Here is a 66,894-nt window from a genome sequence, read left to right as displayed (position 1 = left end):
TCCCAGAAGGTGGGGTTGCATCTCCTTTAAAACAAGAGAAAGGGGCGAACCTATTTTGCTGGGATAAAGAGATTTGGGAGATGAAGGAATGGGGATTCTTTACCTCTTTCAAGCCTTGGTCAAGCAGCGAAACTTGGAATTAATTTTCAGTCCCCTTGCAGGTGGCTGATGGCCTGGTCAAGGTACAAGTGGCTTTGGGGAACATTGCCAGCAAGAGGGAGAGGGTGAAGATTCTGTACAAAAAGAGTAAGTGATTCCATAGGGTGCCTGCCTTCCCTCCTTCCCATGCCTATGCTTCCTGGGACCTGGCCCTTGCCTTCCAGCCCAGTAGGTCATTGGAGTCACTCTATAGGGACAGAATGTGAAGATATTTCCCTGCTGAAGTGGTGTCATGGGGTGTGATTTCTACTTTGTGGTTAAACTCTAAGCCCATGACAGTGTCATAAGTTATGGGATAAGGGCTCTGCCTCAAAAGTCCTCTGGTGAAGGAGGGAGGAGAGGTATAGTATTTTGCACAGGCAAGGTTCAGAGGCAGGAGGGAAATTAGGCACTGAGAGCCCAGGCTTGGCTCAGCCATGCCTTTTTGATTATGTCAGAGCCAGCAACCTAGAAATCAGAAAAGGCTCTCACTTGTCTTGGTGGCACTGAGGAGCAAGTGGCCTTCCACCTTTGGTGAAGATAGGTCAGTGGGAATGCTGAGGGTTCCAGGATAGTGGAGGCAATTGTGTTCCCAGCTGTAAAGGCTGAGTTTGGCCAGGAGGTATTCACAGGGGAGAGACAGGGAGGTGGGGCCCAGTGGAGGCCTGCTGATAGATATTGTGGGTGTCATCTCCTCACTCAAGGCTCTCCCCAAAGTTGATCACTAATATCCTTCTAATATCCTTCATAAGACAGATTTCCCACACCCCACCTCTATGCCATTTTCTGTCTTGCTTCTTTTCTAGTTGAAGACTTGATCAAATATCTGGATCCTGAGTACATTGACCGCATTGCCATACCTGATGCCTCTAAGCTGCAGTTTATTTTAGCAGGTAGTGCTGGCCAATCTGTGCACATGCATCTGGGGATTATGGATTATGGGGGAAGTTGGGCATGGAGATGGCTTCCCTGCCAGTCCTCTCATGGATACAGCACTGGAAGCTGCAGTCTGAAATTCTGGCCTGGCTCTTGGCTGAGGCCTGAGGTCATCCTGTGGTCTTCTAGTGAGCATTGGGTATGGTATACTTCTGAGCCAGCTGAGGCCATGGTGCCAGCAACAGTGGGAACTACTTCAGTTTTCTAACAGTGGTCTGCCTCTAGGATCTTCCTTCAGAACCTTCCTCACTTCTGCTCACTACATAAAGGAGCTTCTAGGAAAGGGTGGGAGCAGAGAACATTGCATTTGGGAGAGGTGAGAATATTGGCACGGGTTCCAGCATTTTCCTTTCATGTGAGAAGGCACAGGTGTTTCAGAGTTCTAGGCAGGAACTATTCACCTGGCAATGTTTGCTGCTCAATTTAGTCAGTCACTCCATGAGGTAGGGTTTGCCAAGTACCTGTGTTTGTTAATTCATTCAGAAGATGTTTAATGATCATTTTCTGTGATCCAGACCATCCTCAGTGTGAGGCATACAGTGGTGAACCAGAATGCCCCTGAACCATTGCCGCGGCTCAGGTGCCAAGTTCAGGAGATCTTTTCCTATACTAACTCTGGAGTCCAGCCTTTCCTTCCCTCCCTGGCCACTGTCTGCCTGGATTCACTGAGTTTGTTATAGCAGGCTAGAGGAAGAGGCCTTAGAGTTAAAACTTCAAGAAAGGTGGTATTTGGAGAAACCTAGAGGCTCCTTGGGTTCAAGACGGGTCATACCAGAGGCATCTAGGAGAGGTGGGAGCAGAATGGGGGACTGTGCACCTAGAGAAGGGGGCAGTGAGCAGAGTAACTGCCCCATGCTGCAGGACTCAGCCATCTACCCTGTCAGGTCCTCAGTCCCTTGCATGGAAGTAGCAGTGCCCAGGTTTGCCTCACTGCCACTATCTTGTCTGTTTATGTCTCAGAGGAGCAGTTTATCTTATCCCAGATTGCACTCCTGGAACAGGTGGAGGCTTTGGTGCCTATTCTGGACAGCGCTCACATCAAAGGTACCTCTTTAGGTCTGCAGCTCTACCACTCTGCTTGGGGAGGTGGGTGGATGGACAGGACTTCCTTGTGCTTCAGGTTCCCTGGGTTCAAGCTAAGTCTGCTCCTTGTCTTTACCTCAACCCTGGGGATACCTGTCATCTGCATTGGGATGAAAATCGCCAGAGCAGAGAATTCATTTTCAGAACCTCAGGCAGTTTGGACCTAAGGACACTAGTGTAAGTCCAGCAGCTCCCAACTCTGAGTATTCCTTTTACCTTCTACCTCACCCCTCAGCATCTGTCCTTTAGGCTGCTATATAGCCCAGATTATACTATAAGAGTTCCTGCCAGGTGTGTGAATGTGTATAAATTCTTCCTGCCGCACTGTTGAGAACAGTCCCTGGGCCTGAGTTTTGACAAACAGACAGTGACTTTAATTGAATCCAGATATCCATCTTGTCTGTCTCTGGAGGTATTTTTTCCTGTTCCCCCTCCCTACCCCTGATCAGCTATCTGCTGAGCATTTGACAACCTTAAGCTATAGGCTCAGCATGGTGGCCAGGGCTCTGGGTGTTGGATTCTAGGTGTCCAGCTTAGGAACCTTGCATTCATCCTCAGCCCACCTTCAGGCTCCCTCTTCTAGGCAGACCTGGACCCACTGGACTGAGAGCAAAGGAACAGATCCCATAACAGGCAAAGCTTTCTTTACCTCACCCTGCTTACAGCATTGGGGTGGGGGTATGGGGCAACTCTGGGGACCCCAAGGTTTATTTTCTAGGGCCCTGTATCCCCACCCAAGCCCCCACCCCCGCCTTGGGTCCAAGAGTAAAACTGGGATGGGCAGGGAGCCACACCACCACCTTTAGCTGCAGTGGTCGATGAAGCCTGGCGTTTGCTTAGCTTCTCCACTCAATACTCTAATCCTGCTGAAGACCTAATAGACTATTGAACAGTCCCGGGGGAAGGCACAAGCATCATCGGGCAGTGTGTGTTGTGTTTTACAGCCGTTCCTGAGCATGCCACCCGCCTGCAGCGCTTGGCCCAGATCCACATCCAGCAGCAGGTATGGGAGGGGAGAGGACTGGAAGAGAAAGTAGATGTGGTGAGGCTCCTAGTCCCCACCGCTGCCGCCTGGGCAAGCAGCCTCAGGCTACCCTGATGTCAGCTCCAGGGGAAACCTGAGGGTTTATCCTTTTATCTTCCTCGGCTTTAGAGAGGGAAAGGGACTTGCTTGGCCACATCAGGATCTCTTGACTCTCTGAGTAGGACTATTCTGAGATACCAGAAGATTGATGATGGGAAGTACCCAAGAATTTCTGGGGATGGTGTGTCCTTGACTATGGGTGGAGGAGCTGTTTTTTGGTTTTTTGTTTTGTTTTGTTTTATTTTGTTTTGCCATTCCCAGGCCCCAAAGTTTAAAGAGGGTTCAAATATAGGGGGCAGGGGAGGAGGACACATATACTAGCAGGAGTGTTTCCTTAAATGTGTGGTTCACTCCCCCTTAGGACTGCTGTTAGGGTACCTATCCCGGAGCCCCATTAGAAATTTCCTCCTTTTGACTCTGGGGTGAAACACTACTTTTTCTAGGCTTTATGGGCTGTGGAGGTCCCTGACGAGGCAGGAAAGTTAATGGGAAGTGGGGGCTTTATCCAACCCCTTTCTCTGCCATACATTGTCCCCGTAGGACCAGTGTGTGGAGATCACTGAGGAGTCCAAGGCTCTCCTGGAGGAATACAACAAAACTGTATCCTTTCTGCTCAACCAGGCCCCTGAGGAATGTTGTCCAAAGCCCTGTCCTTTTGTTCCATCTCCATCTCTGTCTCTTATCCCATCCCAATCAACCTGTTTCCCTCCTCCCCTACCCTTTGGCAAATGCAAAATCTCTCCAGTCCCTCACTCAGGCTCCTGTTCTCACCTTGACCTGCCACCAGACAATTCTTCTCTCCAAACAATTTGTGCAGTGGGATGAGCTACTTTGCCAGCTAGAGGCCGCCAAGCAAGTGAAGCCAGCAGAGGAGTGATGGTTGCTCCCCATCCCAGGGTGGGCCAGGACAGCCAGGTTCCAGGGCCCTGTGTTAACCTGCCTTTGTAATAGGGCAGAGGCAGGTCTGTATTTATTGGATTCACAGCCTACTTGTCTGTATTCAGGGGCTCTGAGATCAGAGGTCTGGCTACTTGAGATTTGCTATTTGCACCCACTCCCCACATCAGTGTCCTATTCCAGTGACAATAAACTATAGAAATCACTGGAGCAGTGTGCCAACTTCCTGGTCTAGGATGGGAGTGGTGGTGAGGATGGGGGTGGTAGAAGGCAGAATTGTCAACCTTCCTAGTGGTTGGACCAGGAGGTATTCTCATCCTGATCTGGCTTTCTGGGAGATGTAGAGTTCTCAGGACAAATGCTCTCATTTGATTGATATGAGTGGAATATTTGTTTGTGTGTCCATTTATCCCACATTTACCAAGTATCCTCTAAATGTCACGTGCCATGGTAGGTGAGGAGGACACAGGTAGGGTCCACTTGATCCCTGCTCTGCACAGACTTGCTGGGGAGACAGTCAAAGAAAAGAGCAGTCCTACCAAGTGGGCACAAAACAAAAAGGAATGGGGGAGGCAGTCCTGGAGGGTGATACGCAGGATGTTTGAGAGCAAGGGAGTAGCATGTGCAAAGCAGAGAGGAACCTTGAGGTTTCTCTCATGGGAGTTTACTTGGTGCTATTAAGCGGGAAGAGGAGCCCAGAAGAGGTTTGGTTGCAGGGCTTTGGGCTCTGGGGTGGGGTTGGGGGCGGGGGGGGCAGGGGGGGGGGTTGTTGCCGGGTGGAGAGGGAGGGAACCTGAGGATAAAGAGTGGAGAAGAGTGGTGCTTCACTCCAAGTGTTTGCTGCCCCCTTGTGGTCTCAGGGAGTGCTGTGGTCCCAGATCCCTTTTTAACAGTCCGCTGGCCACCCAACGGTTTCACTAGCGTCTCAAATTCAGCATGTCGAAAAGAAGTCTGAAACTGGGAGTCATCCTAGACTCTTTCCTTCTCAGTTCAGTCACCAACTCTTCACCAAACCTACGTCTCCCAGCTTAATCTACTTTTCTGTATTCCCACTGCCATTTCTCTTAATTCTCACAAATCATTTAACAACTATTTGAGCGCCTATTATACACTAGGCAACATACGAGTCTCAGTGGACACGCCCCCGGGACCCCGCGGCCGTTGGTCGAGGCCCAGTTCCCCCACCCCCACCCCCTCTGGCGGCAGCACAAATTGGTTTGCTCACAAATTGGTTTGCCCCCTGATGAAAACCCTCCGTGGCTTGCCATGCCCACAGAATGAAGTCCAATGTCAGAACTCGGTGACCAAGGGACTCCCCCGCGCAGCAGCAGTCACTTCGAACGGAACCCCTTGCCTCTGTCCAAAGTAAAACCCAATGCTTCGCCTTTGTTCTTGCTGTGCGCCCAGCTGGTGACGCCAGCGGAACCATCTTCTCAGGGCCAGATCCTTCCCAACTTTGGGACACGAGTCTCTGATGGTGGCTCCTCTCCGCAGGGCTCTCTCTCCACCCCAGTAGGGATGCCCTTGCTCCAGGATGTAACATCGGAGACTGTCTACATGTTCATGGTCTCGGGATGTTCTGGCTCAGCCGACTCCTAGAAGTCCCCGCGAAACTCAGCTTTCCAGCTGAGGCACCGCTAGGCACGGCCCCTTAGGTCCCGCCCCTACACGGCGTGCGCGGCCCCGCGGCTTCGGCGCGCTCCCGGCTTGGGCGCCATCTTGGCTCCTGATCGAATTTGAGGCGTGCGCGGCCAGGGCGGTGAGAGCGAGAACGCAGTGGGGTGGGGGGACCCTGGAGGTAGAGGGAAGAGAGGGGAGGCTGGTCCTTGGTCTCTGCGGCTTGCTGAGCTCTGGAGTCCGCCCGTGGCGGTGGAGACGGCCAGGTTGTGGACTCCACTCTATGAGTAGCCCAGGCAGCCCTCCGCGTCAAGCCTCTGCTGCCGTTTCTGAGGGATCTGGGCTGAGGGCATTGACCCTGGGAATCTCAAGGTGAGGGGTGCATGGCCCTATCCTAAGGATCCCGGAGTGGGAGAGGAGTTCAGTTCTGTTTGAGGAGCATCTGGACGAGTTCTTGGCTCTTTCCAGGGAGCTTGGAGTATAGGAGCCTCTGCGAGCGGAGTGAGGGGGCCTTGTCCCGGTCTTGGAGAGCTGTAGGTGAGGAGCGCTTAGTCTGGTTTTCGAAAGTCTAGGGCAAGGGTGTAACCGGGGCCCAGGAGTGCAAGAGCACCTGGCTTTGGGATCCCAAACAGACCAGGTTCTGCCACTCCTGGCTGACAAAATCCGAAGGCAGAGAGCCAAGTGGTGGTGAAACAATAAAGTAATTTATTTCAGTGAGGCCAACACCGGAAGACAGCGGACTAGGCTCAAAGACGGTCTTCAAAGTGCTGAAAATACTTCTAGGTTTATATAAGGAGAATGTGAGACAAAGGTCGGTCCGTAGGTGCAAGACGCAGTAATGGGCAGATTGATCATTGTCTTGGGGCCAGTCAAGGGGGTCTTGCTGGCATTAGGGCAGCCGTTATTGCTTGAGGGGTTATTTTTGGTTCCCATCAAGGGATGCTTTGCCTGCAGGATGTTTTCCCTGAGTTAAAAGATAAGCTGGAGGGGCACCTGGATGGTCTGTAGAACATGCAATTCTTGATCTTTGGGGTTGTGAGTTTGAGCCCCACATTGGGTGTAGAGCTTACTTAAAAATAAAAAAATGTGGGGAGGAAAATATAAACTGGAAAGAACTTTTTTTTAAAAAATTTTTTAATGTTTATTTACTTTTGAGAGAGGCGGAGACAGTGCAAGCGGGGGAGGGGCAGAGAGAGAGAGAGACACACACACACACACACACACACACACACACAGAATCCGAAACAGGCTCCAGGCTCTGAGCTGTCAGCACAGAGCCCAATGTGCGGCTCGAACCCACGAACCATGAGATCATGACCTGAGCTGAAGTCAGTGCTTAACCAACTGAGCCACCCAGGTGCCCCTGGAAAGAACTTTATTAATTAGAAAGTATAGATTGAGGTAAAAATGGAGGTTCTTGAAGTCCTTGTTTAAGGCTCATGCCCTGTCCCAAGGAGCTCAAGATGAGAGAGGCTCATTCCCAGTCCTATGGCTCTTGGGATGAGGGGGCTTGGCCCTATCCTAAAGACCCCAGTGTTTGATGAATTTGGTCCTGTCTCAGGGACTCCAGGGTGGAGGCAGGGTTATGGCCCTGTCCAGAGGAATGGGGTATGTGGGATACAGCCCCTTCCCAGGGTAAAGTAGGCATGGCACCTTTTCTTAGAAGCCGGGGGTGAGGGGATATGGTCCTATTCCTGGGAAGTCTGGGATGAATAGGACCATATCCTGGAGAGCTGGGGTTGTGGGGTGTCCTGGGGCACATTGCCCAGCATTCATCTGACACTTCCCTGCAGTGGGCCGTGAAATTCAGACACAACAGCAAGTGGGATGGAGCACTACCGGAAAGCTGGCTCTGTGGAACTCCCAGCACCTTCTCCGATGCCCCAGCTACCTCCTGATACCCTGGAGATGCGGGTCCGAGATGGCAGCAAAATCCGCAACCTGCTGGGGCTGGCACTGGGTCGATTGGAGGGTGGTAGTGCACGGCATGTGGTGTTCTCAGGTTCTGGCAGGGCTGCAGGAAAGGCGGTCAGCTGTGCTGAGATTGTCAAGCGGCGGGTACCAGGCCTCCATCAGCTTACCAAATTGCGCTTCCTGCAGACCGAGGACAGCTGGGTGCCAGTCTCACCTGACACAGGCCTAGATCCCCTCACGGTGCGCCGCCATGTACCTGCAGTGTGGGTACTGCTCAGCCGGGACCCCCTGGACCCTAATGAATGTGGCTACCAGCCTCCAGGAGCACCCCCTGGCTTGGGCCCCACATCAAGCTCCAGCTGTGGCCCACGACCCCGAAGAAGGGTTCGAGACACTTGGTCCTGAAGATCTGCTGAGCAAGCTGTTCCCCAGGCATGAATGTCTATGATGGCTTTGCCTTCTCTGAGAAGTCTCTGTAACTGTTCAACATCCCCAACAAGACTTGAATCTACAGAAAGGAGCCTCCCTGTCCTGCTTCCCCTTCTCTCTGGTGTGTGAAAAGGGACTGCTACAGTGACAGGTGTGCAGTCTTAGGTGGCTTCTGGATTGCTTAAGAAGGGCTTACTCAGCCTTCTCCCTATTGTGCTTCTGTCCTTCTGACAGAAATCCAGGGAGTGGTTAGGAAATAAAGGTTCTGCCTAATTGTCTGATGAGCCTCTGCTTGACCTGTGTAGAAGTGGGATTAAGGGAGGGGGAGTCCCTGCACCCCCCTGCCCCTGGTTTAGGGACATTTTTCTTTCTCTGCAGCATTTATTATAGTATAGTGGTTAAGGTCATGGTCTCAGGTAACAGACTGCCTGAATTTGAATCTGGCTCTGCCATTTGCTAGTAAGTTACTGCTTTGTGACCTTGGGCAAGTTACTGCTCTGAGCCTTAGTATTCCCATCCATAAAACAGGATATATATAGTGCTTACCTCATAGGGTTGTTAATGAGGATTTTTTTTTAATGTTTATTTATTTTGAGAGAGCAAGTGGGGAAGGGGCAGAGAGGGGGAGAAAGAATCCCAAGCAGGCTCCATGCAGTCAGCTCAGAGCCCATTGCAGGTCTGAACCCCATGACCCTGGGATCATGACCTGAGCTGAAATCAAGAGTCATGCTCAACTGACTTAGCCACCCAGGCGTCCCAACGATTTTTAAAAATTTATTTATTTATTTAGAGAGAGAGAGAGAGAGAGAGCACACGAGCAGGGGAGGGGCAGGGAGAGAGAATCCCAAGCAGGCTCCATACTGTCATTGCAGACCCTGATGCAGGGCTCGATCTCACATACTGTGAGATCATGACCTGAACCAAAACCAAGAGTCAGACACTTAACTAACAGACCCACCCAGAGGATTGAGCTCCCTCAATCAGGACAGAGGGCCCCTATGAGGGTTAGATGTAGAAATATGCACATATGACTCTTAGATACCACCTGGGCATATAGTACTATATAAATGTTAATTGCTATCATTATTAATGACTCCATTTACAAACATGTATTTTCCTATCTTAAAAACATAGCTCATGGGGCATCTGGCTGGTGCAGCTGGAAGAGCATATGGCTCTTGATCTCAGGGTTGTGAGTTTGAGCCCCATGTGTGTAGAGATTACTTAAATAAATAAACTAAAAACAAACAAACAAACAAAAAAACCCCAGCTCAGTCTCATATCTCCCTTCCAGGCCTCATCCTTTCTTTTTTACCCCTAGCTACTCCTTTTCTGTCTCAACTTGGCCTTAGACTCTCAGACTTACATTGGTAAGGTCAGGGGCATGAGAAGAGAGGTAAAGATTGCAATGGTAGCCAGGGGTCTGCAGGGATCAGAGCAGGATTGTGGGCAGTGGTAGACTCAGTGAAGAGTTGAATCAGTTGGGTCTCCCACTGGATTTTGATGTCTTCCCCAATATTTCCAGTGACTGAGTGTCCAGTCACTAGGAAAGCATAAACTTGGGGCTGTTCTGGGTTCACACTGTGGCAGGATGAGCCCGTCAATTTGAGAGTGTTGAACTGATGTTTGGCTGAGTCTAGGCAGGAGGGGATGGATTGTTGGGAGAAATCCAACAATTGGAGGCCTCAATAAGGGCTTAGGGCAGGGATGAGGGGACCAGAAGGCCAGAAGGCTATGGTCAAAACTTGAACACTATGTTCTGTGCTTTTCAAGATAGGTTGACCAGAGTGATGTGAAAGACCTTGAGGGAAGGGCAGGTGATGCAGATTCAGGGGATATTAGAGACAGGAACCCTCTGAACTGTTGCCCAGTCAGGCCTCTCAAATACAGAGGGTCAAGGAGCATCAAATACACCCCTAGAGGCTGTGGCAGGGATTCTGGTGTCTTGCTACCAGCAACTCCTGACTTCTCCCCATTCTCTTTGTGGCTAACTCAGGTTTTTGCTCCCTCCCAGCTTCTATGTATTGCTTTTTCTCTAAGTATCTCCACTTGTGTGTTTTCTACCATAAAGAGCTGTCTGAGCGTCATTGTTCCCCAGAGCTTTGGGGCTAGGCCACTTGCAGACTGTTGATGTGTGGCTCAGCATCCCATCCTGATCCACCCTGCTGTGGCCAGGGTGGAATAATCACATGGAATAAGCATGCTGACCTGTGCTCAGGGGATGATTCAGTAAGGTGGTATTACAAGCTCTGGGGGTCCTAGGAAGGGTTCCCATTTGGGCAGTTCATTAAGGCACCACCTAGTAACTCCAGGATGATGGCAGGGCTTGTGTGAAAGAAACTGAGGAGGGGGTCAAAATCTCTTGATAGCTCAGAGAATCAGGAAATAGGCCACAGGAAGAATTTTAGGAAGGGAACCCGAGAGAAGATAGTCCTTTAGAGTCAGAAAGCTTGACCCAATTTAGGAGGGAGCATAAGAGTTGTATATAATTGCTGATTCAGTGTCTTCCCATTCAATATCTCCTCCTTAATTCACTCCAGTATGGCTTCTACCTCCATAATTTGTTGGAAAAGGTTATGCCTTGGCATGAAAGGTAAGGAAGTGGAGACAGCTCTTTCAAGAAGTGGCATTGTGAATGGGAGGAGAGAGGTAATAAATAGTTGTAGAGGAATGTGGATGCAGAGTTTTCTATTTTAATGAGTTAGAGATTTGAACATATTTGTAGGTTAATGGAAGAAGCTAATAGTAAAAGAGATTGAAGAGGCAAGAGACTCTGGATAACTCATAGAATGAGACTCTGCAAGGGGTAAAAGGGAATGGGATCCAGAAGCATGGAGGTATGGGCCTTCCAAAGGGAAGAGGAGAGATGATTCCCTGTAAATTCCCAGGGAAGAAGTTGAAGATGGGTGTGCATACGAGTGGGTGTGGAGGCAAAGGTGGGACATGAGGAAGTTCAGAAGGTTCCTAGTGATGTGGGAATCCAGCTCTGCTGCTGAGAGTGGAATGAGGAGGCTGGTGGGAAGGAAGTATGGGATCGTTGTTGCAGGAGAGATAACCAGGGGGTCACAGGAGGATGACCAGGCAGGGCTAAAAGCCCAGGTAAGGCTGGTGACCATGAACTTGTAGTGTTATCAGTCAGGGTGTTTGAGCTTCAGAAGCATCCATAGGACAGGTGAGGACTCAGGAATCACTGTTGCATCCTTCCAGACTAAGGTTAAGACAGGCAGAAACGATAGAAGAATAGTGAGGAGACTAGCAAGATGTAGTGAAGAATCAAGGAATCCAAAGTGGGTCAGGAGAGAAGTAAAGATAGGGGTAGGGGTCACTGTCCTGGACATCCCCATGAAAATGTCTGGGGTGGGATGGGATGAAATGGAGTAGTTGAGTGAACTAGGACAGGGCATTGTCACTACGCATTTCTAGGGCTGTTGTACCAAAGTATCACAGATTGAGTGGCTCAGAACAACAGAAATTTACTGTCTCACGGTGTTGGGAGACTAGAAGTCTGAAGTCAAGGTGTCAGCAGGGCCATTTCCCTTTCTGAAACTTGTAGGAGAATCCTTCCTTGACTTGTCCTAATTTCTAGTTTGCTGTCAGTCTTTGGCTTTCTTGGCTTTTAGATGTATCACTCCCGTCATTCATCTTCACATTTCCTTCCCTTATGTCTGTTTCTATGTCCAATTTTCTTTTTATAAGGACACCAGTCAGGGCACCTGGGTGGCTCAGTCAGTTAAGTGACTCTTGGTTTTGGCTCAGGTCATGATCTCACACCCCACATCAGGCCCTGGGCTAACTGAGCCTGCCTGGGATTCTCTTCCTCTCTCTGCTTCCCCCTCCGCACGTGTGCACAAGTGCTCTCTCTCAAAATAAAACTCAAATAAATAAATAAGGACACCAGTCATATTGGATTAGGGCCCACCCTAATAACCTCATTTTAACTTGATTACATCTGTAAAGATCTCATTTACAAACAAAGTCACCTTTTGGGGTACTAGGGGTTAGAACTTAAACATATCTTTTATGGAAAGAGATAATTCAATAGTAGTTAAAGGATGAGATGGAGGAGTTGTGGATTTGAGAGTTTTGGTTATGGGCCTGGGAGTGGATAGCTGAGTGGCCTGGAGAGAGAGTCACTGAAGACAAGGTTGAGGAATTAAGAGGCTAGGGAGGGTGGTGATGTGTGTGTTGGGGGCAGGAGGGGGGCTTCAAGGTGGGCAATGGGGTCCTCCAGGATGGAATGTGCTGAGCATTCTCACTGCTTGCCTTAGAGGTGGTGTGTATAGTGAGTTTGTTCCCCTTGAAATGGGGACTTAAGACCACAGTATGACTGGAGGGGTTATATACCTGCCACATGCAAGCAGGCACCAAATCCTGCCAATTTTACTTCCTAGGTGTCTCCATTCCCACAGCTTCTGTTGTTTTGTGCCTCTCAGCATCTTGTAACATTCTCCTTACTGGTTTCCCTGCTTCACTCCCTTCTGAGCTCTCCTCCAAACCAAGCCACTAACTTTTTCCTTTGTTTAGAATGCTCTTCTGACAGATACCTGCATGGCCATCTCCCTTCCTCCTTTAAGCCATCACTCAAATGTCACCTCAGCAAAGGCCTATTCTGACCCAATCCATTTAAGACTGCAGTCAAGCACTTTTTTTCCCCTTCTAAATATAATTTACTTTTTTAAAATAGTGTTTTGTTTATTGTCTGTCTCCTCCTGATGAGAATGTAAGCTTGGAAAGGGTAGGAATCTTTTTTTTTTTTTTTTTTTTTTTGGTGCAAAAAAAAAGTGATTTTATTAAAGCATGGGGACAGAACCCATAGGCAGAAAGAACTGTGAGGAATCTTTGTTTTGTTGACTAATGTAACCTAAGGATCTTGAACACTTATTGGCATATAGTAGGTGTTTGATGAATTGATGACTGGTTAATATAAGAACGAATGGCTATTGAGCCTCCAAGTGTGTGGCCATACCCAGATCCTGTCATTCTCCCTCAGCCTTCCCATGTCCAGATTAGAGGACAAAATCCAAATTAATTCGTTGGATGGTCTTAAAGGACCTCCTTGCTTGGTCACTGCCATGGCTTAGTCTATCTTTGGCCTAATCCCTTTGGACCTGGGCTCTGGGCATACTAACATCTTACTCTTCTGACATGCATGAGATTTCTGCCTCTGAACCTTTGCTCTTGCCATTTGTCTGCTTGCCACCCATCAAGAGTGTTCAAAGGACACTAGTAATAAGCTCTGAGCGCTTGCTCCTGAGGACCTATCTCTCCACTCCCAAACCCCTCTCAATTTGGGATAAGGCCTGAGTCTGTAAGGTACCTCCAGCTACCACTTTGGTCCTTGCACTAGGAAGGTGGTGTATGGTTGCACTTCTGAATATGGGCACAAGGTGGCAGCATTTACAAAGGGCTAGCCCATCCTCTTGCAGGGTTTGTACAGAGGTTGCCAGGAGATTCAAGACCAAGGTACTAGTCTAGGCTTGAAATTTGGCCTCACTGGGCTCAGAGATCTCTCATTTGTTCCACAAACAGCTAGTGATCACCCATAATGTGACAAATATAGTCACTGGCTTCAGAACCTCTAGCCCCAGCTATAGCCACGTATATAGGGATTTTCACTATTGGTATAAGTACAGAGATTAGGGAAGTTCATTAGACTTCAGGAGTTCAGAGCCCTCCGTCCAGTCTTTAGGAAGAGTCAAAGCTTCAAAGAAGAAGACATTATGCTTGTGTAGAATCTTGAAGAAGCACAAGAAGTGAAAAGGATATTCTTGGTAAAGGGCAGGCATGAACTAAGGTATAGAGGTGAGAAAAGCACAGAGATCATCACTGGAGCATGAAGTTCAAGGTGGGGAGTGTGAGGAATCAAGCTCCAAGGTGGGTGGGAGCCAGACTGGAAGGGCCTGAGTGGCCAAGGAGCTTGGGCTTTTTCTTGAGGGTAATGGAGAGTCACTGAAACCTTTAAGGAGGAAATGATGTGGCATTATCAGATTGGTATTTTAGGGAGAGCTCTGGCTGCTACAGTGTAGAAAATGGGTTGGGGGCACAGGCAGAAAAGTCAGTGAGGAGGTTGCTGTAGGGATCCAGGGGGAGATGGTGAAGCCAAAATTATGGCTGGAGCAGGCCTTAGAGAAGCTCTCCTAGCTCACAGGAGCTTTCATGGCCTGGCACTTTGAAAGAGTTCTTGGCCCTTGGCACCCACTTCCCTGCCATTTAAGCCACCTCAGCCCTTCTGTTTCTGAGGTTTCTTTTGGCTCTACCTTAGTTCCCCTGGTTATCCTGGTTGGAACCAGTGTTTCTGTCAGTTTCCATGTGGGGCCCTCAACTTCCTTAGGTCCCACTCTCTTGGGAGATCTGTCAACCTTCAGCACACCTACATCCCAGCCTCCCTCAGTGTGATCCTTTCATGCACATCCTTCTTTGACAGAAACACCAGATAGATATGTGACTGAGGGGCCACCTCCACTAGGGCTGTCACTCTCTGCCATTGCCGCCCCTGCCGCCCCCAGACAGCATTCATACAAACATATGTGTGTGCATACACATATGCGTGTATCATTGACAGGACTGATGCTGAAGGAAGGGCATGCCTGGCAGGCAGAGGAGCGTCACCTGAGGAAATGTCTGGAGGTAGGAAAGTACAAGGGAGTGTTTGGGGAGCAGAGGGGAATGTTGTTAGTAGGGTCTGGAAGGGACTGGTCAGGGCCTTCAAGGTTGGGCCCTGAGCCATGACCAAGTACTGCAAGCAAGGGGCACCACAGCCAGGTTTTGAGCAGAGATTGGGAGAGTCACCTTCCTTCAGTCTCATGAATATGCACAGAACCTGTTGAATTATGCAGACCGAAAGGATGTAAATGTATATGCAAATTTTCTGCTGCCCTTCTTGTTGCTATGGAAACCAAAGAATAGCAAAAGGGGGCCCAAACCCTGGGGAGACCAGACTGGAGAGACTGGAGACCAGGAGGATCTCCTCTGTTGCCTGCTTTTCCCTTTCCTTCTGTTTTAATCTTTTTCTTTGCCTCACTCTTTGTCTCCGGACTCTCTCTTTCCATCTCTTTGCCCCTCTTGATCTTTCTGTCTCTATCTCTATTTATCCCTCCTGTTTTTTTTGTTTCTGTCTGTCAGTCTCTGAGCTTCTGTCTGTCCATGTGTATATATCTTTGACTGCGTGTCACTGTTGCTCTATGACTCTGAGACAATGTTTCTCTGTGACTTCATGTCTCCCCCTATCTTTGTGTCTTAAATTCCATGGCTCTCCCTCCTGCATTTCCCTGTCTCCATGTCTCTGACTCACATCTTTTTTTCTCTGCATCTCTATTTTTGTGTCTGACTCTAATTGTGTCTATTTCTTGGTCTTTCTTCCAAGTTCTTTCCCTTCTCTTTTCACTCTGATTCTGTCTCTCTGAACTTCTTATTCCAATGCTTGTCTCTGATGGGAAGGACAGGAAGCTGCACATCTGTTCTTGACTGATGGCCCAGCCACCCACATGTTCAAAGATTCCTAGGTGCTCTCCCCACATAAAATCCTGTTGCAGGTCTGGCCCCTATCAGTGTTGCCATTGGACCCCTGTGACAGGCCTATGCTGGCTGCCAGTACACCAGGGCTCCTGTTCTAGCCTTTGCCTACTGTGTGACCCTGCCTAGTGTTTCTCTCTCTGGATCTGTAGTCCCATCCCTCTCGAAGCTGGTGGGCATCTTGAGGCAATGAGGTATAGAGAATAGAGAAGTGAGAGGTGAGTCTTAGTGGTTCACCCATCTGGCCCTCTGCCCAAGGGCTGACGTGAAGGGTCTGGCTGGGGCCCAGGTATGAGGGTGTCTAGGGCTAGTTGAGACCAATCCTGGCCCCCAGAGAAGACTTCTTGCTGATCCACAAAATCAAGCAGCAGCCTATCCACAGTCTATCCATGCTTCTGCCTGTTGCAGACTTACATCCAATTACCTGTTCAGGGTCCTTTGTTTGCCCCTCTGCCATTGATTGGGCTTACATTTATAGAACACCTATTCTACGCCATGCTTCTGCCTTCACAGGTCCACAGTGATAGAGAAATGTCATCTGGGCTTTTTGCATCTTCCCCCTCCCCCCCAAGAAGGGTCTCTTTGGTCCAGGTGGAAGGAAGAACACAGACCCTTCAACTCCCATAGCTTCCTATCCCTGGTGGGCTCATTTGTGGGTATAAAGCATATGCAGCTGCAAAAGTCATGGATCAAGGTTAGGAGAAACAGAGACACAGAGATAGAGACAAGAGTAACTGGATCTATGGAGGCAATATGTCTCCATACAGGGTTTGGGATGGGGTATAGGAAATTTAGGGCAGGACTGAGGGTGAGGGTGGGCCAGAGTATTTTGAGGGCAGGTAAGCCACCCTATGTAGAGGTGGAAGCTTCCCCTTTCAGCCCTGGGCAGGATGCCTCAACCTCTAGGGAAGCACTAGACATGGGGGATCTGGCTGGGGCCCAGGTGTGGGGGCAGTCAGAGCAGTCAGGGCAAGCCCCCCTCCTCCAAGAGACTGCCAAGCTAAGCCCCCAGCTCTCCTGTCTCGCCAGAAAGGACACAGACATAATCACTCTTCCCATTGACTGTGATTCACCCATGTTCAGGCCCAGGCGTGATTATGCTGTCAGGAATTCCATGTTTGAATTAAAAACCTCCCTGGACACCCTACCCCACCCCACCTGGGCCAGTTGTGCCAATGGGTGTTGGAGCAGGGTCAAACAAGGCTGTCTGGAGGGCTTTAGGCAAAGCCACACATGGAGAGAAAAAAAGGGATTAGGGGAAAGATGGAGAGTGAGAAAGACTGAAAGATACAGGAGACATAAACATTGATGGGCAGAAAACCAAAGCCAGCAGATGAAGGGGGCTCTGGTATCCACCAGGCTGGCACTGAACACTTGACTGGATTATCTCATTTAATTGAATCCTCACAACAGTCATAGGCAATAGGCACTATTATGATCCCATTTTATTCCTGAGTTAATTGAGGCATAGAGACATTCAGTCATTTCCCTGAGGTCACAAAGCCATTAAATGGTGAGTAGGTATTTGAATGTTTCAGTCTCACTGAAGAACCAAGAAGACAGACAGACATAGAGACAGAGGTTGGGACAAATTCTCACACCACCACTCATGGCAAATCTGGGACTCCTGGAATCATCAGGCAGCTGTTCAGGGGAAAGCCTTCCCACAGGTCGAAGAACATGCAGCTTCCTATCCTTTCTATCAGAGTCCAGGACTGTGACAGAGAGAGACATAGAGAGAGAGAGAGACAAAGACATCAAAGCAGGGAGAGAGATGGAAGGGGAACTCTGTGCCACAGAATTCCTTATCTGACTTTCCTCCTTCCTGCCAGGTGTGCAGCCTGTCCTGCCCCTGAGTCAGATCTAGCCCAGCAGACACCTTGCTTTGGTGGGGCCTAGGCTTTGAGATCCACTTTTTCTTCCCTACAAATTTATTTATTTATTTTAAATTTAATGTATTTATTTTGAGAGAGAGCACATGGGAGGGGGTGGAGAGAGAAAGAGAGATTGAATCCCTAGCAGGTTCTACGCTGTCAGCACAAAGCCCAACTCAGGGCTTGAACTCATGAACCATGAGATCATGATCTGAGCCAAGATCAAGAGTCAGATGCTTAACCAACTGAGCCACCCAGGCACCTCCCCACACACAAATTTATTGAGCACCTACTAGTAGAGAGGCACTCCTGCTCCACATCTCCTACCTCTTTCTCTTTCACTATTGAGAAATCTTTCCCATTGTCTAACTTCAATCCCCTAGGATAGGTTCTGCAATAAGGGATCAAGATTAGAATTTGGGGACACTTTGATATGGAGGCTTATTCTAGCCAAGTACAGAGAAGAGGCCCCTGAGGGCTGGCTTTGGGTGCCTTCTGGTTGGAGGTCCCTTCTAGTTGGTTTGGAGAAGAGGCTCATGGCCCAGCTGGTGGGGCCTAGAGAGCTGAGCTGTCAGCAGTAGGGAGGATAGGGTTGAGAAAAAAAACCAGAAACTATCCTGAGGGAGCCAGGGAGTTGGCTTTATGGTTTCTAATGTTTTAACCCTGGTTTCAATTACCCCCGGGGTCCCCAGGCTTCCCTGATGGTTGTGGGCTCCCAAGCTTGAGGGAGGCTCAGGACTCTCCTGGGAATGCCAGAAACTAGAGGCTCAGGGATAGGAGTCTGGGGGCAGAGGAGAATTTCCATCCTCTTCTTCCATGTGTCTGGCTGAGAGAGGCTGCCAGACCAAGCAGGACTCTGGGGACAGCAGGGAGGCTGGGGAAGGAGGGGCCTACACTCTGCTCACAGGCTTCTATGGAGGGTCTACATCAGCCAGCTCCTTAGCACCAGTTTGGTCCCATTGGCCTCAGCCCAATCCTGGCTGCTAACGCCCAGAGCTCTTTCTTGGCCTCATCAGGCTCCTTTTTGGTCTTGTGACAACCCTGACTCCTGGCTTTCCTTCTGCCTCTGGGGCAACCACACCTTCCCTGCTCACTCTGTTTTTTAAAATTATTTTTTTTATTTTTATTTTTTTATTTTTTGAGAGACAGAGTGCAAGCAGGGGAGGGGCAGAGAGACAGAGAGAGACACACACACACATACACACACACAGAGTCGGAAGCAGGCTCCAGGCTCTGAGCTGTCAGCAAAGAGCCTGACGAGGGGCCCGAACTCACAAACCAGGAGATCATGACCTGAACTGAAGTCAGATGCTTACCCAACTGAGCCACCCAGGTACCCCTCTGCCCACTCTGTTTATTAATCATGGTTCCTAGGGCTTCAGCTTCAATCCTCTCCTCCCCTCCTCCTGCCTCTCATCATTTTTTCTCCCTGCTCCTGTGATCTATCTTGTTATCTTCTAGCACGTTCAGAGTGCCCAGATCAGTCCAAGACTTTGATGGATGCCCGTACAACCAGCAAGAGCCAGTTACAGGGGGCATTAGAAGCCAAACAGGGACTGCACACTTCCAACCAAGTGGCTCTTTCTCACCTTCTGTGTTCTTCCCATCCTTGTCGCTGCTGGTCACCATCCCACAGACCTTCAACTCCATGGATATGTCAAGCCCCAACTCTCTCCAGCTCAGTGAATGGCACCATCATCTCCCAGTTACTCATGCCAAAAACCTGGGAGTCATCTATGCTTTTATACACAATGTTCCCTCTGGGCCTGGCACACAGTAGGTGCTAATAAATGTCTCTTGAACTGAGCTTAATTCAGTTTTCTCTCTTGGACTCCCATCTGCCTCTGTCTGTTTCCCTGGGACTTGGTGTCTCTGGCATTCAATCTTTAAATCTCTAATTTTTCTCTGTCTTCTCAATCACTACAATTGAGTTTCTGAGGGAGAAGCTGGGGCTTCTTTTTTTCCCTCTGTCCCTGCCCCAGGGAATCACAGGCTCGCTGGAAATGGAGCTGTGGGAGATGAAGGGAGGAAACCAATCTTGGGGCCATGTGGCCCTCAGTTCTATTTGGAAATAGGGAAGCAGCTCTACAGCAGCAAGGATCAAGGTCAGACTCTGGGCTGGCACTGGAAGGAGACAATCCTTTGAAGACATATGCCTTCTATGAAGAATTGGGGAGAAAAGGATCAAGACCCACTGGAGTGGGAGGAAGGGTAAGTTCTTTGTGTTTTTGAGCAGGGAATTAGTTTCATGCAAAATTTTGCAACACAACATGAAGAAAAACGGCATCTGTGATTTTGCAAGTCTGTGTCCTTGCTCCAGCCTTCAAACACACTTGGTGTCCTAATCCTGACTTCTCTGTCCTCTTTTGTCTCTCTCCCCACCATCCACTCTGATTCCCCTATTCCTTCCCTGACCACCTACTACTCTTTCCAAACGTATCCCAGACCTTGGGATCACTGGGGGAGGGTCCTTGGAAGAGCAGACTCTAGACTAAGTGTCCAGGGGTCTGTTCTCTGTGTATAGGGCAACACAGGGGTTCCTCTGTCAAGGGAGCAGATGGAGATGAATCTGAGCCCTCCCCTCCCCCACCTCCCCTGACAAAGCCCTGTTCTCTCTTCAGCCCCAGGGCCCTGCCCCGGGTTAGATTGGAGGTCTCCCTCCCATGGGTAACTGCAGACACCTCTTCCCTGGCTGCCCCACCTTCAGCCTTAGCCTTTCTCACTACTCTGTACAGCAGCCTCAGTGATCTCACTAAAATGTAGATCTGGTTATGTTCCTCACCTACTTTATGCCTTTCCAGACTTGCATGGCCTTGGCACTAAAAGCACTTCAGGATGTGGTCTCTGAGCCAGTCTATCTCAGTCTGCCTTTTGCCTTCTGGGTCACTGCTTAATCCCTTACTGGACACCAAGTCCTCTTTGCCATCCCTTGAGGATGTAACCCATTCAGATAGCCTCCCTCTCCTGTGCCCTGGGACTTTTCTTCTCTGGGCCAATGTTGTCCTGCTTGCTTACCACATTCATTCATTCATTCAACATTTATTTAAATCTAGTTCAAATGTTAGGAGTACCTGTTCTATGCCAGACCCAGCTCTAGTTGTCACAGGCACCACACAAGTAACTAGGTAGTTTAACGTCACACAAATTACTATAAGGAAAAACACTATGGCACTATGGGAGAAGAAAAAGGGGCTTAGTCTAGGCTTCTTTTAGGTGATATTTAGGCTGTCACCTCTCGCCTAAGAGGACCACGGATTCAGACACAGCACTCTCACATGGACAAATTGTATACTTGCCTATTTTGCTTAGTATCCATCTTCCTTAACTAGAATGGGAATCCCATGAGGACAAGGGATTTTTAAACTTTTTTAGACAAAAAGTAAACAGTAAAGTACACAAACCTTAAGGGTACGGATCAGATTTTGACATATGTGTTTACACTTTTTGAACCCAACATCCCCCCCCCCAACAAAGGTAAGTACAATTCCGACTTCTATCACCATAAATGAGTTTTGCCTGTTCTTGAGCTTTGCATAAATGAAATCATTCAATATGCTGTACTCTTTTCTGTTTCTTTTTTTTTTCGATTGACATTTTGTCTGTGAGCTTTATCCATTTTTGTTGTGTGTAGCTATAGCTGTTGTTTTGTTTTTGTTTTTTTTTTCTGTAACTGTATCATAATCTATTCATTTATTTGGGTTGTTTCCAGCTTGAGACTATTATGAATAAAACTGCTATGAACATTCTTTGTGAGGTAATAAGGTACATAGATGTTCAACTTAGTAGATCCTGCCAAACAACGTTCCAAAGTGGCTGTACTAACTTATACACGTACCAGTAGTGTGTGGAGTTCTAATTGCTCCACATCCTTGAGAGGGCAGAGCTTTTTGTCTGTTTGCTTCATTGCTATATTCTATCACTTACATCAATGTCTGGTACATAGTAGATGCTCAATATATACTTATTGATTGCCTTATGAATGGGGGAGCTATCTGCATTCCTGGGGTCCTGCTCTGGCCCAGGCACTAACTTGCTGTGTGACTCTGGGCAGGTGACTCCCCCTCTCTGAGTTGTTTCCTTGTCTGTAGCATAAGGGGAGTGACAGTAGAGGCTTTACCTTCCAGTGCCAGCTAGATGCTCTGAGAGCTGGACACCTGTTCATTCATTCAGTCCACTTGGGTCTATAAGGTCCTACTATGTACCAGGATGGTGAGGGTGTGATCCGTGACATACCACTGACAGCCTCTTTCAGGTCAGCCAAGACCAGGGGTCATTGCCCATCTTGTCCCCAACTCATCCTTCTGGAGTCTGTTCTTCCTTCCTCTGTCCAGCCCTGACCCCAGGGGGAGGGGGTCTGGACTGAGCCTGTGGATGGAAAATGTGATTAATGATCAAAAAAACATCCAAAAGGAAGAGACCAGGAAAACAACTTGGGGAAAGCTCCTCGCCCAGGGGAGGGGGGCCATGTCCTGGGCCTTGGGACAGCTCCGGCTGCCCTCCCGCCGCCCTTTCTGGGAAGCTGCCACAGAGTGGGTAATTTTAGCCAAAAGTGAAAAAAAAAAGCCACTCTAATTATTTATGAAAAAAGTTCCCCCCACCCAATGTAAATTATGCTTCCCCTGGAGGCTTCCCCCTACTGTTACTCCATTCCTAGTGGTCCCTCTGCTTGGTCAGGCTGGGGGGCCCTAGAGACACTGGGCTGGGGGCAGAGGAGGAATTTCAGCATGAAATGTTTTGTTCATTAGCAGAAAACATAGGGGGAAATTCCCTTTTTGCCTGGGCCTGGGCAGCCCAGGCGAATACCCAAAACCTATTGTCAAAAATAGAGTCTGGGCTGCAAAGCAGGGTGGGGGTTTTACTGGGGTGGCGGGGGCGGGGGGGGGACACAGACGTTTATTCCCCTTCTCTTAGACTCCGGGCTTTCAGGGGTTTCCTGAGCCTTAATCCTTCCTTCTTTCGGGGATTTCATTCCCAATGTCTCAGGTTGCCCACAAAACTTCTTCATAGCAAAACGGGAGGAACTGGGGTTAGACTGGCCTTAGAACTTCCAACTAAGGAGGAAGGGAGGATATCAAAGAGAGGGAGGGGAGGCCTTGGACCTATCCAAATAATTCAGAATTCTGGTAGAATATGTTGGGATCAGTAGGTAGCAAATCTGAGGGGGGCCAGGAGCAGGAATGAAACCACCTCTTTCTATCTGAGTGGATTTAGAGGGCCCCAGTGAGGAGGGAAGTACATAGATAGCTCCAGAGAGCTGAGGACAATTCCAGGCTGAATATTTAGGTTTCCCTATTATAGTTTCAGCTCTTTCCTGTTCTTTACCTTTAGGGAATCTTTGCCCTTTCCTGGTGCCAAGGTTAGAAGGGTCAGGGCACTCTTAGGCAGTGGTCCAAATGACAAGATTCCAGAAGGGGCTCTGCAGCATAGGGGTGTTGTAAGTGGGTCCTAGGTGCTGTCCCAGGATAGAAGTGAGTCCTCCCTGGGGTGCTAGGCTGGACCCTGAGTGTGTGTGTGGGTGCTGAAGGGGCCCCCCTGCCTGGCTCGTCCTGGGGCTGTGTGGGGATCGGGTTTCTCGGCGCCTGGAGCCTCCGCGAGGCCGAGCTGTTCCCGGTCCCCGGCCAAGCCGCCCCGGGCGCTGGCACTGGGAGAGGAAGCAGGGGGGGGGGGCGCGGTGAGGGGGAGCAAAAGGGGGGGGAGTGGGGGGAGCTATGAGGGCTTTTACGTAACTGCCTCCCAGAGCCCGCCCCTACTGCCAAACCCCAGTGTGGGACTTTGTGTGATTGAGTGTGTGTGCCTATGTGACATGCGGTGTGACTGAGTACATGGCTGTGTGTGACCGTGTCTGTGTGTGGAGATGGTGTATAAGTGTGCGATTCGGGGGGGTCCTGCCCTTCTGGGACCTCTAGCTGCCAGTCCTAAGCAGAGGACCCTGACTCCCAGTGTGCCATGGGGAGGTTGAATATAAACTTTTGACTCTTTGAAACTATGTTACTTTACATGACTGTGTGTTTGGCATTTGTAGGCAAGACAGAGAGCCTATGTGTGTTTGTAACTTCGGATAGCCAAGTGTGTGACCCTAGTGGAACTTTCTGATGGACCAGCACGTTAGAAGAGCATCATTTCCCAAAGGAGCACTAGAAAAGGTAGACCATAGGAGGTGGGATAGAAGCCTCCTTCCCTGAGGGCACATCAGTAGGAATGGAGAAGGGTCCTTGCTATCCATGATGGAGGAGGGTTGAGCCAAAAGTCCTGCCACAGAGCCCTCTTTCATGGCAAGTGTAAAACTCCAAGGACTCAAGAGTCAAGAAGAATTTCCCTCAATTTCCCAAGTCTTTCTGGGGTTATCAAATCTGAAATCTACATCACTTGCAGGGCAAGAGGGCTCTGAACTAAGGGCATTATTTCCTGCTGCCCCTCACTGGAGAAGCAGATGTTGGAGATCGGTGAAGATAGGGTGGGACTGGGAGGAGAGTGTCCATGAAGTTGGTTTAGCTTAAGAGTAAGTGCATGACAGAGAAGGGAGCTGGCGCGGAGCTGGGGCCATGGGAGATAGGGGTGCCTAGCTGGCTCAGTCCCTAGAGCATGTGACTCTTGATCTCAGGGTTGGGAGTTCCAGTCCCACGTTGGGAGTAGAGATTTCTTTAAAAAAATAATAAAATTAAATTTTAAAAGCTTGAGAGGACACAGGGCCAGATCCTGCAAAGGCTTTGAAACCCCACCTAAGAAGCCTGGCTTTGCCCCCACGCCGGGGTATGGGAGGGTTCAACACGAAGATTTAGGAAGCCCAGAAGCTCGTGGCAGATAGGGCATTGAAAGCTGTGGGAGCGGAAACCCACGAGTAATCTGTTGCCCCAATCCAGATGGGAGCAGAATCAGTTCTTACGGCGGCCAAAGGGAAGGCGCCCCACCCAGTCTGTTCCATAGGTGGGCGCCGCCTCTGAGCTGGAGCCGCAGCCTTAGCGGGGTACGCGCGTCCCTCATCGCCCGCCAGGTGTCGCTGCGACACCGGAGAAGAGGGCGCGGCCAGGGTGTTGCGCCTGGAAGTTGCTGAGGATCTACCGACGCCGGGATCCAGTCCGACGTGCGCCTCTTGTCCTTGCTAAGCCTCGGACGCACCGACATGTCCGGCTCCCGGCTCCTGATTGCCTGGCGCAGACCCTGCCCCGGCACCCGCGGACTTCGGTACTGCTGACTACAGCCCCCGAGTCCCCAGGTGGAAAGGGGACGTTGTTCGGGGAGGAACCCCCCACTGCCCTCAACCTGGCAGGAGGCAGTAGCTAAGACACTGAAGGATCTGGAAGTCAAGTCAATCCAGCAATGACCTGCCGATCTCGGCGCCAGTCGGCCCCTCGAGGGGTATGGGGCCCCCTGAGCACCCAACCTCATCCAGGCCTAGTTGCTGCGCAGGGTGAGGGGCAATTCCTGACTCCCTCACCCCCCATTTCGTCCCGCCGGCCCCGCTCTTTCCCAGGGTCCACCATTCCGTCCCCGTCCGTGGCCTGGGAATCTGGAGGCTGCGGGCCCGAGAGGCTGGATAAGGGACCCTTACTGTGGGTAGGGATGGGCGGGATCTCAGCTGAGTGCCACTATTTCGCTGTGTATCTTTAAGCCCCAGCTGGCCCTCTCTGAGCCTCAGCCCCGGCTGACCCCTGCCGGTTGCTCTGAGGGGATTCCGAAGCCACGGAAGTGAAAGTGAAAAGCCCAGGCAATGGCGGGAACAAGGGAGTCCCTGAAGCACTTCTTGGGAAAGGGCCCGGCGCTTGGGCAGCCTACTGGGAAAGGGTGTGAGGAAACTGCGAGATAGTTCCTTCCCCTCTCCCCGCCCCCAGCCCTGGAGCAGCTCCCGGGAGGGGCCAGGCGCAGGGATTAATGGTCAAAGGTCGGGTGAAAAATCCATGGGGTGGAGATGGGGTGGGCCACTCGTTCTCCGCCTCTGGCATTCAACCTTTCTTTTGCGCTCTCGCGTGGCCTCAGAAGTTGGTTGGGTTGTCTAGCCTTAATCCCCCTTGTTGTAGCCAGACCAGAGGCCCGAGGGCAAGTGAAGTGAGCACACAGGCCCCTCAGGGGCCGAGGCTGCGAAAGGAAAACTCGAAGGGTGAACCTCCAGCGCCAAACTCATGCGTGCCCCGCATTCTGGAACTGCCCGTCCAGGCATAGAGGGTGTAACCTCCCTACCCTGTTCATCCCAGCGGAGGTTTCCCCCCAGACCATGTGTCCCGCGGGGCGAGGAAAGAGGGGATAGTTATAGTGTCACCGGAGACTTGATGGGAGAGAAGGCCTGGACTCCCAGCCTGGTCCATCCTGGTCAGGGTAGCGAAAAGCCCCCTTCCCTACGCGTGAGAGGTGTATGTGTATATGACTGTGAGAGTGGTCATTGCTGGGAGCAGAATAGGGGAGGGGCAGAGACGGCTGGTCTCCTGTACCCAAAATGGGTCCTGGGGGCTCTGGCTCGTGCTTCTGTCATAGAGATGCCTGCGGGAGGACCCTGAGAATTGGCCCAGGGTGTGCCAGGGTGTCGGTACGAGGTAGTCAAGGCCTGAACAAGCGGGAGCACTGAGCAGCAGAGACCTGGCCAAGGCTGAGTGAGAGAGGGAGTGTGAATGAGCGACCTGGGAGGGGGAGAAGGGGGCGCGCCCAGCGTCCCTAGGGAGTCCGGCGGAGTGGGTGCGGGTACGTGTGCACGCGTGTTTTTGAGACCAGCGGCCGGGCCTGCGCGTGAAGCACAGGGGCCACAGCCGTCTGGAGGGCGGGCGTTCCCAAGGAAGGGCGAATGTGAGGGGGCCACGCGTGCCAGTGCGGGCGAGTGTGCCAGCGGGGGGAGGGTTCGTGCGAGCGCGAGTCTAGTGGGAGTGGGGGCTCCCAGGCCTGCGCAGAGTGAGTGTGCCCGCGCGTGCCAGGCGCGGGAGCGTGCCAGGGCGGGGGCGCGCGGGGGCAGTGGCCGGGAGGGGGTCGTGGCGCGCGGCCGCGGAGGCGCGGGGAGACAAGGCGGGAGGGGGAGGGGAGCGAGGGCGCGCGCGGCCGAGCGGGCGCCCGCGGTCACATGGGCGAGGGAAGGAGGGAGGGAGCGCGCGAGGGAGGGAGGAGGATGGGGGGGTTAAAGCCGCCGAGCGCCGAGGAGCCGGTGCAGAGCGGGCGGCGGCGGCGGCAGCGGAGGCGGCGGCTCCAGCCGGCGCGGCGCGGGGCTCGGCAGCGGGATCCGGCAGCGGTGCTAGCTCCGCGCTCCGTGCCTCGCTCCCTGCCCGGGGTGGTCGAAGGGCGAGGCGCGGAGCCCCCGCGGCCCGAGGGCGCGGTGAGTACCCCGCGGCGGACAGCGCGCGGCCGGACCCTCAGACCCTCGGGCTGACCGACAGACCCGCGGCCCTCGTGCGCGCGGGAAGAGGGAGAGGACACGCGTGGGCCCGCGACCCCGGGGAAGAGAGAAACGGGAAAGTTCAAGGGAAACTTTGCCCGCAAACTCGGGGGCGGGGGCGCGTGAGAAGCGGCCCCCAGCGTCCCGGGGCGTCGGGGGTTGGGCGTGGTGATGGTGGGGGCGGACAATCGGCTGGGGGGATGTGGCCGGGGCGGATTGTCCTAGCGTCCCTATTCTCTCTCACCCCTCAGCAGCGCACGCGGGGTCTGGGAAAATTCCGGAACTGGGGGGTCGTAGTGACCCCCGCGCGCCCGAAGGCGGATTCCTTCTCCCGCAGAAATCTAGACTTAAAAGCGCCCAGGGGTGTGAACGGACGGTTGCGCGTTTGCCAGTGTATGTGTGTCCGTGTGAATCCGCGTGTGTGTGTCTCGGTGTGAGTCCGCCTGTATCTCCATGTAGTGGGTTTCCTTCAGTGTCTCTTTGTAAGACCCCCTCTGTTGTGTGTTTGTGAGTCCGCTTGTGGTGTATCCCCGTCTCTTTGTGAGTCAGCCCGTGTGTGTCTCCTCCAGTGCGGCTCTGTGTGAGTCGGCTTGGGTGTCCCTGTGTTGTTCCGAGTAGTGTATCTCCCCGTGCGTGGGGGCTGGGCCGCGGGGAGGTCACCAGACGGACAGCTCTCTTCCTCGGCTCCTCTCCTCTCCCGAGCCTCTTCTCCTGCGTCTAGTTCTCGCGCTCGCTCGCTCCCTTGGCCCCCTCCCCCCTTCAGTAGCTTCAGGCGGGCAGGACTATTTCACGCCTTGTTGAAAATTCAGGATTTTCTTTCTCTTTCTGTCTAGGCTCTCTCTTTGATTAGTGTCTGTGTGTGTCTGTGTGGCTGGCAGCTTGTCTGCAACACTAGGTGTGTGTCTGCATGCCACTGTGGGAATGGGTCTGTAACGCTAGTTGTTTTGCTTGTAATACTTAGTATGTTTGTGTCTGTGTCACTGGGGGTGTTCATGCGGCTGTAATCATTGAGGTGGGAATTTGAAATGCTGGGTGTGTGTTTGCATTGACAATTGCTGTATGTCCAGGGCGTCTGAAACAGTGTATTTTTGTGTTCTAACTCTGGGTGTGATGGTGTACCATTGCTTGTGTAGGAATGTGACTTGAACAATTGAATATTCCTATGGCTGCAGGGCTAGCCAGGGCTTGGGGGTGGAGGGCCTATGTGTCTCAATAAACTATGCCTCTCTCTCTACTGTCAAAACCACACAAATCCTCTGGATTGGTTCTTGGGGTTCCTGGTCAGGATTGGTGACATGGAGCTAAGGTTCACATTCCATCAGGGTTAATACTCTGAGAGACTCTGAACCTTAGACAAAAACTAGGAGTTTAAACTACACATTCAAGACTTCCTGGGGCTTCTTTAGAATTCATAGTCAGATTCACACTGGGACGCTTAAATGCATATAGGCATACACTCAGATTCACACTTAAATTCTGGGGCTCATATCCAACTGTACACTTCAATTGTAGGGTTACATCAGACTCACGTTGGGACTCATGCTGACACTTCTATTCTCATTCCTGTTCTGAGGCTCATAGACTTACACTGATACCTAGAGCCCATGCTCAGAATCTCACTGGGGTCCTAGAGTTCACATCTGGATTCACACTAAGACCCTGGACTTCCATTTTGGATTCACACTTATATTCTGGGGCTCATAGCTGGAGTCACATGAAGACTAAGGGCTCACACTCAGATTCTCATGGGGAACCTCGGGCTCATATTTGAACTCAAGATTCACACAAGACACTGAGGTTCATAGACTCATCCTTTTACCTTGGAGCTCACACTGAGATTCACACTAGCAAGATTCTCACTTCCATCCTGGGATCACTCAGGGACCCAGTGTTCAGTGTTCACACTCAAGACTAGCATCTCTGGTGATTACATTAAACTCACTTCTGTCTTGGGGCTTAGACTCACACTACACTTTTATATATTCACATGGGGGCCCTGGGATTCACACTTGGAATCACACCCAGTTATGCTTCCATCCTGGGGCTCACATTCAAACCCAAACTAGGGTTGTGGTGAACTCATAGTCAAATACACCCATGCTTTCTTTGGTTTATGGTGTAGAACAGGGCAGTTGGGTAAGGAACAGCAACTGCCACAAGACATGTCCCCTCCAAAGGTGGAAAGGAGAGAGGATACATATTTGGGAGTGTCACTCACTTGGGTTGTGGACTGATGGAGAGGGTTGTGGGAAGCACTCACCCAGTTAAACCTTTTTGCCTTTCTTTCTGCAAGGAGACTAAGGCTATTGGTAGGACGATCTGAGTGGCTTTTTGGCACAGGAGTGATTATGTGCTCTTAGAGTCCCCATGTGAAAGCATATCCCCCTTAAATAGTTTTGGGTACCCCTTCTGTGGTAAGGGAATCGGTGTGGGGAAAAAAGACTCGTGTCTTCCCAAGACATTTCTCCCATCCCAGTCATCCTTAGTATGGGAGGAGTGTCAAGATTGACTTGGTGAGACGGTAGACCTCTGGCTCCTTTGACCTTTCCAGGGTATTGAATCTCTGATTCTAAGGGAGATGGTAGCCTGGATCTGTGGTGAGAAGGTAGCCAAAGGAGGAGACTGGACTGAAATCCACCCTCGTATTTCCTCTGCCCTGGCTGGAGAAGGATAGAGGCCAAGTTATGTTATATCTCACAATGTCTCCTGGAGTGTCTATGGAGCTCTTAACCTTGTCTCTATGGTATGACCAGCGATCTCTACTGTACTCCCCAGAAAAGCAGTAACCCTGTGGGGGAGGGTTGGGTTAGGTTGTAAACTATGCTGGGACTCCACCTGCCTTGGAGACACTGCTGGGCTTACATATCTTCCTGCTGTGGAGGCCAGCAAGTTAGGGCTGCCTGAGGTGCATAATCACCCCATGGGCACCCCGACAGCAGTACAGATCTGGCCCTCAGGCTCAGATGGCTCAGCTCTATCAGCTCCCTGTCCCTGAAGGGGACACATGCTCTCCACCCCCCTCTGGGGGGGGGGGCTTGAAGGACTGGCATTCTGGTCTCTGCCCCCCCATGGTGAGTTGAAGTGTAAATGAATGGAAACATATGGAGCAGATTTTCTTTGAAATGCAGATGGGTGGTGGTGGTGGGGGGGACCATGTGTGCCTGGTTGGGGGGGGGGTCCCAGAGAGCAAGAAGGCTGAGAAGAGAGCTGACCCCTCCTCCAGTCCCACCATAGGGTGAGGAGAGTTGTGTAAACTGTGGCCCTGGGTGACCACACCCACCCAGGCTCCAGCTTCCTGTGGGGAGAGGCTGGGGAGGCCAGTGGTCCCTGTGGGCTGAAGGTGCTGAGGTCATCACTCCCCTTTACCTCTGTAGAGGGCAAAGAGAGCCTCCAAAGCACAGAGGCATGCTGGGTTGGGGGTCACCAGAGCCAGGAACTCTGGGGGCCAAGAGGTGGAAGGGGGAGCTAGGGCAGATGTGGGGAAGAGTTAGACCCTGCTTCTTGCAGAACTAGCTCTGGGAAGCTGGGGCTACAGCTACAGTGGAAGGAACTGAGGCTAGACTATAATGATGACATCTGGTCAGGGCAAGAGCTCCTGGAGTTTAGGATTGGAAGAGTCCTCAATCCTGAAGGAGTTTTTCCAGACCTGGGATGGTCAGTACGCCACACTATACACTATAATTTCCCCTCACAAAACTCAGCAAAGTTACGTAGTAATTGCCTGTGAGCTCCGTGGGACCCGGGGACTGGGTCTCTCTGCTCACTGCTGTACTCTGCCCCTGGCACAGACCTGGAACACTCCTTGGTAAGAGGGTGATGCATCTTTTTCTCTCTCATCAGACTGAGTGCTCCATGCAGGCAGGACCATATCCTCAACTGCCAGCACAGTACCTGACACGGATTAGGTGCTCAATAAATGTTGAGGAATGAATTGTTGAGTGGGAGAGGGGATTCTCTGGGGTTTGTGGCTTGAGACAGAGCAGTGTCTGTTGTATTACCCCTATTTGACTTGAAAGGCACCTGAATGATTTGTAGTCTAGACTAAAGGAAGGATCTCCTTGCACTCAGGGAAGGGGTGCAGAGGATAGGCAGCTTATTCCTTGAAAAGGGTGGGACTAAGGGCGACTGGGGTGGAGGTGGGGATGACTGATTCTGTGGCAGAGGTCAGAGGTCACTTCTGTCCTCTCAGCTTCAGGATTTTTCAGAAGGTGGGTAAGTCCTTTTCTCATGTGGTTGTGAGCGTGTCCCTTGGTCTCTCTAGGTTGGTTTCTTGGACTCTAGCTAAGGCAATAGACCCCATCTCTGAGCTGCTGAGGCTAGGCTCTGAGGTTGTTTAGCTGCTGTGGGCACCACAGACTGTCTGTATTGGTTATTAATGTCTGTCTGAGAACACGGGGTTCAGATCCTAAAAATACCCTGTCCAGCCAGAGCCTAGGAGTTGCTCGTGTGGGCTAGTGTAGCAGTGGCTGCATCTTGATAAGATGGACACAGAGCCAGAAGAGACTAGGAGAGTATAGGAAAACTGAGGCAGCATGGGCAGGAGATGCATGAGAGACAGAGCTTCTGTTGTATATGGGACAAAGATTTATAAAACTAGTGGTGCGAGTTCTTCAAATTATGGCAACATTTAGGGTAGTCTGTTATTTTACACTGTAGAGAATTTACTTCCCGGGGAGTTTGAAGATACATCTGATATCAGATGTATAAATTAAGTAGTCAGTCGTAACCATTTCAAGTCTAGCTTCAAGATATTCCAAAATAAGTATGTGGCAAAGAAAAAAAAAAAATCTTCCTTAAGTAGCCTTTTCTGAGCCACTGCCCCCACCCCTACCTCCTAGAGCCCTTCCTTGCAGCCTGAGTCCCAGTGGGGTTCTTGTACACCCCCTTTTATAGGCCCCCACCTCACTTCTGACCCCCCCAGGCATCTGTGTATCCCCTCTTCCCTGGAGATGGATGCTGCACAGTGGTTCCAAAAAGGTAAGAAAAGCCTGGCCTCTGAGGGCAGATGCCATGTGACCTTGGCCTGTAAGCTGACCTTTCTGGGCCCCTCTGTGAAATCACGGGATGGGGGGGGGGGGGGCTGGGCCCTGGCCCAGGCCCGGAGAGAAGGCGGTTTTGGCACCCATCCAGCTCCCTGACGTCAATGATTCTCCAAATAATGGAATCAATATTGGGGGGGGGGGGCAAGCGTGAACCAGGCCCCAGCGATTAGAAACAGATCAGCACAAACCCGCAGCTGATTCTGATAGAGCTGCCTTGGAGAGCTAGGGTGGGAGGCCTGGAAGGAGGTGGACCTGGGGGGGGGGGTGGTGCTCAGGAATGGAGGCGGAGCCACCCAGTGTCCAAAGCAGGAGGATACACAAGTAGGCAGAGATTCTGGGTTGGAATGATGTGGTGGGGGCCGCTGAACTAGTTCCTTCCTCCTTTGAGTCTATGGGGTTCCAAAGCTAGGGGAAGTTTGTGAATGGAGACTTCTTTCAACCAGTGAGTGATAAAGGGTGGACAAGGGGAGTTTGTAGTTTATCTCTTTGCTTCCTAGACTTGGGCGCCTAGGCCATGTTAGGAGTCACAGGTTATACCTAGGATAGGGGAGAGTACCGAGTGAGACCTAAGGAAGATGGTCTTTTACTTGGAGGTAGAGGGCATTAATCTAAGATAGATGGGTATTCCCTCCTCAGAATGGGAGTCTGGCCTCCTCCATCAGGTTGTATCCTCTCAGCCTACTAGAAGGCAGCAGGTGAGGATGGAGAGGGCCGTGGGGTCCATAAGGGGCTGGCCTGGCAGCTGACAAAAAACAGGAAAGAGGGCTGGGGGAGCAGCTGTAATTACGGGGCATTTATTATTAATCAGATGAAATTGCTGGAACAGCTGGTGTAATGTGCGTAGCGATACAGACTCTGCATGCACCCCCAACACATGTGCACGCACACATACGCACAAGCCACGCACAGCCTGAGCCTTGTTTGCTTACACAATTTTTTTCTTGTGAAGGTTGGAGCCCCCCCCCTCTTTTTTAAAGTAATCTTTACACCCAACATGGGGCTCGAACTCACAACTCCAAGATCAAGAGTCGCATGCTCTACTGACCAAGGCAGTCAGGCGCCCCTAGAGGGCTCCTTATGTGTGTCTGTGTCTTTTGATGTTGGTACTTATTTGTGTTTTTTCATGTCTGCCTGTATCTTCCTCTCCCTCTGTTGTCTCTTTTCCCAAATGTCTGTTAGTCTCTGGCCTGATGTGTGTCTCTTGTCTCTAACCTCTCTGTCTCCCTCTGTTTGCCTATCTCTTGGTATGTCTGTATCTATTATCACCAGCCACCCTGTCTCTAACACCTTATTTTAGTTTGTGGCCATCTCTGTCTGGTTGCGTCTTCGGTCAGGGTTGGATGACATGGATGACCCTTTCTCATGGGTATGTGTTTAGGCACCTGACCATGCCTTTGGCAAACACATCTGGGACCTATTTTTTAGGGGGGGAGGGGAAGTTGGATCCTGAGGATCTCTTCTGTTGAGTGACTGGAGCCCATTGAAGCAATAGTGGCTGTCAAGACAGCTCTGAATACAAAGCTGGCTTCCTTATCAGCTACCATTTGTGGGATTTTGGGCAAGGTGCTTTTGTTCTCTGAGCCTCGGTTTCCTCATCTGTAAAATGGAAACAGGGTTAACTCTAAAGTTGTTTTGATGATTCAGTACAAAATGTATGTTAAGCACTTATCATGATACCTGACTCATTAAGAACTCTGAACAAGTGTTAGCTGTTACTATTACTGGGAAAGGCATTGTGCAGGCAAGAGAGAGAACTGCAGAGGCAAACCAGTAGAGCACAAAGGCTTTGGAGCTAGACTTGGACTCAAATCTGTGCACTGGAACTGATCAGCTATATGGTCTGAGGCAAGTTACTTAACTTCCCCGAACCTTGTTTTTTCAACTGTCAAATGGGAATAATAATAGAACCTACCTCATGGAGAAGTCATGAGGATTAAATGAGATAATGCATATAAAGTGCTTGACACAGTTCCTGGCATATAACAGATTCTCAATAAATTGTAGTGGTGATGAGAAGAGGATAGTATGATGGTGGGTGTTTTTGCCCTGCTGGTTGCGTGTGAAAAAGTGTGTGATGTGGAGGTACTTGTGCCTGTGAATTGGTTGTCTGGGGACTTTGGATTGTTTGTGGATATGAGTATGTATCTGTATGTGATGTTAGGCCACTTGTGGCTTCCCTTTGTCCCTGTGGTTTAGCATCTGAAGTCAACATGGGGTGCTGGAGGGAGTCTGGACTATTCTCAACTTTCCCTTTTCTAGGGGCACCTGGGTGGCTCAGTTGGTTAAGCCTCCGATTTCAGCTCAGGCCATGATCTCTCAGTTCATGAGTTTGAGCCCTGCATCGGCCTATGTGCCGACAGCCCAGAGCCTGGAGCCGGCTTCGGATTCTGTGTCTCCTCTGTCTCTCTTGGTCCCTTCCCTGCTCACACTCTGTCTGTCTCTATCAAAAATAAATAAACATTAAAAAAAAAACTTTCCCTTTTCTAGACACTTACCTGCTGCCTGCCTCAGTCTCCCCTTCTCTGAGAGGCATTGTATGGAATGAGTTCTTAGTTGGACTAAGGCCTGTGGGTCCTCTGTGACCTCTGATTTGTGCCCTTTGCCCTTCTAGAATCCAGCCTTTTCACATCATCCCATCCCCTTGGTTTTGGAAGTCTTGGAAAGAGTTGGTCTGGAGAAGGAGGACATTGATGTGCTCAGTGTACGGCCAGTGGTGAAGAGGTATGTGCTGGGGACCCACATGAGGCAGGTCTGTCTCTGGGTATCAGGCTGGTGCAATGGGGCTATAGGTTTGGGGATGTGCGTGAAGGAGGGCCTGAGATCCCTTCCTTCTCTTCCTCTGTTCTTCCTTCTGAGGCTTTTCATGCCCCTATGATGGGCCCACGAAGGGGAAGGGACTTACCCGCAGTCACACAGGCAAGGGCGAAGCCAGGTCAGAAAACTGGGTTCTGTACTTAGAGTGCTGAATCCTGGATGTGGGAGTATATTTCTGTCTCATTGTCAGGCTCCCTCTCTGCCCCCAAAGCATCTCTCTGGCTTGATTGGGGAAGCAGCTGGGCTTGGAGTAGATGGGATGGGGGTCGGAAATTCCAAAATCTTCTGGGGCCAGCCATGGGGCTGGGCTTGACTCTCCCTGCCTTTCATTAAGGCCAGCCAAGGCCCCCGATTGGCAGCCCAGGGTGGGGGCGTCCAAGGAATCGAGGCGCTGGAGCGGAACGGAAGGGCCTATTGTCCAAAACCCGCCAGAGGCCCACAAAGGCCAGCCGGCTTTTCATCTCAGCTCCCAAACAGACTGGCCATTTTCCCGGCCCAGGAGTAGGGGACTGATTGACCCTTCAGAACTAGGACTGGGATGTTTTTGAGGGTGGGGTGGGATATCCCATGCTGACACATGGCCATAAAAGGGACTTAAAATGGAGGTGGGGTTCTGAAGAGGAGGGAGGCTCCAGAAAGCTGTAGAGAGTTAAGCTTCCAATCCACTGTTCCCAAAGGACCTAAGGATACAGAGTAGGGTATCTGATAGAAATTCGGATTTACACAACAATAGATAATAAATATTTATAGGGGGCACACCTGGGAGGAGTCTCATGATTTGATGGTAAAGTGAGCTACTTCTATAAGCATATAATCCCACCCCCCCCCCCCACAATTGGGATCACCGTATTGAGTTGGAACAGGGGCTGGAGAAGAGAAGGCTAGTGGTTGGGCAAGAGACTGGGCTCCTGCAGCAGGAGGAACTGAGGCCAGACAGCAGGAAGGACTTCCTGCCAATGAACAGTAGCTCTGATGCCCTGACTGTGTCTCTAGAGATCCCAGAGGATCACAGAGAGCAGGGGAGCTAGAGAACACCCCTGGGGTTAGTTAAGGGTTAGGCAGCTTCTGTGGGGGCCCAAAGAGGAGGCTGGGAGGGAAGACTTGGCAGTTCTGTCCACCCTCCCTCCACAGCACCTCCAGCATCACTTTAAAAACAGCTTTTTAATTTAACAAAGTGGATGAAAAACTGTTTTTGGAAATAAAGATATCTGCTGTCTCCCAGGCTAGCACTCAGCCCTTGCAAAGAGCCTCTCTCCGGGTTTCTCTCCGCTGCTGGTGGTTCCTTTCCTCTCTCTCTCTCTCTCTCTCTCTCTCTGTCTCTTTTTTTGTTTGTTTCTGCTCTGCAACCCCCCAGCTTCCCCTTGGCCTCCCATTACCCCCTCCCGTATCAGCCTCCCTGGGAATCTCATCCTCAGTCTCTTATCTCCATGTCTCTGCATCTCCTTTTGTCTCTCCTCTCCCAGTTTCTCTTCCAGGGCTTGTCTCTCTCCTGAATCATCTCTGTCTCCCAGCCTGTCTCAATCTCTGTCTCCCTTCCCCCCTTCTCCCCCAACCCCTGCTCTAAATGGGTCTATTTAAAACACCCGACGCTGCCAAGTCAGAAAAGCGTCTCCTGATAAAGCGCATTAGGCTGAGGGAGGGAGGAGGAGGGGGGAGGGAGCAGGGAGCAGCGGGCGGATGGATTGATCCAAGCCCGTAACCCCATTAATCAGGCATCGTGGATCCCCCTCCCTCCCCCAGCTTCAGCCCCTTCTGAGCTAAAAGCCCCTTAAATATTTATCACCCCTCCCCCCAGGGGGTGAGGGGAGGGGTGTGTGGCCCTTGGTGTGAGCATCCCCAGCTGCCTGGTGCGCACCCCCTGTGTGTTTACACATGTGCACATGTGGTCATATGTGCATGCATGGGTGTGCATACCTAACAGACCCAGGGCCCATCTTGTCCCCCTTCACCCCCCCACCACGGAGTAGCCTGGTTCCTTGGGCAGCCCAGCCCCTAGGGGACCCTGGGAATCTAGCCTGGGTCTTTGCCTCTCTTAAAAAGTTGGGCATGTAGAATAGGGAGACCTTTGGGGTCAATTGGAGGTCCTTATGCCCCCAAAGTGCAGTAACTGGAAGATTGGGTGGCATTGCACTATTATTCTCAGAGGGTCGGAAGGTGAGCTGGGGTTCAATGTCCAGATTCCCTAATATTCCCAGAGCAAGAAGTAACTTAGGGAATAGAATTGGGGGCTCCACGCTCCTAAAGTGCAGGAAGGTAACTTGGAAGGCTGGCTGAAGTTTCCCCTTTATCCTCAAAGGGCAGGAATGTGACCTGGAGGTGGGTTGGGCACCTACCATTACCCTTAGAAATTTAGGAACCTTGACCTGGGCCTGGGTGGGGGTCGCCATCACCCCCAGAGAGTAGGAAGGTGGCCACTCTCTGAGGGGTGATGTGGGACTGGGTCCCACATCTCACGGCTTATTGATTTCCCCTGGCTACAGAGGTCAGTCAACCCTGAGACAGGCTAGGGTCCGCCGGAGTTGGCCTGAGGCAACTTCGCCCTGGGCGGGGGAAGGGAGGCCCGGGCGGCCCTGGGTGTGAGGAGGGGCCGCTGCTTGGAGCAGAGGGTCCCTTCCCCCTCCCTCCCCCAGCATCAAGTGCCACATCTCCTCCTGACTCAGACAATTAGATTCAAAGGATGACCTCACTGCCTGCCGTCCCTCACTCGCTCCCTCTGCTAGCTCGCCTCGCTCGTGGCGCGCTCCTTCCTCCCCTCCTCCCGGCCCGCTCGCCGCCTCGCTCGCTCGCTCACTCACAGCTCGGGCCGGCCCCTAGCCCGCCCGCCCGTCCGGAGTCGCGGTGTTGCGGGGGGCTCCTGTCCCCCGGGCCGGCCCGGGCCTCCTGGGCCCCAGCCCCGGGCGCCCGATGCCCGCGGGCTGCGGGGCGGACCCAAGGAGCGCCGGAGGCACCGACGGGGCGCCTGCGCGGGGACCCAGGTCAGTGGCCGCGCGGCCGCAGGGCCGGAGAACTTGTCACCCCCACTGCCGCCGCTGAGACACCCCCGCCGGCGCCGCCCGCCAACCCGCCTCGGAGCTTCCCGCTCCTTTCTCGGCCCCCGCCCCCCGCGGCTGCTCGGCGCGCTCCCCCTGCCAAGCTGTCTCTCTTCTCTTTCTCCCCCCCCCCCCTTCCCCAACAGCCCCTCTGCTTCTACAGCCGGTGGGAGGGACTGGGACTTCCTGAGGTCCCAGGGATGGGGCTGGGGCCCATTGGCTGAAACCGGCCCAGGCTTCTGAGAGAGGAGGGGGCTCTAGCTGTTTCCACTGGCCTGGGGGAGGGGACCACAACCTGGGTGGGAAGGGGGCTACAGAGAAAGAGGTCCAGGCAGGGTGTGGGGGTGACATCTACAGAGGGGATGAGCTCTTGATATCGTTCTTTTCTCACATCCTGTGGGCCTCTTGCCTGGCTTCATTTGTTCCCACCTCCTAGCAAACTATAGTCCCTACTGCCTAGTTTCATTTGGTCCCCACAGCCTATGGTCTTTTGGGCTCTGTCACCTGGTTTTCCTAGACCCTTCTGCCTGATTTCTTTTGTTCCCACTGTCTACTTTTCTATTTTCCTTAAGTCCCTATCACCTGGGCTTTATGGGATTGCCCTACCTGGTTTCCTTACATCCTCCTGTCTGATGTTTGCTTCCCTACCTGGCTTCCATGGAGCCCTACCATGCTCCCTTTATGATAGGGTGTTAGGGCCCAAGCTACACCTGGAGTGGCAAGTGGTAAGGATGTCAACAGCAATGCCAGTTGTTCCCAGGTTGGGGCCTGGCCAGCACAGCTTGGATTCCATTCTGCCTGGACAGCGACACAGCGTCCTCTCTTGTGATGGGGGGCAGGGCTGCAGGGTCCAAGGACACTTTACAATTCTTGTCCTCAATGGTTAGTTAGAAGAGCACTTGCTTGGCCAGTGCTGTCCCCATCTCTCTTTGGGCCTAACAGTGATGACAGGGCTTTGGCAGGGGCTGGGGGTTGAGGTCTGAGCCGTATCTCCTTCTCCTTACCTTGCCTCTTGCAGCCAGGCCTGACACTCAGGTGCACTATAAATAGTTATGGGCACAGAGAGGTTTTGAAGAGGACTGGGATCATACAGCAGGTGGCTAGGTTGAGAACTGTTGCTGATCCTCATCCTGGAGAAGAGGGGGTGCTAAGGGGAGGCAGGAGGGGTCTGGGGAGTGAGCTTGTTTCTGGGGTTTTCTGGCTCTTGCTACCAGTGCCACCATCTCTTCACCCAGGGGTGTCTGGCCTGGATCCTTACCTTACCCTGTCTGTCTGGCCTGGATCTCCTTTTATTCCGGGATGCTGGGAAAGCAGGGTCAGGGGAGGAAGGAGCCACCTAGGAAGTTATCAGATATTTATTTGCTTTTGGGGGATGAACAAAGTTCCTCCTCCCTTTTCCTTCTTCCTTAGGCTACCCTGAGCTTTAGCACCCTACCCCCAAGTGCAGCCCGGGCAATCCAAGGACCCAGCATGGAGTAGCTATTCTGTGTGTATCTTTGTATTTCTCACTGCTGGATGTGGGAGCATGAGAGGCTGAAGGTGACTGGGGGACTCTGAGTTTCTGGAGGTGCGATGATATCTGTGTGGAAGATAGACTGTTCTGAATGTGTGATGGCATCCATATGTGAGACTGTGCCTGTTTTGAGTGAGCGTGTGTGAGTCTGTGTGTATGACTGTGACTGTAATACGTGTGTGCATGCACAGCGTGTGTGAAGCTGTGGCAGTGGGCATCCACGTGGGAGGGCCAAGATGTGTAGTCACGATGGTGAACTATGGGTGCCAGTGTCTGTGAGAGGCTGCCTGCGTGTGTCTGTGAAGCTCTGGCTGTGTGTATGTAAAGGTAGGGAGGGCTTCAGGGAGCTCTGCCAGGTGGTAGTGAGAGTCCCCAGTGTGTGCTACATCTTGGGGAGAAGTGAGCACTGGGTGCCATGTGACCCTGAATTGCTGGTGTGTTTGTGAGCATGTGTGCGCACGTACTCATGCCTGTGTTTACCCATCAGGAACAGATTGCTCTGGCTTCCCCACTGTGAGGAGGGAGTAAGGGGGAGGAAGGATGGCTTGCTTTTGCCCAGCAGACCAGAAGCTTCCTCAGAAGTAGTGTGTGCAGTGTGTGTGTGTGTTAGGGGGGCAGGGAGAACAGGACATTGTTATATGAAGACAGGCGAAGTTTCTGTTCCCCCTACTCCATTCTAGCTCTGTCAGAAAGACCATTTTCAGTTCTTTTTGTTAGAAACCAATGCTTCACATGCAATGTCTCCCCTGCCCCCCACCCCACCCGTGTGTATGTGTGTATGTGTGTGTGTGTGTGTGTGTGTGTGTGTGCGCACAAGCTTGCAAGCATAGGCCTCTGTGTATATATTAGAGGGTGTGCCTGCACCATAGCAGTGATGGGGCCAGGGATGGGGTGTAGTGAGAGATGCTAAGGCAGATAGGTCTTTGTCCCAGCTCCCAAGTCTGGAAAACTATTCTGTCTGTCCTTCTGTTTCCATGGAAGGCCTTGCAGCCTCTTTCCTGCCCTGCCTCATCAGCTGGGATGCTCCCCTCCACTGTCATTGCTCTGCCCATCCCCCACCAATGAATGGGAGTTCTTCCAGCTATCTAACCTCCTGCTGCAGCTGTCTGTCTCATCAAGAAGAGCAACCCCCCACTCCCTGCAGACTTAACCTGACTGGTGCATGGCCCTTTTCTAGGTAGCAGGGTCCTCCTGATTCTCCTAGAAGCCAGAAGAGATTCTGGACTAAGGCTAGGAGGATGGGGAATTTGGTGCTTGTGCCCCAGGTTCTTTGAAGTTGTCCAGAGACCATGTGCCCAAAGGGAAGATACACACTTACTTGCCCCTTCCTGTTCTCCATTTGATGGGAAGGGGATTGGACCAGATGACCTTTGAGGGAGAAAGCCAAGACCTTTTGCACATAGAGGGCTGCTTAAGCCCAAGCCTGCGTATATGTGCATATACAAGCCCATGCCAGGTCACCAGGCAGCATGCAGGGCCCTGAGTAGGGCTCTACATGTGGGCATGGGCTGGTGGGATTCAGATTCCCACCTCTCCAGGATACCTCCCTGCTGCCCAGCCAGGCCCATCATGGGAAGGCCCCAGGTTCCCCCCACAACATGCCTGTACACACGTGCAGCAGGGCACGCACATGCTGATCTCAGGGTCCCCATGGTGCAAGAGGCTGGAGGTGGGGGGTTTGAACACTCAGAGTCCTGGCTGCTGCCAAAATCCATTGGAATCTTGTCCCCCCCCCCCACCCAGGCCCCCATCTCTGGCTGTGGAGGTCACAACAGCAGGTGCGGATACCCCCCCCCCCCAACTCACTCACATTGGGCCGCTCCTTTTCCACAACCTCAGCCAGAGGCTGGAGCTAAGGGACTGCTCCCTCTGCCTCCCTCCTGGCCCCCCTCCCACTGGTGTTCAGCTTCTGCCCCCTTCTGCGGAGGGAGATGGGAGCCTATGTTTAGGCGGGGTCCTTTCCCCTGAGCACTGGGGCTTGACCCTAGAGTGAGTGGGGATGTGATAGCCCAGGAGGAGATAAGGCTTGAATCCTGAACCCAGGCATGGCTCCTATGCCCCTCGGGATGGGGGCACTAGTAGCTGAGAGGAGGACCAAGTCTGGATTCAGAGAGAAAGCCAGAGACAAGAGACTCAGAGATAGAAGGTAGAGACGCCACAGAGAGTGGGAGCCTGCCCAGTGGCCAGCCAGCCCCAGTCCCAGAAGCTGGCCCCTGACCCAGGCCCGCCCCTTCCCCGGTAGGGGGTTTGCCGGGCCAGCTGCCAGGGGCCAGGCCTCCCTCCTCGGCCTTTAACCCCCCCCACACACACCCTCTGGACTGCTCAGGCCTCTGCCCCCGCCCCCACCGCCCACGCTGTCCAGGCTGTCTAGGCCTGGTGGGATCTGGGGGCCTCTCGGCCTTAGCCCCTCCTCCCCTTCTTGGAGCTTCCAGCCAGCCCTGACTGTCTCTCCCAGGCTCCCCTTCGGCCAGTGCTGCTCCTCCTTGCCCACCACATCCTTGTCCCTGTTACTGCCACTGCTCTCTCATTTTCTCTCTCTACCTCCAAATGAAGGTGTCTCTTTTCCTTGCTCTACCCTAATTCTTCTGCAGGTCTGAGGCCTCTAGAGCTCTCTAAGCTTTTAAGTCAGTCCATGCTGTGTCCTGTCCTGTGTTCTTGCCTCTTCTCAGGATGGGTCCTCTACAACTGCTGTCGGGAGAGAGGAGGGGGATGAGGCCCTAGGACAAAGTGTCTTTTCCCTCACACTGAAGGATTCTGGAGTCTGGGGTTGCCTAGGGGGACTAGAAGCTGTGGAGATGTCACCTTGGCTATGCCATGGGTCAGATGCCCCCCAGCAGATATGCATGTTCCTGAACTCACCCTGCTGTAAGTCCCTGCAAGGGTAGTCCAGGCCAGTGACTTTGGTTGGATTTTAATTTTGGGGAGTACCAACCACATAGGCCCTCCCTACTCATTCATTGTTCAGACCAGATTGAGCCTACCTGACCTCAGCATACCCACACCAACTAATGCCTTGAAGCTCAGAACATATTGTTGCATGTCAACACTCACATTCAGAGCTGGGCCCCAGCCAGTGATGCTCAGAACCCCTCAGTTCAACCCTGGATGTAGCAGGGTTTCCTGAGGGTTGGGCTTGTGTAACCTTCTGCAGGGATAAATAGGAGCTCTCCAAATTCATACCTCCCCTCCCTCAGGTTCTGCCTTTAGCTGGGCAGGGGATGAGGGTGGGGGGCACGGGGCACCTGGAAGTTTGCTGGAGCTGGCAAGAGGGGTCTTGGGCCCCTCGTAAGCCTGACTCAAACTGAGAAATTGAGGTTGCTCCCTAATTGGGAGTCTGTCATTGTGTCTGTCTGTGTCACTGCTAGTGACTGTCAGCCTCCATGGTGCCAATATTACTGTGAGCTGGTGTTATCCTGTATGACTGTCCATGTTACTGAGTCTGACTGTCAACATCCTTGTGTTACTGTGGACACACCATCATTGTTACTCTATGTGACTGTCAGTCTCATTGCATCTTTGATTCTGAGATTACTGTCACTGTGATTGTGTCAGTGTCAACAGGTATCATTGCCCCATTTGTTGGTGTCATTGTACGTGACTGTCTTTCACTGCATTATTGTCACTGTAGAGACTATCAACACCCCTATATGTCATTGTCAACTATGGAAATGTGCCCTGTTCACCGGGTGTTGTTATCATTGTGTAATGGTGTCTTTGTGTCACAGTGGGACAGTGACAGTAAATTGGGGCCCAGGATTTGTCTCTTGATGTGTCACCTATGTGTGTATAACGATGACACTATGAGATTCTATGTCAGGAGAGGTTCTGGGCTCCTTGTGCTAACAGGGTTTGGGTTGCTAGGTACTGGCCTCCTTTCTTGTTAGTGGAGTGCCCTCTGTTGCCTCCTCATGGTGGGGCTGGGGCTGGCTGGAAGCCAGGCTGGCCCCCTGGAGGGGTCTACAGAGAGCCTCAGCCAGTTTGCATAGCCCTTATCTGAAGCTTTATGGGATTTATCCTCCAGATCTATCCCAAAGCCATGGGGTGTGGACTTGGAAAATTCTTGGGAAAGAGGCTCTTTGCCCTGGAATGGGTGGCCTGAGGTGAGCTAGGGCAGGGCGGAGGTTATAGTCTGGATGCCTCTGGCCTCAACTTCCCTAACTGGGAATGGACCCAGTTGGGACTTTGAGGGAAGGGGGAAATGAAATTGGTTTGGGACTTTTTGGATCTGCAGGGGCAGAGATGGGGTGGGATAGGGTGGGGTTTTGGTCTACCCTAATTCCCTGAGAGCTACACTCTTATATCTCCAGGGAGAAAGAAACCCTATAGCCCCCAGGAACGCTGCAAGGACACTATCCTCCTTTTGCACTGGGGGAGATGGATGGGCTTAGGGAGATGCTCTAGGGTAGACACAGAGACCCTTTCTGGGTCTATCCCTTCCTCTGCCCTTGAATCCCTGCCCCAACCCCTGTGGTCTCTATCTCTCTTCCCGGGTCTCTTCTTCCCTTTCTCCCTATCTTGGTATCTTCTTGTCCCCTGGGTCTTGGCTAATGGCTTTCCCTCTTTCCCTGTCTCTATGCTCCCCCCTCCCTGGGTCTTTCTCTTTTCTGGGTGCCCCCAGCCATGCAGTGTCTGTCTTGGTACCCCATCCCCCACTCTCTGCAGCACTTGCTCTCAGCAGCGCCCGTCTCCCATGGCTGCAGCCCCGTTGGCCCAGGGCCCGGCCCTTACAGTAACTCATCGGGCTGATGGAGGCGACTTTGATGAAGAAGCCACCCCTCCCCCTGAGGGGGCCTGAGTGTGTGTGTGTGTGTGTGTGTGTGTGTGTGTTTGCATGTGCATGCATACATGCATGCTTGTATACATGCACACTCATGCCAGGCTGTCTCCTTTCCCCTGCACTCCCAACTGGGACCAGGAAGGAGCTGGGAGCAGAGGGCCACCCTGTCCCTCTTCTTTCATCCTGTGATCTAACCTTGGTCCCCTCTGCCTCCACATGCCCTGATTCCTGCTCCCATGTGGTAGGCAGTGGGGCCTGGAACTAAGGTAGAGTATTTTCCTGGCTGTGTGGAGAAAGACATAGACAGATGGCAGAGGTGCTGGGGGCGACTATCTGAGGGCTACCTGCAGTGATTGAGGTGGAGAACTAGGTAGGCCTCCAACCTCTTGCCTCTCTCTCTCCCTCTCCTTTGCTCCTTAGCTCCTTCTGAATTCATACAGTTCCTGGGTTCATTTCCTGGCCCCACTGCTTGCTGACTGTGACTTTGGCCATTGTCTTAACCTTCTAGGCCTGAGGAATAGTTGAAGATAGGGGAGTGGCTGAGGATCAAGAGGAGTCAGGCCAAGTGGTAGCTAAGGCCCTGGGAGTCACTGATGTGGGAGGGGTAGCCAGAGCCACCCAGGGCCTAGAGAGACAAGCTGTGCCAGGGAGGAGCAGTCAGACAGAGCACCTGTGGCTGTGGCTGGAGGACAACCAGGTGTTAGTGTAGCAACAGGCAGGCAGGAACCCTCTCCCATAAAGGAGCCCCCGGAAGTCAGATTCTCTCCAGTTCTCCCACCCGCTGCTACAGGCTGACACTCACATTTGTCTCCTCCCTGCTGTAGCTCTGTTTGCAGTTTCTCTGGCAGTTCTCTGGCTGTATGTCTGGCTGTTTGTCTGGCAGTATTTCTGACAGTGTCTCTGGCTGTGTCTGGCAGTGTGTCTGTGTGTCTGAGTGTCCCTGGCAGTGTTTTTAGTGGTGTGGATACTTCCTGACTGAGCATCTGGCTATGTCTCTGGCTCTCTCACTAGCTGTATTTTTGGGTGTATGCCTGTTTGTGTCTATCAGTTTCTCTGGTATTTCTCTGCTTGTGTGTCAGGCAGTTTCTCTGGCATGGTTTCTGACAGTGTCTCTAGCTCTCTTGCTATGTCGCTGATGGTTTCTCTGCCTGTGTTTCTTGCTCTTTCTCTGGTGGTACATTTGCTTGCATGTGCCGAGCATTTTACAGTATTTCTGGTGGATCCTTTGGTTGTATGTCAGATAGTCTCTGACCATGTCTCTGCCTGGTTATCTGGTTATAGCTACCTGTTTCTCTGGTTTTATCTGATTGTGCCTCACACAGTGTCTTTAGTATATCTCCAACTGTGTGTGCTGTTTCTCTGGGATTCTGTCTGGTTGTTTTGGGCAGTTTCTCTGCACAGTGTCTTGGCTGTATTTCAGGCTATATTTCTGACAGTACCACTCACCCTGGTTGAGTGTCTGGCAGTATTCCTCTTCTAGATCTCTGCTTCTGTCTGGTTGACAGTCCCCCTGTCTCCTCACACTAGGGTAGAAGGGTCATATTTGAGGCTTTTTCTGTAGGGAATAGTTATTTCCCTGCCCTCAGGTATGATTATGTGCTGGGGTAGATTGGGGTGCAGTTGGATCCATCCCATGAAGCAGGATAACAGATTAGGGGGCCACTGGAACCATCCTGACTTGTGGGGACATATCCTCACCGTGCTTTGTGTACCTATGTAGGTGTGTGTAAACACTGATGCACATCTGCTGGGCTGAGGGTCTCAGGCTCCTGGGGCACATGTCTGGGGTAAAGGATGGGCTGGGTCCCCCAACAAGGACTTATATGTGAAATACCCTTTCTCTCCTGGTCACTGTACACTAAAGCAAAAGCCACATCTGACCTTGGTACCCTGGTGCCGTGAACATCACAGAGCCCAGTGGCAAGGCTCGTGGGGAAGTGGGGGGGGGTGCAGATATGAGGGGCTTCTAACCATCCAGGTTTCAGGCTTTCTCCCCAGGAGCACAGCAGGGGCCTTCCATTCAAGGCAATTTGGAGAAGTATAGACCTCGTGTTAAGTTCAAACATTACTCTTTCAGTTTGCAATGTTTATAGCTAATTAGCCAACCTCACCAGTAAAGTTATTTTTGTTTTTATAAAAATGGCCCTAGCATAACCAATGTTCCATAACTCATCCGTGGTTGACTACATCCTGCAACCAGCAGCCTTATCGAACAACAAACCACTGTAGGTTGCCTTGTACCATCTTAGCAAATGTTTGCCTACAGATGCCAATAATGTTGCTTTCTATTGCTTGGAAGAGAATCCTGAGCCCCATTAAGAAGGGCATTTGGGGTCAAGGTGTCCTAGCCCTAGGGCTGGGATTTCCCAGTCTTGCCTGAGAATAGGGAGGGGCTCCCAGGAGGTTCCTGCCTGGGCTGATGCCTCTCCTTCCCCTGCCATCCCCTATCCCCATTTCTCCCAGCAGATGGCTGCTCCTGTCCCGTGGGCCTGCTGTGCTGTGCTTGCTGCTGCCACTGCTGTTGTCTACGCCCAGAGACACAGTCCTCAGGGTGAGTGTTGGAGGAGAGGATTCTGGGGGGGTGGGATGGTGCTCCCTGATGACTCCCACCCAGAGCTGAACATGAACCCTTCTCACACAGCTGTGTGCATCCACCCAAGACCACACACTGGCACTTGCTGGCATTGCCACACATGAACACACAGAAGGACATAAGTCATATGACACTGATATGCTGGGTGACCCACTGATATCTCATGTGCACAGTCCTCCAGTCACTCCATGTGGTTCCGTGCTGATGGTATCTCTGGCTTGATAATCTCTTCCTCTTCCTACTAGAGTGGCTGTGTGGGGTAACGGGCAGGTGAGATAGGAGTTGGGGGCTGCTTTAGGTAGGGCCTGTATGTTAATCTGATGAAATGGGATCCCCTAGGGGTTTGTGGGGGGTGTAGTGGAAGGCACTGAGAGAGACAGTGGCCAAGACTGCTTTCCCCTATCCTAGAGAGAAGATGGAGACAGAGATGGTTGATAACAAGATGTGAGGATGGGCAGGGTGACAAGTGGGAGAGGGCAGGCATGCTAAGGAAGGGGACAGGTCAGTCAGCTAGAATGATTGGAGGAGGCAGGGATTGCTCAGGCTGGGCCATTGGCAGCCTCCTGCCCTTCCCCTACCATTTGTCCAGTGAAGGCTGAGTTCTTACACAGCCCACAGAGCAAGATGCTGCACCCCTTCTGGGAAACAGGTGCCCTCTTGACCACCAGCGCTCAAACTGCATTTGAGGCACACCTCACATGGCCACATCAGTATAAGGTCTGACCCTGAAACTCCTTGAGCAAGCTCTAAGTTGTCAGGAGCTTTCCCCTTGGATGGGTTCTGCTCCCACCCCAACCTTGGCTGGATTAGGTAGAGGCAGAGAAGGTGGGGGCACCTCTGGGACCCAGGCACAGAGCAGATCCTGTCACCCTCAAGGGTGTGGGTTCAAGGAGGGTGGTGGGTCAAGGCTCTGGTGGCTTCTTCCTTGTAAGACTGACACTGAGACCCAGAAAGAGCCTAGCTCACCTCAGGGCTGCTCCCCAGTGGGCAGGGACTGAAAGGACCACCAGGTCAACTCATTAACCCCCCTCCTGCAGTCAGTCCATCTTGGGCTCTTGTGCTGACCTCACCTGCTTAGACCTGCCAGTGGCCACTCCCATTGGCTTGGCTCCTGCCCTGTGTTGCATGTGAAGACAGAGCCACATGTGACCAAAGACTTGAGTGTTAAGTCTGTATCTCTGAGAATATAACTGTCTTTGTGCATTAGGGTATGCTCTTGTGTGAGTGAGACCATGTCCTTGTTTGAATACATTTCTCTGTGTGGTTGTATCCTTGGGGACTGTGCCCTGCGTGTGACGTTGTCTATGTGTGACCATGCTCTTTGTGGAGCTTTGTCCTTGCAATTGAGATTGTACCCTATGTGTGATATTATGATGGTTTCTTTGTCTCTTTGTATGTTTGTGTCCCTGTTAAATTGTCTCCCAGATGTGAGACTGTGCCCTTATGTGTAACTGTGCCTCTGGGTGACAGTGCCCTCCCTGTGCATGCATATGATCATCTTGTATCAGGTGTTAACCATCCCTGAAGTGGGATGGTGTCCCTGTGTGGCTGTGACCTTGTGGATGGTTGTTCTGTGTGTGCTTGTTCTTCTTGTGGTGACTGTCATTATCCTATGTGTGTGGCGATGTGAAGTTGCTTAGGACGCCCGGGGGGACTGTTTCCGGCATGTGGTCCCCATGTGAGCCTGTGTGCGCAGGTGTGAGGGAGCCGTCAGCTCTGTCCTTCTGTGTTCTCCATGTCCATGACCTCATCCTGTCTCTGTCTCTCATCCTGGCTTCTAACAACCTTTTCACAGCTGATTCCTTTGGAGCATTTGTCACTGCGTCAAGGCCAAGAACCCCATCCTCCCCCTGCTGCTTGATTTAATTTCTGAAATGGACAGCACATCAGTAGGGGCACCCACAGGGCGGGAGGAGAGCTATCCAGAAACAAAGGATTAAATCATTGGCATCTTTGGAGCTGTTGCATGGCTGTGTGTATTGCCATTGTTGTTATTGTAGCAATTGTGACAGTGTGTATCGTGTGTGATTGTCATGTCATATTGCCCCCTCTACCTCCATATTGTGGCCTGTAGTTGTCTTCTGTCATTGTGTTGTCATTTTTTCATTCCTGCCCTGCCCTTACATTGTTGGTTTGTCACTGTTGTCAGGTTGTGTTTCTGTTTCCTTTGTGAGGCAGACAGGGTGCTTGGGAGTGTTATCCCATTGCCATTATGTTTGTTATGCTGTTAGGTGGCTGTTTCCTCATCTTATGGCTGTACCTGCCCTGCAGTACTAAAGAACCACATTGGGTCCAAGTTAGTTCTGAGCTGCTGTTGGTCAGTGTTGACGTGTGGCCGCTGGGACCATGGTGGCCACGCCCCCTCCCCTACGGTCAGTTTTCAGCCTCCTCCTCAGGCAGCTGGATGCAGAATGTCTGTTAGTGAGGGAGGGGGCAGGGCTCAGAGAGAGAGGGGCTTGGCATGTTTCCTGGAAGCTCCAAGTTTTGAGAAGGGAGGCTGGAGGGGGGCTCAATGGCTAGGGCTGGTGGATTGGGGGGGCGCTCTATGGCTTGAGCCTCGGACACTGGGCCCCTGGTCAGGGGGAGGCCCCCATTCAGTCTCTGGTCCAGCCTCACAGCTGTGGCCTCTAAGGCCCCCAGCCACCGCCCTTCCGCCGTTCATCCTTTGTTTGGCTGGTCCCGGGCCCCCACAGATGAGTGGTCAAGGCTGGCTGGGTTTCCTACTTCCCTCTCCTCCGACAGGGGACAGGGACCGAGAGGCTCAGAGAGGGGCAAGACAGAGACAGGCAGCGGGGGAGAAACCTGAAGACACAGAGAGACCCTGGCACAGGAAGGGTGACAGAGGCAGCAAACAGGGACAAATGTTCCAGCACAGAGAAAAGCAGTACCAGGCAGGGGGCTGCAATGGGGGGGTGGTGGCTGGTGGCATAGGGGGATCCCTACCCCCTGTAGTCCTGGTGGTGTTAACAAGTCTAATTAAGAGGCCACTGGCCCAAGTTAATTGGCTCGTTAACAGGAATTGCCTCTGAAAATCCCCCAACTCAGCGGGGTGGCTCTCTGGAGGGGAGATGTAAGGGAGTGTTAACGAGGGATCCCGCAGCCCCCCCTACCGCTGCCCCCCTCTCACGTTGCTCTTCCCCTTCCACCCTTTCTCCACAGATCTGGCTGAGACCTGGGAAGCATCTGTCCTTCCAGGCTTGGGGGGCAGGATGAGGAACGAGGAGATTAGATTCACATCACCCAGCTCTACATGTTTGCTTCTCTGCTGTTGTCTGTAGATCAGTGTCCCCGATTTTCTGTGTCCTACTCACCTCCCCCACCTAGTGCTGCCTCTTGACAGGTGCTCCCTCCCACCCTTCCACTCCAGTCTCCTGGGCTCAGTCCATCACGCCTGGGTTGCCGAGGCCAGAACTGGGGTTTGCTTTTGGCTCTGACAGGCCCCTCCTGGGGGCAGGAGAGAAATGGTCAGAGAGCTTTCTTGGTCCCAGCACTCTCCCCAACCCCCACCTCAGCAGTTCCTGCCTCACAAAGTTGATAGCTGCCAGGAGTTCCCTAGGGCTTCCATCCTGGATCTCCCTTATCCTGCTGCTGCCCAAGCCCTGGATAGCTGAAGCAGGGTAGGTTAGGGGCTAGCTTGCCAGGGGGGCCAGAGTTGGGGAGAGGGAGAGTGGCAAGACCGGAGACAAAGATGGGGACAAGAAACAGAGGGAGGAGTCCAGAAGTAAGGCCCCTCAGCTCCAGCTTGCCTGGGTAGCAGATGTCAGTGATTGGGGCTGGGCCTATAGGTGGCAAGAGGTTAGGGTCACGGGGGGTCAAGAAAACTTTCTAAAGGACCTAGTGACTGAAAGTGACCTGGTTTTCAGTGAGATTTAACCCCTCCCAGGACGCTATACAAACTTTCTCTCACACATATACACGCAGAAGATCACCCATCCATGCATAAAAACACCAGACGTGCACTCACACATACAAATATGGAGACATTCACATACCTATACACTTCCACAGCCATAGAGAACATTTATGCACTCATCTCCTGATAGGCCATTAGACATAGAGCCTCTTGGTCTAGACTCCTCACAGTGTCTCATCCGCGCACATTTCATCTGGTGGTCCCGGGCAGCTCTGTGACCTGTGACTTTTGCCCTGTGCTCTCCCCACCCCCCACAGAGGCACCCCACGTGCAGTACGAGCGCCTAGGTTCAGATGTGACTCTGCCGTGTGGGACAGCAAACTGGGATGCAGCGGTGACGTGGAGGGTAAATGGGACAGACCTAGCCCCTGACCTGCTCAACGGCTCTCAGCTTGTGCTCCATGGCTTGGAACTGGGCCATAGCGGCCTCTATGCCTGCTTCCACCGTGACTCTTGGCATCTGCGCCACCAAGTCCTACTACATGTCGGCTGTAAGTGTTGCTCCCAAGCCCTCACCTGACCTACCACTCCACTCAAGAGGACTGTCCGTGAGGCCCAGACCCTTAGCTCAGATCAAGTCCTCTTCCTTTTGGGGAGGCGGGCTGCAGCACTGATCCTTGCCTTCTGATCCTATCCTAGCCTTCTCTTCTGACCTCTGAGCCCGGTGTTTCCCACTGAGTCCAGACCCCTGGGCATTTTGCCCAGGTATCTCACCCCCACCCCACCCCTGGAGGTCTTTGAGATCCGAAAATCATACTGCCTATGACAAGATGAGCAGGGGAGGGCTGGCAGGGCATGGCCTATCTGGGGCCTGGTAGGGAGGAATCTTAGGGTCACCGCTCCAAGGTGGAGTGAGCTAACTCCATGGTGTGCTCTCACAGAGGCTGGTTCTGTGGGTATAGGAATAGGCACTCTGGGAGGCTCCAAGGAAAAAAAGAAGGCTTTCTGGAGTGGAAGGCACTGGAGACTTGGGAGATTTGGAAGATACATTGAAAAAGTCACTTCTGGCAGAGAGCTAGGTATGACTATAGGACTTCAAGGCTGGTGTAAATGAGGAAAGGGAGCTAAAGGAGGGGATGGGGCAAATCATGATCCTACAAGCTAGGGAGTAACATGATCAGGGTTACCTTCTTAAAAGATCCTTCTCACTGTGGTGAAGAGAGACAGGTTGGATGGGGCAGTGCCAGGGCAGGAAGGAGGCTGTGGCTGGGTGCGGGAGAGATGATGAGGATCAGGGACTGGGGCATGGAGTTGGGGAAGTTGAGAGGGGCTGGTTGGACCTCCAGGAGTTGGTGGTAGATTGGAGGTAGAGAGGACAGGAGAATAGAGAGCAGGAGGAGTCAAGACAGTTAGTGCTATCAATCACTGTGACAGAGGCAAGGTGGAAGGGTCAGTGGAAGAAAAGATAGTGTATTCTATTTGGACAGTAGTATGCAGGTAGTCTTAGTTTGGGTTTCCTGAGAATCCGATTCCAAGACGAGAACTTGTATGCAAGCAGTTTATTTGTCAGGTGGCAGAAACACAGTGAGGAAATGAGAAAGTGATAGAAAAAGGAAGTTAAGGTGACCCATAAAGACAGTTATCCAGTCACTATTATTCACTTACCCTCTGGGCAGCTGCAGCTTAACCTTGGAGAACTCAGAGAGCCCAGGCAGACATGTACCTTGGGAGTATTCCTGCCTGGGGGGTGAGGGAGCTCAGAAGCTTATATACCAACTCCTGTCCATCCTTGGTTGAAAGAGTCTCCTGGAGGTGAGGGCAGGGATGCTTTAATTCCCCTGCACTTTGGCCTAATGCAGGCAATGCAGGCAAATTGCCTCAGCAGGCAATGCAGATTTTGGTGACCAATGAAAGCTCTTAGGCAAATAAATGCAGAAGAGGGCAGTAGGTATGGGCCAGAGATCTGTTGCAGCACCACCAACATCTGCTATAGATGTGTTGGGTTGGGGTACTCAGGGGACATCTGGGAGTTGATGGCTATAGCCAGTGGATCTGAGGGTCTAGGACTCAGAAGGGACCTGGGCTGGGGATGGGATAAGAAAGGCCTTAGATGGGGTGACATGACCAAGGGAGAGACTCTGGGATGAGGAGAGAAGAGAACCCAGAACTGGGCCCTCAAGACCATCACTTTATAAAGGGTTGATGGAGAGAGATGAGCCACAAAAAGAGATAAGGAGCCAACAGGAAGGTAGAAGGAGGAGTGAGTGAATGTGATTCAGAAGACAGGTTGGAGAAGTTGAAATGATGAACTTATCAGTGTTGCTGAGGGTCAGCTGAGTAGGCACCTGGATCTCAGCCAGAGGCACCCACCAACAGAATATTCTTTCCTCACAGGCTCACTTCTTTTCTCCTTGAGCCAAAGATTCATGTTTTGCTGGCCTCATCCAATTTTTGTGATGCACCTCACTTTCTGAGGATGGTTTCTTTATTCCCTGGGAGCTGCTGAGGGGAGGAGATGCTTGAGGGACCTGGGAGCAGGCCTTTTGCCCATTGCCAGGAGATTGGTATGGACAGCCATGGGAAATGTTAGACTGAAAGTTTCCCCATGGTTATCCACAAAACACTGACACACCAGTGGGATTAGAGGAAGGGTGAGAATATGTTTTGGTAGGGATATTCATTTTCACACAGAAAAGCCTTCTGTGTGTTTAAACTAGAGAGATGGCAATCATAACCAGCCATCTTAGTTGCAAGCCAAGGGTGGAATGACCCCTGTCGGCCAGCTTGAGAAATACAGGACCAGCCTACCTAAATTCTCTCTGGCCCACCATGAGGGAGGGCCATTGGAAGTGTAACTCTCAGCCCAGCCCCACGTCCTTACACACGGAAAAGGTCATACACTGAGTGCCACGGAAGAAGAATGAGACCAATTTGACACCCTGGTATTCTCAATTTGAGTCCCAGAAGCCCTTAGGATGGAGACAGCTGGCCATGATGGTTAGGCTTTGGTGATCATGGGCCCTCATTCCTAATGACTTGATCTTCTTTGAGAGGTCACTGGAGGGAAATAGGGTCTGGAAGTAATGTCTGTAGTCTGTACCCACAGGACATGCCCACAGCTGCCCTGTTGTCACCAGAGCCCAGACCTTTTATATGTAGTGCTGACCACTCCCCAGGCCCTGCTTGTCAGAGGAGAGCTGGTCATGAGTTGGCTATAGTAACAGGTACTTATCTCTCATTGCCTTATTTCCTTCTAAAGAGTTGGTGGTCAGAGGAACAGGGCACATTAATCATGATTGTCTCAGTCACTTTATATTAGTAACAAGAGACTGGGTTTGGCAACCCTCAACATCAAATTATTATTCTTCTTCTAGCCAGAACTCAGAGAACAGGACAAAGTTAACCCTGATTTGTAAGTCATTCAAGCCAAAAAATATTTCATATTTATCCTAAACATATATGATTTTCATGTTTCTATTTCTAAGGGAAACTGATCATAAAAATACCCTCTTGAGGGGCGCCTGGGTGGCTCAGTTGGTTAAGCATCCAACTCTTCATCTTGGCTCAGATCATGATCTCATGGTTCGTGAGCTCAAGCCCCAAATTGGGCTCTGTACCGACAGCATGGATTCTGCTTGGGATTCTCTCTCCCTCTCTCTCTCTCTTTCTCTCTCTCTGTCTCTCCCCTGCTCTCAAGTATGCATGCTTTCTCTCTCTCTCAAAATAAATAAACATTCAAAAAATATATATATACTCTTGAAAGTCCCATTAACCAGACTGATCCTTGAACTACTTTCACCTCCCTGCCTTCAGGTGGATGCTCACAAACAGCCCAAAGGAGTCTCCCACCCAGGATGATGGAAGGACCACCCACATTAGGAAATGGGATCACAGGGTTACCTTTAGTAGCATCCTTTTGTTTACTAGACAGTGCTGATTCAGTGTCTTTCTGTTTTTAAGCTAAAACAAATCAGAGTGATTTACTAATTTAAAATGGACAATTCCTTATCCAATTTTTAAATATCTATATTTGGTTGGTCAGGAAAGGAACTCCAGAACCCCTGGTTCAGCACTGCTTCCCCCTCAGCCCTGTTTGGCTGAGAAGGAAAGAGCAGCTTGTGGTTGAAGATGTCCGGGGGAAAAGGACAGGTGGGAAGGCAAGAGAGGGGTATGTGGGAGTCCAGAAGTTGGGGTGCCTTGAGAGATGTCATGAGATAAGGTTGGGGCAGGCCATGGATTTGATGCCAGACAGGAGGAGTGTGGGTGGGGCCTGGGCAGGGCTGGAGCTGGAAGGGTCACCCTGCCCCACCCAGCCTGATCTGGCCTGGCCAGGGGTGTGGGCAGCCTGTTTCTCCTCCTCTCTGGGCTGGCCGGCGGGCAGGCCTTGTGCGTGCCGGGGGCTCCAGCCCAGGCAGGCTGGCGAGATGAGAGGAAAAACATGCGGTTTGGTGGACTGGACATGGAAAAACAAGCCAATTAGGAGGAAAACAAACAAACCCTGGGCCAGCGGGGGCAATGTACACGCATACACGGCCCCGCATGGGACCCAAGGACATCCTGCCACAGGCTGATGCAGTCACTTGGGCATCTCAGGAGCCCCCACAAGGGGCAACTTGGGATGCCTGGGCATCCAGGAATATGTCTGTATGACCAGACTGTGACATGACACAATTACTTCTGAGCTTTTGCTCACACAGAGCCTCTAACATGTTTTCACATGTTGTTCAGCTCATACGTGTGAATATACTTGAACTTCTGGGCACTTTCCCACACCCACAGTTTGAAAAAATATATTCAGGCTTAAGCTCCATCTCCTATATAGTGTTCCAGGTATGTCGTCTTGCTGTCACTACATTTCAGACTCAATGGTGCACTTACACACATTCTCAGAGAGTACCTCAGCCCCTTGGCCATACACATACAGACAGTCTTAATCAAACTGCCCTGTCCGGAATCACACACAGCCAATTGCAAAGTTACGCAACTGCCCAGTCTCAGTCACACACATGAAGCCTCTCAGAGTTAATGCACAGCCTCACAATTGCAGTGTCTTAAAAACAGCTTCTTCCCCATCTTGCAGCACACTCACAACAGGCCTGATCACACACTGTCCCACAACCTCACACTTGGTCTCTCATAGCACCCCCACCTCCGCCCACCCGGCCCCTCAGCTGGGCTCCAGCTGCAGCAAGTCACTCCTTTTCTTCCTTTCTTTGTTTTTCTTTCCTCCTTTTTCCTCTGAGAAACCTGGTCCCTGTCAGGAAACCCAAGCCCTTCCCTGCTCAGGGCCCAAGGCCAGGCAGGAGTAGCCAGATGACAGACAAAGCCCTGCCTGGCCCCCCGGTCCCCCATGACCTGCCCAGTCAGAGAGAGGAACTGGTTTGAGGGGGAGGCTGGTCTCAGGGGGGAGGATGGTCAGAGGGAATGTAGGGGACTGGTCAGTGGGGAGGCTGGCTGGGGGAGGGGGCCTGTGAGTCCAGTGCCATGGCCCGCTCTGCCCTCCAAAGAGTCCCAGGCAGCAGGGAGCTGACTCTGCAGCCTTCAGTACCCACCCCACCCCCAGCACCCTTCTCCTTTGAAGCTGGGGGTAAGGAGGGGGGTGGCAGGAGGGGGGAGTGGAGGCTTCTCAGCCGACCTCGGAATGTCCTTTCCTCCTGGGGTGGCTGCCAACTCTGGCCTGGCCTACAGGCCCCCACAAGGCACTTCCTGTGTCCTTGGCCACCCCCCACCCCACCCCCATGCCTCTGTGCCCCTGGGCAGATAGGGAAGGGATAGCAGAGGCACACAGGATGAACATGGAACAGACACAAGATGGACACGGGGCCAGGAAAGCTTCCCAGGGGAGGCAGACAGCAGTGGATAGAATGCAGGTTGCCCCTTGTGGGGGCTCAGCTGGGCTCTGGCTCTTCCCTGCAGCCCTGGGGCATGGAGCTGCCTTTGCCCACAGCACAGCCCACTCTAGCTGCTACATTCACCCAAGCTTCCCAGATGCCTCTCTGACCCCTCATCTTTCTTGCTGCAAAGCCAGATTGGGCCCTAGGGGTTCAGCCCCAATACACATATACTTCACACACAATGGACATGTACATGCAATCACACAGAATCAGTCACCATCACGTGTACACTGTGGATGAAAGCCCACAGTTCCCTGTGTGTCACCATGGTCACTCAGCAAGCATAGACATGCACTCCCCCCTTCACAGTCCCTGGCTTATTGAACTGCCCCCCTCCCATTTCCTGTCCACCTGTCAGGCAGGGGGTGGGGCGGGGGGGGGCACAGGAGGGAGGTGTCAGTGTCCCTGGAGCCACTGACGGACATTCCTTGCCTGGGTCAGATCACAGAAGTTGCCTCCTTCCAGGAACCTGAGCCGGCTGTCCTCACGCCTTACCCAATGCCTAAGGGTGGGACAGCTGGGCTAAGTGCTCACAGCAGCAAGAAGTGTGGTTAGATAGCAGAAAGGACTTCCCAAGTGTGTATGTGTGGTCATGTAGGTGGGTATCCCCATCCTGGAGTTCAGTCCCAACTCTAGCTTGCTGTGTGACCCCAGGCAGATCCCCATCCCTCTCTGGGACTCCCCATGCTAGAGTGAAGGCAGCTGCTGACCAAGAAAAGAACTGCTTAAAGGGTCTGTGATGGAGGAGCTGGGGGCTAGGGCTTGGAAGTGAGGTATATACCAAGGGAACAGTAGCTTCCTCTCAACAGGCATATGCACACACATGCAATCCTACGTGGCCACACATTCTGAGCCATGCCCATAGATACCTCTGCATTCCATTGTGGATCATTCATGTCACAGAGACACATGTGACATATATACCCACGCACCTAGACACCTATACACAGATACTCACATGTACAGCCACCCAGTGCTATTGCTCCTGTGGAACCACCAGGCCTCTCCTTGTGTTTCTTAATCTCTACTGAGGGGAAGCCTGGGATGACTCTTCTCCAGGGAGCTCACTCTGACTACTCCCGCAACCAGAGGACCCAATCAGGACCATCTGCCCCCGCGCCCCCCTCCCCCCACCAGCTTCTGTTGCACAGTTTTTCTCTGGGAATGGACACAACGTGTCAGGAGATGTGGGGCTGGGGCCGATTCCCCCAGACATCATCTCCATCCTGTGATTGATGAGCTGAGGCCCGCAGCCCCCTGTTCCCCCACAATTCCCGCCTCCATTGAGCAGGTGGGGGGGGCTCCCTCTTCATATAGGCCTTGTTTTTCTTTAATTAAACATCTGGCTGTCTGCGGCCTGGGAAGCCTCAGACCCTCGCTGACAGCCACCCCTCCCCAACCTCTGGCATTGCTGATGGGTTGAAGGGGGGAGAGCTGGGGTTCTGGGGCCCACCTGTCCCCACACTAGTGCAGGGGACTAGGGGCTCCAAGAATACCCTGACCGTGCTGTCCTCACCCCCAGTGCCGCCGCGGGAGCCTGTGCTCAGCTGCCGCTCCAACACTTACCCCAAGGGCTTCTACTGCAGCTGGCATCTGCCCACCCCCACCTACATCCCCAACACCTTCAATGTGACCGTGCTGTGAGTAGACTTGCCTGTGACCCGGTTTCAACCCTGACCTCTGACCTCTCCTTCAGCCACCCACCATGCCCTCAGTCCAGACCCTAGCCCAGCCTTGGGCTTGACCTTCCCCCAACCTCTGCCCCACCTGACTCTTGATGTTGGTAACAGTGCCTGGGCCTCACCCTTCCCCAGGCATGGCTCCAAAATTATGGTCTGTGAGAAGGACCCAGCCCTCAAGAACCGCTGCCACATCCGCTACATGCACCTGTTCTCCACCATCAAGTACAAGGTCTCGATAAGTGTCAGCAATGCCCTGGGCCACAACGCCACAGCTATCACCTTCGACGAGTTCACCATTGGTGCGTCGGGAGGGGGGTGGTCCCTGCAACATACTCCAGTGGGAGTGTGTGAGTGGGGGTGTGCCAGAGGTGTATATGAGCATTGGTGGGGATAGTCACATGTGTGCATAGGTATATGTGGAATGTATATACATGTGTACATATGTTCATGGCATGTATATACCTGTGAATATTTGAGTGGGTGTCCTTTACCTGTAGGGGCCAAGAGACCTTTCCAGCAGCTCTTCCCATACTCTCTCTGGCTCCCAGAGTATTCAGGAGGGGGAGGGGGGGCAGGCTGGGCCAGACCCTTGTGCAGCTGCAGCCTCCACCCCCCGCCCCACGCTAATGGCTTCCTTACGGCCTGTGATGAATGAGGTGTCAGAACAGGAGACAGGACTGGGACAGATACCGCCCTCACCCCCACCCCCATCCCAGTCAGACCCTTCTGCCTACTCCTGTCCCACTCCAGCCAGACCCTCTGCCTGCCCCTGCCCCATCCCATCCAAATCCTCTGCCTGCTCCTGCCCCAATCCCAGCCAGACCCTCTGCCTGCCCCTGCTCCACCCCATCCAGATCCTCTGCCTGCCCCTGCCCCAATCCCAGCCAGACCCCTTGCCTGCTTCTTCTCCATCTCAGCCAGACCCTCTGCCTGCCCTCCATGCCATGGCTGAATCCCCCAGCCAGACTGTTTCTACATGAGCTGGGCCCTTAGACTCCTGTCAGGAGTCCAACCCAGATCTGCCACACCTGTGGACTGTCTTTTAACCTTGACCCACAGAGCAGCTTCAAACCCAGACTCTTCCAGGGTAGACTTTATCTCAATTTGGAACTGGAAGAGTTGAGGTGAAATGCTGAGCTTGAGGGGAGTGTATGATGCTGGTGCAGGAGGGGGTGATCCAGATGACAATGGAGGCGATGCTGGTAATGGTGGAGCCATCATTTAGACTTGGTAATTGGGATGCTGGTCATCATGAGCATGGGGCTGGGATGATGGGATGAAATTTGGGATATCATTATCATGAGCTGGTGACAGTGACTGTAGTGACAGTCCTTGGTGGGAATAGGGATGTGAGAGGTTGAAATAATGAGATGGTTGTTAATGGTGGTTGCCAGAACTGACAACAGAGAAGAGGGGTGGCAACCATGACAGTTATGACAAGAATTGGCAATATGAGATGGTGGACATGGTGACTGGGGCTGACAAAGTGGGGTTTTTCCAGAGATTAGTGTGGTAATGAAGCTGTGTCTCCTTAACAGTGAAACCTGACCCTCCAGAAAATGTGGTAGCCCGACCAGTTCCCAGCAACCCTCGCCGGCTAGAGGTGACTTGGCAGACCCCTTCAACCTGGCCTGACCCTGAGTCCTTTCCTCTCAAGTTCTTTCTGCGATACCGACCCCTCATCCTGGACCAGTGGCAGCATGTGAGTGCCCTGCCCTGCCCAGATCCCAAGTGCCAGAATCAGAGCCACGTGGCATATCCATACGACCTGTATCAGCTGATAGCTGTTCCAATGTGAAGCCTGAGGGCAGCCAGAGAGGCTTTCCTCAGGGAGAAGGGATCAGATCGGCCTGGGAGGATGGGTGGGTCTGAGGGAAGTATCCTGATCTGAGGCCCTAAGGGGTTCCCAGTGACCTCTGTTAGTGTGATGGGAACACATCTGTTTTTGTGACACCCAGGGTAATGGGGAGAAATCCTGGAAGGGAGATGGCAGGCAGGGCAGTTAGTTAGTATTTGCCTTTCCTTACCTCTGGCTCTCCTCTGTGATCAGGCATCTCCCTCATACACTCTGGCCCAGGCTGTGGGCTTGTACTGGACCCAAGGAGCAGGACGGCTCTTATCCTCAAGGACTCATAGTCTCAAGGGTTCGAGGGATCAGAATCAGTCAGTGGAGGCAAGCTTGTTCCAGGGTAAGAGTTCAGGCCATGATTAGTGTCAGGGCTCCAAAGTCAGATGTAGCTTAGGGGTCAGCTCAAGGTTATAGATCAGAAGGTAGTCTAGGCTGGGAACTAGGCAGTGGATAAGGGCTGGTATGGGGGTCAGGCTGTGGTCTGGGCTACCTACCTTTTCAGTACGTATTGATCAAGCTACTGTAGCTCAGGGGAGCAGCCAGGGGTTTGGGGCAGATTTAAGGTTCTCTCTCCTTTGACATTCCAGGGCCCTTAGGGTTGTAGGTGCTCTTTGTGGCCCATGAGGTCTGTGGGCTCAGACTGGGGCTGGGCCACAGGCCAACCCAGGCTGGCACTCAGGGGTCAACCCACCCACCAGGCTCCAGCCCCATCTCCCCATGCCCCATTTCCAGCTAGCCTTTAAAGTGCGTAATTCGATTCCAGGGTGCCTGTCCGGGTTGCAGGCCTGGCCCCCACAAAGGCTGCTCACATATTCCCTGACCGAGTCCGGAGTCCCTCCCGCCTGGCCAGCTGCCCGCGCCTAATGCATTGCTAATAACCAGGGTCTAGTTTCACAAGCCCCCCTCCCCTGCTAACGAGCTACAGGCAGCAGCCCTGCGCATCGCAGCGCACACGCCTCATAGTGGACCTGGCATACTGCCCACCACACACATGGGAGTATGTATACATACACGTGGTTCCTAGCAGGAACCATGCTCCATACATGCATGTGACTAACATGCCAAGGCCATGCACCACAGAACTGACCCCCATACTGATGTGGACAGAGCAAAATATGCAGACTCTGTGGTAAAAAATACGTATGACCTGGCATGTGCTTTCCCTGTTCCATATCTCATTGGCATTGTGGTTGGTTAGATTTATGGCTCTTTTAAGCTTGACTTTTGCTCTGAATACAATCTACTCTCCCTTATCCTTAATATTGGAAAGAAGCAGGTGTATGATTGGGAGGGGGTAGAGAGGGGTGAGGAGAAAAAACATTGTTTGGATTTTCAGGAGGAAATGAAATATACAGGCCAGGAATTATACAAGAATGGGTACCATGAGGTCTCACAGGGGCTATCTGAGCATGGACAAGGAGGAGGCAAGTACAGGGACCCAGCATGGGTTCCCTGAATCTTCTGTTCTTGCCCTAACTCAGCAGGGAGGGTGAAGGGCATGCCTGACATATGCTACGGCCAACTGGACGGAGGACTCTGAGGCTAGGCAGATGCCAGTTACTAGAGAATTCCTGCCAGTGGAAGAGCCATTCTCTTAAGGGGATGGATTAAGGGATCAGTGATAACCCAGCAAGAAGGGCCCAGTCTTAGGATATGTGGCTGCCAAGAAAGGATTGGGTTCCTGGGCCACATTCCTAGAGGTATGGTGCCCACCATAAGCCCACCAATAAGTGGTAATCTGATCTGCTTTTCATAGCTCTCTCCCTTTGGGGAAAGACAGTTGTGAAGATCTGGGGAGATAGAATCAAAGGAGAGGCCTGAGGGTCAAATCCTGACAAGAGGGAAAAGGAGCTGAAGGAGCTGGGACTACTCAGCAAGAGGGGGTCTTTGCAGGGCAAAAGGGTGTAGGGGACCAGAGGAGGAACTGGGCCCCAACTCCAGGGGAGGAGAGTCTATGGGGCCCACCAATCTTCTAGGTCTGGGAGTAGGACTTACTGAGCTCAGGTCTGGGCCCCAAATGACTTTCACCCTGACCCTGACCTTTACCAGTGCCTGCCACCTCAGGGCCATGGGGATGGGGGCGGGAGGGGGGATTATTGGAGGGGCTTCTTGCTGTACTTAGACACACCTTCACACATATGAATACACATACACGTGTGCACATGTACTCACAGCCTTTCAGGTAGGTAGCCCAGACCCCAGTTTTCTGGGAAGGAAGATTGGAACAGGGACCAAAAAAGCCCTGAAGCCAGACGTGGCCCAGAGCAGCATCCCCCCCCCCCCCCACTGCCCGCCCCTGCCGGCTGCCCCTGTTTACGAGGAGGCTTAATGAGGCAGCGGGTGCCGCTGAGATGAACCAGAGCTCAGCCTGGGACTGGGAGGGGCGCTGGACAGGCAGGCCAGCCTGAAGGGTGGGGGAGACCAGCAGAATAGGGCTGGCCTCCGCAGGGGTGGGGTGGCGATGCCTCCAGGAGGAAATGGAGCAGCTGCCCTGCTGTCCTGCCTCTTGGGAGCTGCCCACCCCACCCCAGTCCACCTCAGGCAGGGTGACGACCATACTGAGGTCTTCCTGAATGGGAGGAAGTGGATGCACTGGGCAACTGGGAAGCCAGGCTCTGAGCTGGAACCCATGATGATGACAGAGCTGATTGAAGTGTGTTTGGTCCTCATTATACCCCTGTGAGATAGATCGTAAATGCCGTTTTACAGATCAGCACAGCAAGGCATATGGAGGTTAAGTAACTTCGTCACTTGCTTGTAAGGAGTGGAACTAAAACTTGGACTCAGGAAGCCTGGTTCCATGACTGTGTTCATAACCTTCCTTCTAAGCTGCTTGTTTTGTTTTGTTTTGTTTTGTTTTGTTTTGTTTTGTTTTGTTTTAATGCTGCTTCCTGATGGGAGAGGGCAGCATATCACCATCCCCATTCTTACCCTGTTACTCTTATCACCTCCAGGCAGGGGCTGAGATCAGGGCTCAGATTGAGGGCTGTGAGGAAGCTGGGATGACAACAGAGTGAGACAATGAGCAAAGTCCTCCTTCTGTTCCCCTGGGGGTGCTTCCAGTCTCCTTAAAGATTTTCTTACACTCCTTTAGGATCATCTTCCCTCTCTCGGGGTTTCCTCCCTGACATGTCTTTACCTTCCTTGAGGAGTATTCTTAATATCTCCTCTCTCTCCCAAGGAAGTCCTCATTTCCTCCAGGGGGGTCTTCACTCTTCTCTGCTCAGAAGTGTTCTCAGTTCCTCTGGGGGTGCCTCACTCTCCTGACCCCCAGGGCCCCCTACCCCCATCCCATGGTCTGGCTGCAGGTAGAGCTGTCAGATGGCACAGCGCACACCATCACAGATGCCTATGCTGGGAAGGAGTACATCATCCAGGTGGCGGCCAAGGACAATGAGATTGGGACATGGAGTGACTGGAGTGTGGCCGCCCATGCCACGCCCTGGACTGAGGAGCCACGACACCTCACCACTGAGGCCCAGGCTCCGGGTGAGCCCATCCCCCATCCCCTGTTCTCTCAGTGACCTGCACTGTTGCCTGGTTCTATCTTGTGCCTTTCAACTCCTCCCAGGACTTAGAGCCTTAGAGCCCAGGCACTCTGTGGCTGCTTCACTGCTGTCTGTCTGTCCTGCCCATGCTGTTCCTGGTCCTTGCTCTGGACATTCTTGGTAGGGGCCATTGGGTGGAGGGGTCATCTGTGAGCCTTGGGGAAGCACGATCTGCCTGATGGGCGAGGCAGGATGTGTTTGAGAGAGGAAGCAGGGGCTGTCTGATGGGAGAGGCAGCACTGTCTAACACAGGGAGCAGGAACAATACACCTCATGAAACCCCCCAGAACTGGGTTGGACTGTAGCCCTGGCCCTGCCCTGAGTTACCCCCATGTTCCCCAGAGACCACGACCAGCACCACCAGCTCACTGGCACCCCCACCCACCACGAAGATTTGTGACCCTGGGGAGCTGGGCAGCGGCGGAGGAACCTTGACACCTTTCTCAATCGGCGTCCCTGTGACCCTGGCCCTGGCCGCTGCTGCCGCCACTGCCAACAGTCTCCTGATCTGGTAAGTCAAGTAAGGTTGGGTGGCAGAGGGGAACCTGAGGGGATCCCTATCCCACCCTCTTCCCTCACAGCGCCCTGCCCTGTCTCCCCAGAGCCCGGCATCCCGTGAGGACATGCCAGCGCACCTGCAGAGGAGCAGGAGGCCGGAGCTGAGCCCGCAGACCCCAATTTCTATTTTGCACACGGGCAGGAGGACCTTCTGCATTCTCTTCAGACATAATTTGTAGAGACCCCGGCAGGCCCGGGCCTGCCGCCCCCTAGCCCTGCCACACCACACTGGCCCTCCTCCCTCCCTCGGGAGAGGAGGACCTTGCAGCCAATCCACCCACCAAAGACCCACCCCTACCCCCACCCTGGCCCCTTGGGCTGGAACCTCCAACGCCAGCGACTCCCAGGAGCCCTTGGGGGGGTTCTGAGGGGATCCCCTCACATCCATAATTTCTCCTCCTGCCCCAGCCTCCTGTCTGTCCCAGGGTCTCTGTTGCCACCATCAGATTATAAGCTCCTGACACTGGGGGGGCCCAGCCACCCCTTCCCCCCAGTGCCCACACTTTTTCACTCCCCCACCTCTGCCCATTTTGTACGGCCCTCCCCTTTCCCTGTTCCTACCCCACAGTATTTAATGCCCTGTCAGTCCCTTCTAGTCTGACTCAATGGTAACTTGCTGTATTTGAATTTTTTATAGTTGTATATACAGGGGTGGGAGGGTGGGGGGGTTCTCATTAAACGTCACCATTTCATGAGTCCTTGGAACAGACCCACTTTGGGAGGGTTTCCTTCTTCCAAGGATCTCTCCCCTTCTAGGCCTGGAGGAGGGAAGAAATTCTAGTTGGGCATCCATATGGGGGGGAGAGGCAGTTTAGCTCTCAGGCAGACGTGTGGAGCTTTCTGCTTCTTTGGAGGATAGGGCTCCCTGGAGGCCACGGACAGAGTTGCAGGGACTGAGGGGTTCCAGTGAGGCAGGTCCCACATGGGGATGTCCAGTCAGTCCTAGAGGCTGCTGAATCCTGATGGGAGCAGCCTGTCAAGGGTCATCTCCAGAGCTGCCTTCCACGAATGCCTAGGCTTTACCCATAGAGGCTAGAGATGCAAGAAGGGAGGTGGCCAGACTTTATCCTTGGGGTAGGAAAGACTGTCATCCCTGCCATCCAGGAGATACAGTCCAGGGCTTCTAGCAGGTCAGGCCTGGGGCTCATCTGAGCTACAAGGCACAGAGCGCAGAGCGTTCTGGGCCTGGGCAGGCCAGGAAGCTGCCTGAAGGAGGCCACTTGGAACGTGACTAGGGACTGGACCTGTGCTTCAGGACTAGAAATGTGGGGTACAAGATTCACCCCAGCGTTAGATTACAGTCAGGACTTCATGTGAGCGGGAGAGGAGCAGGCTTTGGGTTTACAGGGTGCCCAGTCTTTGGTCCAGCCCTGTACCCTGCCCACACCTCTAGTTTTCAAACTAGAATTCCAAGATCCTTCTGATTTCTTCTCAGAGGAGGGGCTCCTGGCTGCCCCAGGCCTGCTCAGGTATAGCCCCCTTGTAGAAACCACCCCACCACAGCTCCTCAGCTGAGGATGCCTAAGGCTGGGGCCAAGTTTGCAGGTACCTCTGGCCTGGGGATGGGAGGAAAGGATTAGACCAGAGCCCCAACCCAGGTTGGCCTTGCTCTGGGTTCCTGAGACGAGAGAGAGATGGAGTCAAAGCCATGGATACACTGACTTGTGTACACACTCCCCACAGCAGGTGCTGAGCACCATACCTACACTAAGCTGCTAATACCATGATGCCACACACACATATGCCAATTCAAGCCCTTTTTTCAGGCAGGGTCAGAAAATGGGTGTTCCTTGCTGGTCTCACCAGGCCTGCCCCTGCCCCTTCCCCTGCCACTAGGAGGAGGGATCCATAGTGCCTCAAGCACTGATGAGTTAGGCCTCGACAGGACCTGGGCTGGGTGAGGGGCTCAGAGTGAAGGTGGCTAGCTTTCTTCCAGACCAGGCACTACAGGAGGAGAGGGGTGTTCCAGGTGGGAGATCCTACCGAAAGCAAAGGCCTGATATCAGGGTAGAGGGGCCTGTGGCTTTTCAAGCACAGTAGTCTCAACTGTGGGAATGCATGACTCCTCATTCACAGGAAGAGGCTCCCAGGATGGACATACTGAGAAGTGGCTGTGGACCTGCCCGTGTACCCTGGACCCCCTATTTGCCTGTTTGTCTGGTTCCTGTGAGGTGTGGCTTGGGCCTGAACCTATACTCTGGGTTTAACGGGTGGAGGGAGGAGGGGGTCACAAACTCTCACCCAGGACATTGTATTCCTGGGATGGGTCTGAGCCTCCGCCTTCCCTGTCTTTGTGGTAGTGGGGCTAAAGTTCGGGGATCTCTGGCCTGTGCTGCCTGTCTTCAGAGCCTTGGTCAGCCCTGACCCACCCACCGCCCACACAGGGCTTGGGCATCATCAATCTGGCCTCTATTAGCAACATGGGAAAGCAATTATGTGGGGTCTGGGGAGGAGAAAGAGAGTAGGGGGCCTGCTGGTGTCTCAGAGTCCAATGGAGAGGAGAACTGGATCATCTCCCTGCCCCCAAACTCAAGAGAGAGATCCAGCTCCGTCCTAAGCCCTGAGGTGTCTGGAGGATCGGTGTCATTGCCTCTGACAGGCATGGGCCTGGGGTTAGTCATTCCTCTTTGGAAGTTCTGGCCCTCAACCTCACAGAGGCTGCTTGCTTTGGAGGGGCTTGGGAGTGCTGTTTGCTGCTGCCTCTGAGTACTGTCTCTCCACGTCATTATTTCCCATGGTGGTTCTGGGGAGCTCACGTAAGTATAGATATCAGTTCTTAATGCTAAATCAGAGCCCAGAGAATTAAAACACTGTTGAGGGGGGCTGCCAGGGGAGGCTTGGTTCTCAGGCCCAATGTGTACAGCAGCCTACCCTTTCAGCTCACTCGTTTCCTTTGCTCCACCAAGGGG

General features: G+C 52.5%; 3 protein-coding genes across 10 annotated transcripts in view; all 3 read left to right on the top strand.

Moving 5' to 3' along the window:
* DCTN3 (dynactin subunit 3) overlaps positions 1–4,348 on the top strand; it is a 5,792-nt gene extending 1,444 nt beyond the window's left edge. Inside the window, exons 2-8 of one of the 4 annotated variants that reach the window (XM_047065729.1) lie at positions 162–246; positions 945–1,031; positions 2,035–2,118; positions 2,282–2,334; positions 3,102–3,160; positions 3,782–3,841; positions 4,029–4,348. In XM_047065729.1, the coding sequence (XP_046921685.1) occupies positions 162–246; positions 945–1,031; positions 2,035–2,118; positions 2,282–2,334; positions 3,102–3,160; positions 3,782–3,841; positions 4,029–4,083 (483 nt within the window). In that variant the 3' untranslated portion in view covers positions 4,084–4,348. Of the gene's footprint in view, positions 1–161; positions 247–944; positions 1,032–2,034; positions 2,131–2,281; positions 2,335–3,101; positions 3,161–3,781; positions 3,842–4,028 lie in introns of all 4 variants that reach the window. The other 3 variants (XM_047065721.1, XM_047065743.1, XM_047065736.1) reach the window with 3 other exon arrangements.
* Positions 4,349–5,826: 1,478 nt separating this feature from the next.
* On the top strand, positions 5,827–8,382 carry RPP25L (ribonuclease P/MRP subunit p25 like). Of its 5 annotated transcripts, none has more exons than XM_047065704.1 (3): positions 5,881–5,897; positions 6,224–6,292; positions 7,549–8,382. In XM_047065704.1, the coding sequence occupies exon 3, from the start codon at positions 7,583–7,585 to the stop codon at positions 8,072–8,074; it is 492 nt and encodes a 163-aa protein (XP_046921660.1). In that variant the 5' UTR covers positions 5,881–5,897; positions 6,224–6,292; positions 7,549–7,582; the 3' UTR covers positions 8,075–8,382. The 5 variants fall into 5 exon arrangements, with proteins under 5 accessions (XP_046921638.1, XP_046921660.1, XP_046921650.1 ...); XM_047065694.1 differs by lacking the exon at positions 5,881–5,897 and adding an exon at positions 5,942–6,127; XM_047065686.1 differs by lacking the exon at positions 5,881–5,897 and adding an exon at positions 5,942–6,127 and having other exon boundaries at positions 6,224–6,566.
* Positions 8,383–26,569: 18,187 nt separating this feature from the next.
* On the top strand, positions 26,570–64,612 carry CNTFR (ciliary neurotrophic factor receptor). The gene is made up of 11 exons (XM_047096636.1): positions 26,570–26,773; positions 34,487–34,624; positions 37,410–37,664; positions 46,475–46,559; positions 50,772–51,005; positions 57,871–57,988; positions 58,163–58,329; positions 59,569–59,732; positions 63,188–63,368; positions 63,770–63,938; positions 64,030–64,612. Coding segments are annotated over exons 1-11 (1,716 nt in total). The 3' UTR covers positions 64,031–64,612.
* Positions 64,613–66,894: the final 2,282 nt, after the last annotated feature.

Source organism: Lynx rufus, unplaced genomic scaffold (assembly GCF_022079265.1).
Source record: "Lynx rufus isolate CCGP_SWC_20201006 ecotype Redwood Valley unplaced genomic scaffold, mLynRuf1.p SCAF_10, whole genome shotgun sequence".
Taxonomy (NCBI): Eukaryota; Metazoa; Chordata; class Mammalia; order Carnivora; family Felidae; genus Lynx; species Lynx rufus.
The sequence above is the reverse complement of the archived record's forward strand: the minus strand, read 5'-3'. Positions and strand labels throughout refer to the sequence as shown.

Bases quoted from the DNA above. Each gene is read 5' to 3' on its own strand.
- CNTFR (XM_047096636.1), top strand. From the start codon at position 26,570: ATGGGGGGGTTAAAGCCGCCGAGCGCCGAGGAGCCGGTGCAGAGCGGG. The intron at 37,665-46,474 runs GTCAGTGGCCGC...TTCTCCCAGCAG, and splicing joins GCGCCTGCGCGGGGACCCAG to ATGGCTGCTCCTGTCCCGTG. The intron at 46,560-50,771 runs GTGAGTGTTGGA...CACCCCCCACAG, and splicing joins CCAGAGACACAGTCCTCAGG to AGGCACCCCACGTGCAGTAC.
- RPP25L (XM_047065682.1), top strand. From the start codon at position 7,583: ATGGAGCACTACCGGAAAGCTGGCTCTGTGGAACTCCCAGCACCTTCT.